Raw genomic sequence first — 60,948 nt, 5'->3', positions numbered from 1 at the left:
ATACTCACTTCTACCATGAAGGATGATTGTGAACGTAAATCCTGAAGTATGTCTCATATACTAATATTCCAGATAGTACAGGGACAAGGGTAGAAAAGAGGGAAGGGAAGGAGGAAAATGAAAGAATATGACCAGTTGTATCAGATCTTCATCCTCACCCATTCCATACATTTTGCCTGCCTTACTCACTATAAAAAAACAGTCAGAAATTAGGAAACATTGTACCATAACACTTGTTCACACTGGGGCTGGATAAAGGCACCAGCCTCAACCTGAGAATTCCAAGTTTCACTTTGCAAAAAAAATAGCTTTTCAGAAGGTATGCATACATTTTTTTACAGATTCAGGGAAGAAGGAAGTGTAGGAATGGAGATACTAACATCCTTGCACACTAATAAGAATGAAAATACTGCAACAAACTCACTTAACCTCTCTTTGAAACCTCAATATTTTTTTTATCTCATGATATTAAAAATAGAACATGTTCATTTTATAAAGCTACACTGCTCTTTGGCATAATCAAGGCAGTTTTATTTGCTAGCTAATATTTGTGAAATCCAATGTATTATGTCAAATTTAATAACTAAAATAACATTTAAAATACAAAAGTTTTCCCCAGAAAAATACTACAAAATCTAATTGTCTATGTGCACGTCTGTCAGTGTCTCTCACAACTTTGGAGTCCATTGTCTAATTTAAATCAAACTTGACTGCAAGGTCAGTCCCACAACTCCTTTGAGATTCAGTCCCCAACCACAGGCTTCCAGTTTCTCTGATTCTTTCATGCTCTGAAGGGTAATTTTTCTCTCCATCCAAAAGGTTGAAAAAACAAGAGTTCTTGGCTATTTCTTCCTACCCATCCACAGACCAGCAGCAGATTCTTCCCCAGTCATCACCAACTAGGAGCTTGGAGGAATTTCTTGAGAAAGAAAGAAAGAAAGAAAGAAAGAAAAAAGAAAACCATGTTTAAGAACAAGACATAAATAGGATCAAGGCTGTTTCCTGCATGTGCAGCAATTCGGAGGATGTAATATTCAGGGGAATATTAAATTTGAAGAACAATGATATAGAATAGACAAAGATTGGTACTTCAAAGACTGAGCTTAGAACTGGGTCCAAACTTTTCTGGAGTTCCGTGACTTAGTTGTGGACACTCTAGCCAGATCAGAAACTCTTACACTATGGATGTTAAATAATCTGCTTCCCAGATTCAGAATTCTGAATTGTTAGCACATAATGTCATGGCTTCAGCCACTGAAATCTCCGTTGCAGGCAGTGCCACCAACACTAATGAAACCAACCCTCTCCCCAAACTTTCCCACTTTCAAAGCACATAAACATCACATTATGTGCTCTAAAGGTGAGTATGCAGAACATCGGGACATTTTAGTCAATATCAAAATGCCAACACTTTTGGAGAAAAAGGCAGGAACTGTTTTACAGTACATTGTAACATCCTGGAGTAGGAGACAACAACAAATATTGCAGCCAGATGAAAGTGCAGGAGGGCGATCGAGTAAACTAAAATACTGCTGGCTGTGCAAACCGAGGGAAGTTGAACAACAAAGCTGTCCTTTGGCCAAAAGCTTCCTGCTTACATTTTAAGGAGACAGTATCTCCAGTAACTCCTAGGACAGGAGTTATTTCTGTGTTTCAGAGACGGTGTAGCAGCTGCTGAGCTCTACAGTTATTCTGGCCCAAACCTGCTATTTCTCCTGAGTTGTCCCAAACCGAACCAAGAGATGGACCCCAGCCCCCATGCCCAGCCCAGCCCAGCCCAGCCCAGCCCCGCCCAGCCCATCCCGGGCCCCGCCGGGGGGGCAGCACCGCCCGCCTGCAGCGCCCGGCCCGTACCTGGACACGGCGAGCGCCGTCACCGCCGCGCTCGTCCGACCCGCTTTGCCGGTCAGGACAAGGCTGGGATTCAGTTCCCGACAGAGAACAAGATGTTTTCCACACTTGTTACCTGTCGGTTTAAAAATAAATATTTAGAAAGTGTCTGGGGGCAGCAGGGATGGGATTGTTATTATTTACGGTCAGCAAGTTGTTAAGTTGAGAACAAATATATTTAATCTTGGCCTGTGCTGTTGCAAAATAGGCCCATCCCAATTTAATTTGTGGCTATGATAGTTACATGTGCTGACGTGCGGCTGTATCAATTGTGTGCTAAATTGGATTTGTGTATTATTGCTTTCTAAATTGCATGCCTAGTTCAGCAAAATTGTTCATCAGTTTTCACTGGCTCTATGCTTAATAAGATGCCCCACAATACCTTGCTGCCAGGATATAATACAGCCCATAATTGCCTAGTAAAAAGAAATTACATAAAGCCCTGGTATTATCAACTTATCTAAATCTGCTCATAACAGAACCAATAATTAAATGCTGTGAACATTTCACATACACATATATACATACACATACAGCTAACAACATAACTCAATCACAGTTACTCTGGTCTTTTTAATGACTATGTTTTGTATTAATTTCATTTTCTTTAGTGTACAGAAGGAGATGTGGGAATATTTGGTCATTTAAAATAACTCTGAATAGGTTGAGTATGACACTGCTTTGATTACACTTCTCAACTCTTTATTAAAGAATGCTGTTCCTCTATGCATCTGAAAACATGCACTCCTATGTTCATGTGCAAACAGGTGTGTGTGTCTACACTTCAACAGGTGACTGGGGTCAGCACATGTCTTCTATGATCCTCCTTGAAAAAGGCACAAACAAGACTGTTCTGTTGTGCTCCCATGGACAGCTTTTATGTCCTTATTTAGAAAATTATTTAAGATATACATCTTATGAATAGCTAAAATCTCAAGCTGTTCAAAGATGTGTATGCAATTGTACCTGAGTAAATAGAACCTGGAAAGACCTACCATGGGAAGTTATGGACAAGATCTCAGGAAATTCTTAAAACAAATTAGACTTTTCTACATGTAAAAAGAATCCACACAATGACTACAGAATACTACAGCAATTTTGGAAAGAATGTTAAGTCTTTTGCTTTGACTTACAGCAATCTTTGATTAGAGATGACAACGAAATCAAATATGAAGATACCATAGCCAGACTATCTCACATCTGGCATCTTGGGTGTTCTTGCACCTTCCCTAGAAGCATCAGGCTCTGGCTACTCTGAGACATGACAAAAGGTTGGATAGGCATCTGGTTTGGCAGTTATATATACAGAAGCATATTGGAAATATTTTCACATAGCAATCTAAGTAATGTTCTTGCCAAGTTCCATGAACAGCATTTCTGAAGATCTCAGTGGTAATGCCCAATTACTGTATAATATCTTTTTTTTTTTCTTTTTTGCAGATGTTACATCTATAGCTCTATATTTATGCAAATTGCATGCCTAAAATTGAAGTAATAGAGAATGTTTGTAATGAGGAGCACAGCAAATAAGTGGTGTAAATTATACATACTAACACCACAATTCCTTTCTCTTATAAAAAGCACTGGGAAAAGAAGAAAGCTGTGCTATTTAGGATGCGCCTTTAAAGCTTCCTGGCAGGTTTCAGCTCTTGTATTTGTCAGAACAGAGAAGTGAGCTTGAGCTGTTTTTAGTACCAGTTGGCACTGTAGACCTGTGGTCTTTTTAACCTCAGCTCTGTGAGAACTCCGGAGTTTCAACTTCAGCTTCACATAGCCTCGAATAAGCAGCTCTAAGCACTAGTGCCTGCTTCTGGCCTCCCACCAATTTGATGGACCTCTGACCACTTTTAAGGTGGCAAAGACAACAAACTTCCCTGTTCCAGCCCAGAGCAGGATCTGGCGCTGCCCACTCTGACATTATGCCAGGATACTTCATCACAAGCCATCAGCAGAGGTGCCAAGGGAATGGGCTTCACAGGTTTATGCAGAGAGGTGGTCTACCAAGGTTGATAGAACCCATGACAGAGCCTATGAAGAAGCTTTCAGCTTCATCCAGGCAGGATGTCTCCATGAGATGGTTGACTCAGGAATGCTCTCTAATGTAGGGCAATTGCTACCCACCCCTGCTGCTGCTGGTTATTGTAACGCTGCACCCACATCACCTTCCCTTCACACCACTGGGCTCACAGACCCTCTTCTTCCTCACAACCAAACAAGGTTTGCAGCACACAGTCACACTGCAGTTCACAACCCACCCTGTGCTCATACCTGTGCTGCCTGGCTCTTCCATCACACCTTTCTGTGGTCTGACTCCAGCAGCTTGGTCTGGATTATTGGTGTATTCGGCCTTCCACAGCTGTGCCAGTGAGGAGGTAAAAATGGAAAAAGCATGGATTATAACAATGAGAGAGAGATGCAGCTCCTGCTTTGATTACACTTCCCAGCAAGGGGTGGAAATTGGGCTTTAACACCAGAACACAATTTTGCAGTTGTGTTTCTCTGCCACTGTGCTGCAGAGCGTCACACTGGAGAAATGTATGCAGGGAGCTGATGAGGTTGCAAGGCTGACATGCTGCTGAGGATCCTAGTAACCCAGGAAGCTCTCCTACCAGACTGGAGGCAGAACCAGCAGTGAATTCCTACTCATGAGAAAGTATGACTTATTAAACAGAGCTGTGAATCAACTCTCAGAAACCAGACTTCAACGCATTTCCAATGGGTGATAGAATTTTTCCTTTCAGAACGACTCCAGAATTGAAAGCACATTTTCAAAAATATCCCTGAATGGTAAAGACTCCTCCATTCAGGAGAATAAAAGTTGATAGGAAGCAAATATTTTACCCTGATTTTCATTTTCTGCCCTGTCCCGCCCTGTTAAGAAAGTGACATGGGTTTTTTAGCAGCTCCGTCCCTCCATTTACAGTTCAGAACTCTGCCTCTGGTCTACGATGAATCAGAATTCCCTCTTCCTTGCTCCCATCCACCTACCCTCACCACTCCATCTGTGCTTCCTGTGATGATGATGCTGCTTATGTCCCAGTCCATCACTTCAGCAAAGCAGCAGCAAACAATACGGCAGGTAGGGCTGCAGGCAGTGTTGATGCTTACAAGAAGATGGCCATTGACTGTCCACAGATACAGGTAAGATCCAGCACAAGAGATAATATCACCCTGTAACACAGCAAAGAGGAAATGTCTCAAAATCATACACTCATCCTCCTCACAACTCTTAAGTGCTGATTAGAAATTGTAGAGTTGCTCTGACTTAAATTCTCACCACTGTTTTTCTTCTGGGCAGATGATACAAACCAGAAAAAGTAAAAATTGCTTTTTTTCCTCATGAAAAAAATCTGAAATTTTTCCACAACAGAAACCTGAAACAACTGTCTCAGATTTAGCAAGATAATGCAGAAACAAAGTTTTCTTACATTTTCCGTAAAATCCAGGCTTTTAGTAAAAAAGTAGATTGACAGACTGACCTTGTCAGACAGAGACTGGGCACAGGTAATGTCTAGCACAGGTTCTGGGCTAGAACTAGTGCTCTTATAAATTTTGCAAATAAGCTTTCTCTTAAAAAAGGACATGGTGTTCACCTGCTTAGCTGTGAAGCCTTTGGTGATTTCACAATCCTCCTCTGCCCCTCGCAGGGAGCTCACTGTCATCGCATTTTTACACTGCATTTTGCGTTTGACCAATGACCAGCTCTGCATTCAGTGACCTGCACTTCTGATGCAGAAACATCCTCTGTAACTGAATCTCTCCTCTCCGTTCCATGCAGGTGCAGTCTTATCAAGAGACTGCATATAAGGAGCAAATACAGAGGTAATTTTTTAGGGGCAAGAAACACATAGAACCAAGAACCAAAGCTGCAAGTGTAAATGATCTTATCAAAAGTGCATTTTGATTATTAATTGAAATTCTACCTAACCTTTCCACTCTTGATCCATACTAAGAATCAGCTAAATAGAACCCCACTGGCAAAGTCATCTGATTCTGGTAAAGGATAGTGTGCCCTTAAATTAGCAGCATGCATCTGGTTTGAGTCAACTAACACCTTACTTCACCCCTGCCTCATTTGCAGCCAGGGCTCTTCACACTGCAGAGCAGAATTCTGCAGATAAAAAATGATAGCGTGTTCGAAACAGAGTTGCCAATAATTCAAGAGACTAAATTTCAGCTACCTTATCTGCATGAGAGTACATAATGTCCAAGCATTTGGTAATGATCTACCGTGCTTTTCAGGTCTAGACAAGGGATTTAAAACTAACTGAAATCATTAGTTAGTTCAAGCCTCTACAATCCTCCTTAGCTTATAAAGGATAGCCTTCTTATTTTGTCTCTATGTGACACAAACACCATGAGGTTTGGATCTATAGATGGAGCTTCTAGATGCTCAAGCAAATACAAAATGCAACAATCACATAAGGATTGTTATGGGTTCTTATAACAGGGTTCTTATTTCACAGAAAAGTATGTGGTTCAGAAATTTATTCCCTTCAAAACTTTGCTTTGAATAATTCTGAATTTTTCAGGAAAAAACTGTTGTTACCAAACATGTAATTTCATGTCAGTCAAAAAAATGTAGCAAAATGGAAACATTTTGTTTCTATCTTCACATTACAGTACATAAATATATAGAGAAGAATTAAACAAAAATGCATTTCAGAAGTATTCTGTTCTGCCAACATCAAAAAGAATTTTTGCATCCACAAGAGATAGATCTCTTTATCTTTTTTTTCCTTGAAGCTTCAGTCATACTTTCCTAAGGTTTTTCCTCTTTTAGATGAACCTTTCTGTAGACTATTATCCAAACAGTTTAGCCATTTGCACTCTAAAAAATGGAGAACTGCACTTGGATTGGTCACCAGACTGTTCATGGCACAGACCATCTCATTTTTGGACAGCTTCAGAAGAGTAGATACCAACTGACAAGGCCAATGTACTGGCTGGTACATAGAAAGAAGAGGACTCCATCCACTTGGGATCTCAAGTCCATGCTCTGTGCCAGTCCACCCACTTATTTTCTGAAGGCTTGGCACTGCTTCAGCTGACTTCATAAGGGACCCCCAGGATATTCTAAACTGGCCTGCTGAAGCCACTGGCCATTTTACACAAACCAGGACCCCTGGAGCTGGGAGCTGAGCTGGCACTGAACAGTTAATTCCCATCCTCAAATTGCTAGCCATCAGACTGCATGGTTAATAAAGCTCTGATACGAGATGACTGTTTTGGCACAGACTAAGTAGAGAATATCTGCCCGGTTTCTTCCTGCTATGAACTAAATTTTGCCTTTGTACAATCTCCAGTACTGGATCCAACCTTGAATTGTATAAGCAGCTGTAACCCTGCTCTAGTGTATTAACAGAGAGAGAAAATACAAATATTAAAGCAACATTTTGGGGAGGTAGAAGATTGGGAAAAAAATCTCATCCAGAGTGTTTACAGTAAAATCCAACACAGAATATTTTCCTATCAATGCACATGCAATTCTGGCCAGGCACAGACCTCAACAGATTTATACCCACTGTTATTAAGAGCTTCCTCTGCACCTGGGTGTAGAAGAGAAAGCAAAATGCCAACACTGTCCCCACAAAGGTGTAAGGTGTTGTCAGCTGAGGTGGCAGACTGCAGCCTAATATGTCTCAGCTGATGTGGCTCTACTGCATGAATGCCAGGAGAAATTAATGAAATAAAAGGGGCAATAAGGTGAGCCAAGTCCAGGAGGTACCAGGGTAATACTTCATTCTCCATAAACTAAAAGTTGTTTAATCCTGCTATCTATCCATCCAAAGATGCTTCTACTTAGCTACTCAGTCTAAGATGTTGCTTTTAGTGCTCACCTCTCATCATTAAGAACACTATTAGCAATCTCTGTAGAAAGAAAAAAAATCAATGTATCAGACTCTCAGGATGTTTTTATGTTGGGAAAAGCACCCATTAAATTATCATGAAATGTTCATGGATACATCAGAAGAAAGATGATAAATGAAGATCTTACTGTTGAGTTGTTGATGGCAACAGAACAGAGGCTTGCCTTGTGGGCAGGAAGTTGGTTTATGTACGTCAGCTGGTTCAGGTCCCAAATGATGCAGGTTCTGTCATCAGATCCACTCACAAAGATGCTGTAGGTTACAGATGCAGCAAGGCAGGTCACTGCCTGAGTGTGTCCATACAAAGCCTGGTGGGGAAAAACCAACTAATAAACCACAGCAGAGGAAGGCTGATTTACTAGGGAACTACAGTCTTACTGTCATGTGCTTAGCAAGAACAAGCAACCCAGTCATTCTTTGGAGAACTGAAAAGGGTAGGTATGAGGGAAAAATCCCAAAAGATCTTAGAGAGAAGCACCCTTGTCCTTTACTCATTGTTGAACAAAGTTGAGGGTTCAAGAGATCTTATGACTTGCACAAGTTGCACAGTGATTCAGGGTCCTTGGCCTACATTTCAGACTCTAAGACAGTGCTTTATGCTCAGCAACAAAAAATAATTTTTCATTCAGTCCATGTAGTTTTAACTAAAATATATGCTTGGAAATTTCTCAATATTTAAAGAGCTATTTCTCAATATTTAAAAAACTTTTTGAAATGAAACTTATCAGGATGTATTACAGTGACCTTCTCAGTCTTATTTTTCTGTTTATCTGAACAAATACTAAAATATTTCTAATATTGGTTAAGAAGAGAAACAGCATTTGTGGAGATTTTTGGCTTTAAAGCCATATAGGAATTCCTTTCTCTTTCATCATTACACAACATTCTTTTTGTTGTTGTTGTTTTATAGTTCCAGAGACTTAAGGAGTGCCCAGTTTAATTTTGCCTTACTTAAACAGTTTCTTAAAGAAATGTTATAGCATAATTAGCATATTAATAGCATAGATAGAAGACATGGATTGAAGTATGCTGCTGACAATCGTTTAATGCAGCATTCTCAAGTGACAGCAGTGCATAACCACCTGCTGCATAACCATCAACAACAGTAAAGCTGGCATGGCAACAAAGTCCTTCACAGCTTTCCTGCAAAACCTTTAAGGGCTGACTTTTTAGCTGCCTTACTTGGAAAAAATCAGACCCACCAGTTTTAATATTAGTTTTAACAGTAAATGCGTATTCCCTGCTGGTTTGCTTTCTGTGATATTAGGGTCTATCTCAGTTAGTATGATGCAGGGGAGCTAACATTTCCCTACATGATGTTTGTAGACACATCTCATCATCTCTTCCAGCGTGAGACTGAACTTTTGCTGGCTAACGTGCTGCCATTTGCCAAGGTCATCAGGACAACAGTATTCAAACATTATTCCAATATGAAGAAGCTGAGATGCAGCAGGCTATATACTATGACCTGCAACTGCGAGGGATGAATTTCAGCTTGTGATTTATTCCATTCCCAAGAACTGCCAACTAAAAATACTGGCACAAAATTAGGTCTCTAACAGTGGTTTTCAGAGGTCAGAAACACTCCCACCTAAGCATGGAAAAGGAGGCTCAGCAGTAACTTTGGACTGGTTGTAGAACAGGCTCTTTACAAAGGACTGGGTATAACCAAGTGCCTGTACTTGGGAACTGCACAAGACTGCTGCAAAAAAGGCTGTGACAAGACAGGTTCAAGGGCTCAAAACTTTCTTTCCTTCTTCCAAAGCATGAAAGAAAACATACGCACTGTGAAAGCATCCAAATTGCCAAGTCAAGCCAAGCTAAGCTCCTGCACAAGTTTTAATAAAACCCTTTTCTCTTTTTTTAACCCATAAAGATCCTACCTGGCAGTGAAGCACTTGAAATACAAGCTGAGTGTGGAAGAGAGGAATAGACCTGAACCCAATTATAATATCAACTTCAATCCACCAGTGCCTCAATGTATATTCATGAAAAAAAGTCACATGCTTTTGGCTCTCTACCATCTTCTCATCTCTCTGCAAAGACTGACAGGTTTTCCCTTATGGGAAATATCCTGCAACATATTTGCAGAAGGAACTGTGAGGCCTATCTCCAAAGTATTTTAACAAATATCAAAACACAAAAAAGAAGACTAGCTTCACTGCAGGAATGTTTAGTCCATGAAAACATAAACCAAGTTTGACCATTCAAATTAAGTGGCCGACAGGAACGCAAACTTCACAGCTATGCTCGACACCTTCCTGAGAGGTCTGTGAGGCAGACAGCACATCTTGCCCAGATGCTTATCCCAGTCTAGTGTTTCGCTTGGTCCAGAAATTCTGGGGACTGGATCCACTCTGCTCATGAATACTGAGGGAACTAGTAAATTGCATGGATCAATACTGAGGCTATTATGCTCAATCTTTAGTGTTCCACAAAACTGTGGAAGCAGATCCCACTAGAGAAGGAAAAAGCTACTTTTTCTGCTGAAATATAGTTTCTGTACTTTACTACATTCCAAACCAGAATGTGTAGGTCCCATGAGACAGCTGATAAGTGAACAGCATCCACTTTATAGCACATCAGTTTTTCTTAAGCAAAGCTCACTCTCTCAGGAAATTTTTTTGTTCAGCAGAAAAAGCAGCCACCATGAAACAGTGAACTACATGAAAGCAGCAAGTAATTCACTGGAAGACATTTAGAACCATAGTTCAAGTTTACATCCATGCCAGACAGTCATAAAAAAAAAAAAAGCCTCTGCTAGCAAAGTGAAGGAAAAAATACAGAATTTGTCATTGCATGATCTCATACCACTTTGTGGATTTTGGGTAATACCAAATAAATCATAGTAGAACACATCAGCAAAGCTGATTTTACATTGCTAAAGAGAAAGGCATTATATTGCAGATAAAAAACAGCCTCTTCAGTTGCCTGAAACTCAAATTGACTCCCTGACTAGTATTGTTTGGATATTGATGAAAATTACTGCTTATGCTTTTCTCTACTGCTATTTCTTCCATTTCTATGTCCATGTCCTGATTTGGAGTGATAACTAGCTGCATTAAATGGTCATCACTGAAGATCTTATCTCATATTTCTGTCTTCTACAGCAGGAAACTGCTCTAAACACAGTTTCCCTGCTCCCCACACAGTTTCTTGTGTGTTTCAACACACAAGAATTTGAGATAAATGAAAATCTAAATACTTCTCTGGCATCCCATCAAACAGTGAAGTTTTCACATCATTTAATTACAAACAAAATATGTTTTGGCTTAGGGTATGGAAAGCACTGAAATATCATCTGAATATCCCTCCAGAACAAATGAATAGAGAAGCTTTTAACACTTGGAGACCTTGTTGATCAGTGAACCCTTTGATAGTTTGCCTAAATACCAGAGTTATTTAGGTCTCTTGATTTCTTCAGGGAAAAAAATCTGCTGCCTTTCAGAAACGACAGTGGTGTACTCTAGCTTTACTTGTAAGGCTGAGAACTCACCATAGGTGAATTTTGTATAAGAATCCACTTTTTTAAAATGAAATAGCATATATACAGCTGGTTGATGACTATAGATTATCTCCAATCAACAACTAAAGGGCTTTGGATAATGAGAACACAAAAACCATATCAATCTTATAGGTTGCACCCCTACTTTATGGAGTGACAGACAAATCTTCTGTATTCCGAATTCGGGTTGAGAAAAAAAGAATCAAGAACTTTGCCTGGCTAAGCCTTCATCTCCATCAGCTAAGTCTGCATGATGTTTTGGAGATTCTGTCCATTGCTGTAGCAGCCCAAAACAAATTCTAAGCACCTCCAGGTGATACTTGTTTTTGAAAATAACCCAAGGGCTGGCTGCACTTCAAGAGAGGAGAACATGTGCCTTATTTTCACTGTTTCTTTTATCATTGTAAACTTTGGCAATGCTGCCAAAAGTGAAAAAAACTACCAAGTGCCATTCATGACTATAAGCTATTGGTATAAGGCGTATTATCAGCTCTTGACCTGATAACAGGTTGTCACATGATACTGCTGATTACTGAGTTTTTTCTGCTTTCTTGATTCACCCAAAGGCGTTTCTTCTGCCAGTCATCTGAGACATAAAACCTAATCTTCTGGATTTCATTAAGTTTCCATAGCAGGAGAGCCACAGCACATACCTGTCTCAGGTTTAGACACTTCACTTTGTCTTTGACCAAGGAAAGTTCCCAGACACACACAACCGAGCTTGTTCCAGATGTGATTATGGTAGTCGCTGAAGGACACACAGCACACAGGCACTTTCCCCAGTCCGCCATGCACTCAAATGTAGTCACATTCTGTACAAGAAAGCATCTTTAAGTCAAATGCTTATCTAGTGATACCATACATTTATTAATAGCAAATTGCAGATTCGGTTTTCAAAACTGAGTCTCCATTTCTTCAAATCTAGGAAAAAAAAGATCATCTTAACCAGTCTCTGTGTAAGCACAGCTGTGAACACATGGACATGCACAGGCTGTGCAATCTTCCAGGGGCCAAACAGGAAGGCTGAACAAAGGTCACTATCTTATGTCTTAGAAGACCTGAGTCTCAATTCTTCTTGGGCCACACTTCCTACATAACTTCGGGAAAGCTCATTCTGCCACCACATAGTAACAGAATGCAAACATTCAATGTAAATTTAATAGTAAGCTCAGGCTGTGACAGCCACTGCTAACAGTTAGTGCCAGGCTCTGCAACCCTCCTCTTACTTGGATTGAAAAGCTAAAAGACAAAGCACTAAATTTCATTCTGTGCCAACAGCTCCATCAGCAGCACCCAAACCAGACTAAAGCAACGTCAGGTCTATTACATATTGCTACAATTACATCACAAACATTCTCCTACTCACATTCTGCATTAGCTCTCTTCCACACAACTGGGACAATACTATGGTGCTAATGATTCTGGTGGAGCTGGATGGCACAGCTACAAAAACCCTACCACAGACAGAACAGACCTTTACCTACTTACAACAAGGACAAATATCTCTTATAGACTCGTGTTGACTCCGATAAAACTCAAGCTGGACTCCCAACCACTATTCACAGTGTCTGTGTAATCACACTCACTACGCTCAGTGTCACTGACTTTTGAAGAGACAAACCAAATCATTTGTGCCTGCAGCAACACTATGAATTGCTAAGCACTGATTTTAATTGAAATCAATGGTGAGAACTCTCAATAATTGTATACAGGGAGTAGAAAGTAAAATACATTTCATAGCTTTTTCACTTCCTTTGACTATGAGTAGGTCTGTAAAAACATAACCTTGCCACTTGCACAAATAATACTCAAGTCAGTATCTTGCTGAATTACATGTTATGCTATTCTGGTACCCAAGCTAACTCAGAAGTCTTTGCATATCATAATATTGTCCCAAACACATCCAAAAATCAGTGTGTTTGTGGTAGAGGAAGAAACTGGATCTGTCAAGTGTGCTAACAAGCAGTGCGATGATACAGACCATTTATTTTTACCAGCAAAGAAGTAAGAGTATTAACTTTCTACAACAAAAGACATTACTATTTTGAATGAATGCACTGGACTATGCTTGGGAGCCAGACAGGAATTGACAGATTGTTGTCTTAATTCCAGAAGAAATTTCTGCACAACGAAATTTCTAATCAGAGACCAGGAGACCTTCTGTTGTCCTTACAACCTATGAAATGGAGTTTCTCTTTCATTTTGATGGACAACACAATCACTGGATGGAAAACTTGAGATAATTTAGAGGAAAATGCCACATTTTTGAGCAGTGTAGAATGACTTTGTATTATCTTGGGATATCCAACTTGGGATTCCTCAAGAAACTCAACTATGAGAAAGTCCTGTAAACATCCTCTGAAATCAACTTCCCAGCCACCTCTGGGAAATGGGTGCCCAAATCAGTCAAAGACCACAACATATCATTCATTTTTGGAATTCTTAGACTTTTTCTTATTTACCTTCTCAGATCCATAGTTGCCAAAGCAGCAGGTGAAGTCCTCAAATCCCCAGCAGAATGTTTTGCTCCAAAGAGGAGGAATCAAAATTTTATTTTTTTCAACAGCCAGAATGCCTTTCTCTGTATGAACAATATGCCCAATAGCTCCCTTGGGATAGTCTGACAAGACAGAGAAAACATTTAATTCTGTTGGTTTTAAGGTACTTATGCTAACTTTCCTCCTTGCACAGCTTGTGTGGTGAGGCTGGCAAGTCCCACATCTGGGTCAGGCCCACAGACAAAAATCCACTCTAAAACAGAGATTCCAGACAGAACAGTGGAAACACTCCTCTCCAATGGACCACATAAATCCATGCAGAGGGAGTGACATGTTTCACTGCTTTAACAGCAGTGTCATAAAGTTCTTTTTCACTGGCAGACTGCCTTATGCCATGCACTACAGAGGATGACAGGCATTGACACCAACAGCCTCTGTAATACAGCTACGGGAGCCTAATGTCCCCACAAAGATGTGTGATACAAAAAACACTGCTGTGAGATGAAAAAATAGACACAATGAAATGTTCCAGGCTTCTTCATAGTAAGAAAAGTAGCAGACTAAGAAAAAGATTTTAAGGTTGAGAGGTGGGGAAAGACAGACTACTTACTTTGCTGTTGAATATAAAAAGAGAGAATGCAAATGGAAGACAATGAACTTTAGGTTTCAATTTAAAATATTCAGACTGTAGAAGGCAGAAATTATTCTGGTATCTTATAAAAAAAAATCTATGCTGAACTGTACAACAGATGTTTGAGTGTTTTCAGTGTCTATTGCTAATACACACAAACACAAAAAACAATTGGCAGAAGGCATCTTGATTGAACCAACTCATACAAAGCTGTGTGACTACTTTTGTGCTCTTGAAAATCCAGATTCATCCTATCCAAGAATTATGTACTTATTAGGTCAGAAAATGGAACACGGTCCCTGCAGCACCTTTTAGAGTAACTGGAGAGAGCTTCAGATTTTGCAGGCTGCTCATAAAAGGAGGAAGAATTCCACCTGAGTGATGGAACAGCACAGTCTCTCTTCCTGATGAGCTTTTCCCTTGGGCATTCCTGGATGGATGCGGTTTTGTGAAGAGCTAGAACAAAGGAATGGCATTGAAAAAAATCTCTATTTGCAAGATCACGCAGGAGAAACAGTAATTTAAATCCTTAATCATGGACTCCAGAACTACCATACATAAATCTCTTAATTAAAATAAAATCTTATCCTTATTACATTTTAATCAAACTACATCCCTTCCTCACAGAGGCAGAAAGCTAATCCCAGCAATTCCGGACGAGAAGGAAAACTATAGGTGAAACTTTGAGCTGGGTTTTATTTGACTATACCCATTCCCAGACTAGTGGTCTCTTGTGTGACTGTATGAAGGAGCAGAACCCAGGGCTGATGCTGCATCTCTATGGCATACAACAGGAACAGCATGGTTAGAAAGTGTGGGTGCATACTGGTGTAGTACACATAACCTGGAAAAGTCTATAGCCCATCTTTCAGCAGATTTAAATCAGAATATGTTTCTGATTTCAGTTACTATCATTGCTTTCTTGTCAAATACTGTAAGATCAAAATAAATTATGCTCTTTAGTCTCATGGTAAAGTGGTACCTGCTTTGGTATCTGTCCAAAGTTGCTGATAAATCCCAGGATAGTGCTTTTAATCAGAGGATCTTTAATGTTGTTGAGGTCCATCTTGTCTCCATAGAAGTAAGGATGATAGGTGTTAACTGCCTCCACCGCAGCTGAGCCATGCTGCTTGTGGCCAAAAATAAGATCTATCCAGTGATGAAGGTGTGCACTGACATAGTCACTTTCCAGTGCCTGAAGCCAAAAGAAAATTACTTAATTCACTAGACTGTATCCATTACAAATGCATTACTGTTTTCCAGTCCTTGCTGGAAACTTCTCTGCAACAGAATCTTCACACTTTCAATTCCTCTGGTACCACCATTCTCAGCACATCCTCACAAAAGACCAAAAGAGACCAAAGTGGATCCCCACGGGAAATGAAGGGACAGAGTGCAGCATGTTTGATTTAACAGACACCAGGAGCAATATCCTCAGAGACAACACAGGTAGGCTCACACAGCAAAGTGAAAGCATTCCACAGATCTTGGCACATCCTCCAGCTTTCAGCACACATTGAAGTCTGTGCTATCATGTCTTCACCGATAGTGTTACTGACATGAGATGGTTTAAACAAGCAAAGCATTTGTTAGCTTTTTGTACCACCACCTTACAGACAAACCACAGGTGAATTTCTATTTGTAGACATACACCTCAGCTGTGAGTCACACTGAGTAGCAGAGATTTTTATTTGAGAAAATACATATAAAAATAGATCAGAAAGGGAGATGACTAAAAGAGGGGCTTTGAGTCCGAAGGATACAACAGGAAAGGCTGCATGCCATGAACCAGCAAAGAGAATGTAGAGCTTGTAGTGAAATGGCAAAGGGTGCTGCAAGCCAAGACAGAGAAGGGGTTATGCGATAGCTGCAGTAGCAGAGTTGGGGTCCATCAAGGCAGCTGTATGACAGAAGTTTCAAGACTGCCTGGGTTTGACCAGCAAACATTTTGCTACCCTTCCAGGGCTTAAGCAGAGAATCACAGAATCAAACTTCCCCATCCTCGAAAAATTCAGGGTCTAAACGTTTTTCCCCCCCAAAAAATGTTTGACTTTGATTAGGTTTGCCACCATACTGACTGGCACGTGGATTAATGGGACCACCCAAATGTGGGCTCCCTAGAAAGCTCAATGTAATCATGGAGGAAAACCTGTGCTTGGAAGACCCAGACAGCAAGTTCACAAGCAGTGGACACAAGTTCAACTTGAACTTTTGCCCACCACCAGGTTAGAGAGTCTTACCCATGAGGCTTCACTAAAAGCTACTGCTCCTGCCATCACCTGCCTCACCAAATTTTTGTGCATTCCCAAATAGTCTTGGCCAATGACTCAAGCAGCAGTGTTAAGCATTATTAAAAGTACTTTCCTATCTCCAAATCATTTGACTGTGTAATACTCCCTGATGCTCAGTGAAAAGTCTCCCAAGCAGACCATCCCACCCAAAGCACAGCAGAAATAAACAAGCTAATGGGATCCAGAACAATGGCTCATTTCACAGAGTAGACAGTTAGCCCAGTGCAGCTGGTGTAAATGACCCTGCCCACAGCTATAATGATCACAGGGCAGCTCAGAGAACAAGCACAGTGTACAATCTGTCCCCTGCAAACAACGGGAAAACACTTATGAACAGACTCGGAACTCATCCTTATTAATAAAAGCAGTTAGTCCATGAATTACAAACTGTAAATTTTTTCTGGCATCACTGCCAAAGCAAAACAAAGCAACCAACAGAGCTGCAACTGTGCAGCCTCTCAGTAATTCACTGAGCACTATGACAAGCCCCGCCAGGGAGGGAGAACTTGTAGTCTAGGGAGGAAGTAAATATATTTATTTAGTAGACTAGATTCCTAACTTATTAAACATGAAACAGGAAGCTACTCAGAGTTTTATGTCAAGAACAATTCTTTGCTCTCATATTCTTTAAAGCAATAGCCAAACCTTAGAACAGTGTGAACCTGGATCCCTTTAATGCACCAAACTCATTGTGAAGCCTCCTAAAAATGGCATGGTATCAGTAAGTACTACTTTCAGCCTTGTGGCTGATTTCAGAGGAGACAGAAACCCTCATGTTTCAGAATTCAAGATCTCTGACTCTTCACTTAAGGGTTAGACAAACTTTCCCAGGCAGACTAATCAATTTCCCACAGCAAGATTTTTTGCATTCTCCTGTGTAATACCTAATTACCAGCTATGGTCGAAGAGAGGATATTGCACTTAGTATGTGTGAAGTTTGATCAGGTCTGGCAAATTATTAAGAACACAAATGTGTTAACACAAATCATTCATTTGCTAAGCCGCTCCTATCTGAGATTTGAATTAATCTGTTTATCAGCTGTGCCAACGTTATTAAATAGCGCAGCTCAGTGGAAGCAGTTCTGTAGACAAATGGTAGAGAGGGCCCAGTATCCACATTACATGCACTGTGGGGGCTTTACTTCCAACTAAACCTAGTCTGCTCCCGCAGGCTGAATGCCATCAGCATCTGGAGTGCACAACTGGAGTGCAGCTTTTGTTTCGTTTCGTCCAAAACAAATCTAGTTCACACAATCTGAGATCACTTGACAGTGACATGCTATGGAGGGATGACTATGGATTCATTTCCAAACTGCACCGTTACTCCAAAGTACAAGGCAAAAGCAGATTTCTCCATCGTATCCAAGTGCCTTTGCAGTGCTCACCATTACACAAGCAGTAAGGAGCACAGCTCGGTACTTTACTCTTCAAACAAGTCACAGTAGAAGAAACAGCATTTCTCCCTATGTTTTAAAAAATACTAGTGTAAAATTGCAGCATCTTTCAGGCTTTCATGGATTTTTGTCTGCAGCATGTCTGGTAGGTCTGGAGAACAGAGATTGAGCACCTTGGAAGGTCACAGAGACAGAATGAGATAGAGCACTGAAAGGAACTAAACAGAGAGTGAAAGGTGTCCCTGCCCACGGCAGAGGGGTTGAAACTACATGGTTTTTAATGTTCCTTCCAACCCAAACCAATTTACGATTATATGAAAGCATTGTGGTTGCTGTTAATGGTTAAGGGAACAGTGGAGAAAAGAATATTTACAAAATAAGAGTATGACCCTGATTTTGTTCAAAGGAGGAACAAAAAGTTAAGGCAGTAAGGATGTCAGAGACAGGATTTAAACCAGCACTCAAGAGGTCAACTGAGTAAAGGCTTGAGACACCAAAACAGAGAAGACATTTGTATCTACTGGTTTGGATACAGTCACCTACAAAGTGATTATTGAGAAATTCAAAATCCCAAGGGCAGGACCCACACAGCACTGGTGAGAGGAACCCACTGAGGCAAAAATTGAAGCTACATATGACAAACCAGGATGATGCAATGCCTTGAAAATCATGGGCTGTTTGTTTAGTTCCACCAATGCTAACACATATAATCATCATATTTGTGGTACACAGCAACAATCTGTATGCATTCACACATGTAGATTGCCAGAGGAAATCTGATGGGATAATGCAGGGGCACTATAGAGACCAGCACCAAGATATTATGCTGCAGTCTGAGTTCAATACAAAAATCTTCATGCAGATTTGCATTTGCATTCACTTCTTTGTAGCAGATGACATCACACAGAAGTTAAGACTTTCTAACTATTAACAGATAGAACTAATTGCAGTAAGTCTCAGGACCTTAAAGCTATTTGCTTTCAAATAGCCAAGGCTGACTCCATTAAAGGCAGAAAATTACATTAAGTTTCTACCCCTCTTCCCTTCCCCCCCCCCCCCCCCCCGAAAAATTATAATTTTAGTTCTGGCATGACTCAGAGATAGAGATAAATAGTTTAAATAAACACACAATTTGTTAGCAACAACATGGAACTATATGCACATAAATGCCTGCACATTATATTATGTTCTCTTACACTTATGGGCTGAGATATGTTCATACCACAAACCAAGATATAACCCTCATCTGGTCTGGAAAGTTGGCCTTGATTCAAGGTGAAGTGTTAGGGAGACAAGTAGACAAGCAAAGTGCAGAACTGACACAAACTCCACAAAACCAGGATGCATTTGGATCCAACCTTTTTGTTTTTGACTCTGGGCTTCAAAGTTTCATTTTCAGTGGAACTCAATGTTTTGTCCAAAATCTTTATATTCACTCACCTGTCTGTGCAGTAGAATAAATTTATGGGGGTCCCCACCTGCCCAAGGAGGAAGCTGCACATCTCCAAGCACTGTTCCATCCTGCATGCAGCCTGTGGGAGAATCAAAAACAAGAATAAGACACATTGCAAATAGGAACAGCTTTTCTAATACACTGAAGTCAAAGGAAATTGAGGTGATTTTCCCACACGCAGTTTCAGGTTCATCAAATTTAGTGCCATAGAATACTGACAACCCAGTGTTCTGGGAATTTTCATCCAGTAATAAAGCACTGAGAAGATGTTCTAATAATTGTCACTAATACAGTAAAAATATGCATGTCATCAGCACAAACCATTTTAACGCAGAATGCAAACGCAGACAAGACAAACCTGTTTGCACAACTTTCTTTTTATACATAATCCTGTGAGTCTAACTATCAAATATTCCTACTCAATCAGCCACTAAGAGGGATTTTGTTCTCAAATCCTTTGCAACCTGATTCCTTTCAGAAAGTAAGCATATGTTCTTAAATCAGAGCATGGTGTTGCACAAGTAAATGAATTCAAATCTAAATTGAGGTTCAGGTCTGGGACTGCAAGTTTCCTTCAGTGTAGCAGTGAACAGATTCTGGCTCTTAGCTTTGCCTATTGTAAAATCTTCTGTATATTTTCCCTCTACTGGCAAGATTCTGGTGTCCTTCATGACCCTCCATTAAATTCCACTCAGATCAGTCTCTGGGTCTTGATGGCTTTGTTTCTTGGCCTCCTCTCAGGATGAAACTACCCCAATTCTTTCTTTTAACAGTTTTCTAGCATTTTTTTTTCCTTATACTGCTCTTTTTTTAAAGTGTATCTCATTTCACTGATATCTTAAATACAATTACGGCTAGATCTCAATACCATGGGTTACGTTGCCTTTGCTGTTACCAATTTAGGATGATTCTTAAAGTATTTTTCCTCTGCCTAAATTGTTAACCAACCTGTGCCTACTAAAAAAAGCAGCTTTGCATTGCAAATGGTGTGAATGTCCTGTAAAGTGAAGTGAATCAGAACTGCCATGCCTATTTCTGAATACTGTTTTTTCTGGATTCTCTCTGGCCCTTCATCACTGATGCAGAAAGGTCTAGAGAAAATGTACATTCAGAGGGGATTGTGATGCTGCTTGAGGACAAGGAAAATATATCAAGTTCATGTGATTTGTGCAGAACCTTTCAAGATGACAGTGAAGACATTTGGAAACTTTAATCACCTTGTGGTCTCACATCAGATTAAAAAAACCTCACCTTTCACCAACATCCTTTAATAATTGACCCACCTCTAAAAGTCAAATTAATATATTTTTCATAGCCACAGAGATGTGATGATAAGGCCAAATTTTCAAAAGCAGACAACTAGACTGGTTATATCAAAATCCACTTTTGTCTGACAAAATGCGTAATTCCCTTGCACAGTAACTAATAGGAAGTACTAGCTCCTTTCTGAGCTGTAAACTTGACTCTTCTAACATCATTCAGATACCAGCAGCTTGTGTTCTTGTAGCCTTATTTTAAGAAAAATTGATCTCTTATCACTAGAAAGTCTCAAAAGTCTGCATAGTTCAGAGACCAACTCTCAACACATGATTTGGATCTTTTCTTTTGGCAGGATGCTGGGAGGAACACTTAAGTCTTTTTTAGAACTTACCAAGTTCAAAGTGATTTGCATTGGTTAGGAACTCTGGCAAGTAAAAGAATTCAGGGATGAGTTCCCTGACATCACTCATGTTGTCCCTTGATGCTGATTCCCACGTGCTCTTGACACTGTGAAACATCCTGTCTGCAACATCAAAACTCCCACCCTGTGAAATATAGACAGACAAGAAGACTTCCACGTGAATATTCTGTTAAATAAAAAGCATCTTAGCTAATTCTGCAATGATCACTTTATCACATGTTTGACAACGGAATGTCTCAAGATCTGTCCCAGACATGTATACTATGATCTTATATTAGGGATTATATAAAGTCCTATTATCAGGACTTATATTAGTCCTGATTTGTAGGTATGTATGTTGAGAAGACCATAAGCTTGGAGTCTTAGCACAGCCTGCAATAACACAGAGGCAAGAAGAAACAATCATAGGCAGCTTGAGAATATCAGCATACCCATTATTAATGCTTCTGAAAGCAGTTACTTCCTTCCATCCCAAAGTGATTTGCAAGCAGTGGACACAACTTCAGTGTTTTCACTTCAGTTGTGACCCAAACAGTTACGAAAAATCTTATGTGCAATTCTCCTATGAAAAACCTTGGAGAAGGGGGAAGGTTACCGCTGAAGTAACATTCATTAGATCCAGGAAAGGCCCAGTGGGCAGGAGCCTGCAGGGACGGGTCATACAATATGAGAAGGACAGACAGCATAAAGAGGGGAAGAAAAGAAGAATGCCTGGGAACCACACTGAATTGGTATGTAAGGACGGAGAAACAAACCACCTCACCTCTTGAGAGCATTTGAACATGTTTAGATTATCGAGAGTCAAACATCAGATAAAAACAGCCTTGGTAGCCCAGGACATCATTCTGAACTAAGGCCTCAAGAGGAAAGGATTAAAAAATAATCCTTCACTTACTGAAGGAAGGGAACATGCCTTACAATGGAACCATATTTCCTACAGGATTTCCTAATAGGATTTCAGATACTGTATACATTTGTGAAAATCCAGGTTCACTTTCACGTATGGGTCTCTACATTCAGCACGAAAAGATTTATTTGAACATAAAATTTCTACAGTAATGGAAAAAAAAATAGAAATCAGTTTTTGGAATCATCTGAGTTTGTCAGAAACACCAAACTGTTTTACAAGAAAAGCTGCCTTTTAACTGTATTAAAGTAACAGAACAAAATTGCTTCTCAATATCTAGCTCAGGTGCTGGCAGCAGTGCTCCCAGGACAATACAGATACTTCTCACTGGGGTCAACTAATTTGGACTATATGTCATAGGACATAACACTACATCCCACTGCCGGGGCTCAAGAGAGATTGTCAGAGATAGAACAAGTATCTTTAAACAGTTCTGCAGTACAGTGAAAATTTTTGAATAATTGCTTATCCTCAGCCATTCAATCCTCAAAGCTGCTTCACTAGGCAAAAAGAATAAGCCAGTAGGATTGCATAATGAAGACACTAAAACATAGACATGGTGCAAGAGTCAATCTATTAATGAATATGAGATGCAGACAGGTTCTGTCTATGGCTGACCTCTTGGGAAAACTTTTGTTTAGTTTTCTCTTTGCCTGTAGACTGTTGCATGTGCCAGTTGAGAAGGATGTTGTACTTCTGCACAATAACAATCAGCTGAAGTTTTGACTTACAATCCATTAAATAGGAAAACAACAATTAAGCACCCTCATGCTGTGAGGATGGCATCCCACTCCCATGGACCAGATGAACCTTGAGCAGCAGTTCTGATGGTAAGAACCACTGCCTTTCTGGTTCCCCTGAGTACTCGCACACTTAGGTTGCAACTCCTTTGGATCTACAAACTCTGCTTAGTCTGGGAACTGCAAATCAAGAAGTAACTTTTGCCATACCTTTTGTTAGAGAGACAATACCCTCATAGTAAGCTATCAAAAGACAGAAGTCAATAAATCCCAAGCAGTGAAGCCACATTCCTTGCTTGTCTTTTGAGATAGACTCACACCAAAACCCAGCACATAGTCCAGATGGAAAGACCCTATCGCTATTTCCCTGAGGTGAATTCTGACCAGCCTTCTGGTCCAGCCTCATCTCTAAATGACAGCATAGCTCTGTTTTAGCTTCTTGTCCTTCTTCCTTATACCCCTGACAATTGTGAAGCCTTCCCACATCCACGCAAGGGACGAAGTGAAGAAGTGACTAATCACATGAGCAAGCCTATCTGGAGTTAATCTGATGCACAAGGTCATCTTGTTCTTGATCATTATTAGGCAGGGACCCTTGGAGTCAAATTCAAATTGAAATTAAAACAGAGTAGAAAGAGGACTATAAATAAATCAACAGCTAACAAGTATCTCATTGAAGCATATTAAAGGGCTTTGTATATTTAATCTGCACACAGTGTGCTGTGTCTGGTGGTGATTGATGCTTTTTCATCTTTTTTTGCAGCTTTTATGAGAGCTGGTCGTAATCTCCTGAGAAACAATATGATTTGTAATAAAAAGATTACCTGTATTAAATAAAAATAATATATACATAGGAAATGCTGTTAGCGCGACAAATCTGGTTAAAGATATTACCACCACGAAAAAATGTGATTTTTTCCCTGGCTGTCTAATTCATTTTAGGGAAAAGTAATATCTTTAAAACTTAAGCCTGTATTATTTATAAAGGAAGCAATAACTGATTTTCCCATTTCCTATATTAATAAATTTATTTGCATATATTTATATCAGAATTAATGAGTTTTCTCTCTCTATGAATGCAAAAACTGCACTGAAAGGGAAAAAGAGAATCAAGAATTGCTTTATGCTTTTAGATTGCAAGACAACAAACTCTTATGACTTTTCTACAGCTAGACACAGTATGTCTCTGTTTTATTTCCTTTCAGTAGAGGCCTTACTGCCATCAGAAATACTGGAAAAATATGCTTTTTAAAACTAGAGTCCAGCATGGTATATACAAAGCAACTAGGCACAGTTATCCCTAGAGAGATGGTAGAACTTCACACATTCATAAAACTAAGCATCACCTTGATGGTGCTTTAAACCCTAAGACCTCAAACTGTTTCTAAGAAGTGCTTATGAAGATGCAAAGACTTTTCCACATGCCCAGAGATGCTGAGAAGTTATTACCTGCAGATAGTGCTTAAATGACTGTTCAAGAGTCAGTGACACAATGAAGAGTAAGAACCCTATTTTCTGTAAGTACTTTTGGGAGGTAAACCTCAGGAAAGGTCAATCTGATACCTGAAATGCAACAATGGGATAAGAATAAAAGGGGATAAAAAGCTGAGCTGATCAAAAGCAAGTCTCACAATTGAGGGCATGGGGTCCTGGAATGCTTTTCTAACAAAGAGACTAAACACAGAAACCCTTAATTGCTCTTCTGTGGTGCTAAGACCAATTCCTGAAAGGAATTCCAGGAGGTACTTGACCAAGGTGAAGTGGAAGGTACCATCCAATACCTGTTTGATGAGCCAGTTTTTCATCCATTCCAATACAATATGCAAAACACCTACAAATTTTTCTCCAGAGTCAGATCTCAATACACTTAAAAAGTGAAGTAATAAAGTTTCTCCTGTACAATCCCCTTACTAAAGGCAATGCTTCCTCACTGCCTTCTTCTGTGGTCAGGTGCAAATCAACTGTTTGACTTGAGAAACAAGATGTTATGCCAACAGCGATTTTTCACAAGGGATGCACCCAAACTATTGCATTTCCTTGTCATGTATTCAGACTGTCCATTTGCAGTTATAAACATAGATTTCTAAGTTGCTGAGAAGTTTTCACAGCTCCCAAATACAGCACCCTTCCAAGGTCTTAAGTTTGGGTGTGCTCTTCTTGCAACTGACTTGCTCATACAGTTCTTGGGTCTGCTGTTTGCTTTACTGCATCTCACAGTTAGAAATTCCTAAGCCACTATAGGACCAGTCACCTGGGGGAAACAACAGCAGTGAGTTCAGCTGAACACGTGGCAACATAAAAGCAAAGGAATAAGAATTGAGAAAGTTTAACAGTTTTAGTGGATCCACATCCAGACAAAATTTTGAATACTTCAGATCTCAGCAGCCTTTGAAGATAACTATCCTCACAAAATTGTTGGTTACCTGCTAATCACACATAAACACAGTCACAAAGCATTTCCTCAGACTGCGAACTCGTTATGCATGAAAAGTGTGCCAGTGAGATACAGCAGCCTTTGTTGTTTACAACAAGAAATAACTGCTCCACAGTCATTCATGACTGCAGCTAACATATGGCTCACAGAGTGTGATGGTAACCATTGCCTCAGGTGGTTCACTAACCCATCAGCTACTGCTGGTAACAGCCGATATCATAGGGCTTATTACTTAATTAGCACAGCACTTTATTTGTATTAGTTCATTAAAAAAAAAAAAAAGACAATATAAAAAAAGACAAGAAAAAAAAAAAGACCAGCATAATAGCAAAGCACTTGGAAAGCTGCAGGAGACACAGCCATCCCTCACTATTGATACAGCAGTCTCTGAGTGTGAATTGTTATGGCTTAGCTATCTCCCTCATATTGCTCCACAAGGATAGGTAGATTTCAGCAAGGCACTCCTTAAAAAATAAACTTTTGAGGGTCTGTCCTCCTGGTAGACCCTGCTATAACACAACACATACTACAGAAATGAGGGTAACAACTCTCTGCTATGGCCCAGGTGAATTTGCTTGTGTATCACCAACTGCCTGCTGAAAGGGGCAATCAGGAAATTTGGTACCCCTGTATGCTGAGCAGATGGGAAAGGTAAGCACAATGTTCAATTTCCATGCAATTCAATTCCACGGTGAGAACCAGCTTGGCACTGCAAAACAGTGCCAAGTTCAGAACAAGATTAAACAAAATATTCCTTCTGGTGCACTGGATGTAGTCTAACCCCAGTTCTTCCTCAGTAAGTTGATCCCTTGATCCCTATAATTTCTCACTTACCAGAACCTGTGTGACCTCATCAGGCCCAGAAATGCATTTTATGCCACCACAGTGCTCCAAGTACTTGCCTGTAGCCACATTATGGGCACTTGGGCTTAGACTACCTACCATCAGAGTCTGATCTGCCCTAAAGTCAGAAGCTTATGTTCAGACAGGCAATAAAACATTGTCTAGGTGTTTACATGCCTCAGCTCTCACAAGACTAAATAATCCTTCTCTCTCACAAAAGTCATGCTCCCATTAAGGTGTTTTCACTGAATTCAACACACATGGCATAGAGCCTTCAGTAAGCTCAGAGTCCACATAGAGAGTGCAGAAAGTGGCAAAGGAATTAATCCCGCTTCACTGTAATGCGTTACGTGGTTCATACCAAGCTGTGGGAGGGAAGTTATCTTGCCCCCTTACCTGCAGAGAACAGAAGGTCTGGGTAAATGGCTCCATTCGGACCAGGTAAGATGCCACTATAATTGCTGATGAATAGTGAGTACAGTAATGGCACTGGACAGCTAGGTCTCCTGGAAATTGCACAAAAATCAGATTCCAGTGCAAAATACCACCATTTCAAGCCCATAGCATCCAATTACCACAGCACGACTAAATAGGGAAGAGGTCTTTTAAGCAGATGCGTTCAAAGGTCTATCAGCAAAAGCACACCTTGCATTTGCAATGAATGTGCACAGTAACTACTGAGGTATGTTCATTTTTTGCCTCCCCACATTTCATTTTCTGGAAAACAAGGCCTTTAACATTCAACATCATTCCTTTCCCCAATAGTACCACAAAAGTTCTTGATCTCCAGAGGTCAATAGCCTCACCATTCTGTTTCCTTTTCTTAAAGTAGCTCTTAGTTAAGCTGCACGCAGCAGTCTTCCAACGTGCAGCTTAGATAACAAACAAGACTAATGCGTGCAGCTTAGCTAACAACGCAGTCTTTTCCAGGGAACATGGCTTTTTGCTGTAGCATCTCTTCCTGCCCAAGGGAAGAGAACAGAATGCAGCAGTACAAGGCACATAAGGCAGTACTTGCAGGAGTCATTTCTCTTTGTATTCTCAACCAGTTTGTACATAGAAGTGTGAGAGGTTCTCCTTGGCATGATGTTTCTCTGAGCCACAGTTCTTCAAAGTCTTTGGGTGTCCTGAGGGGAACTCAAGCCTCTGCTGTCTGTTAGTCTCCTAAAACACTCACCCTCACTCTTTTCCACTTCATTGAAGCGCTGGATGAACTTGCGTTTCCTCTCCACAGTCTGAGCTCCCATGGGCTTTGATAGGTCTCGAAATGTATGAGGATTAGAAAGGTTTAGAGTCTGAAAAGTAAAACCAGAAGATATGTAGATTTTTAGATCCCTGAGTCTTAGAAGTCACGACTGTCTCAATGATGCTGGATAGCCACCACACTGTGTTGGAAGTTTCACCCATACAAGAAGGTCACAGGTTTATCCACCTCTAGAACTTCACAAAAAAAGGACCTGGCAGGTTCCAAACTACTCACAAGGCTTTTCTGTCTGAACCTCCTTCTTGGGGGTCACACAAACATGTCCACGCCTATCTGCTGAGCTGATGCAGCCTGCTCTTAACTAGGTATGTATTTAACAAATGTTCATCCACCTTTGTGAGACAGAATGTCAGACTCAGCATGCTGACTTGAAAATAAGGGTAATCTATATAGTTCAATCAGTACAGTTCAAATAACTGTCTCAAATTTTAATCCCTTGGTCTAGACCCCTCTTCTTCAATGGAATCTTTAAACAAACCTTTGTGCAGTTGCTATCATAGAAAGTACAGAATGCTGTGGCAAGCACTGACCTCAGAGTGATAGTCAGCGAGGACCCATGGAAACACAGGATACTGCATGTAATCATTGTAGCTGCGGCCAGCCAATGTGTTCAGGTACATGAGGTAATCAAAGTTGCTAATCTCCCTTTTCTGCCGGGGAAAGGAAACAAGCATTAAAATCTTCAGACTCTACCTGTGAAAACCATGCATCAAAATCACCCTCAGAGCCCTGTGGTTCCCAGGTCCACCAGGACAAGAGTCATAAATAGTGTAATCAATCATGCTTTGCCATTCAGATCAGCACAATATCTCTTACACAGCAATCAATTCAAGAGAACCTATCTCATTGTGTCTCTTCTTCAGACAGGCCATTTGCATTTGTCTATAATCACACAGTGCTTTTATGCTCTATTTGCATAACAGAGCACTTTTCCCCCAATTTAAAAGTGAGCCAAATGCATGCAGTCTGGATATTGGAAAACCCTGGACAACTGCCTGTACAGAAAAGGCTGCACAAAGTCTTACATATAAACAAGAAGGTATGGATTTCTTCACGTGTCTTGGGTCACCAAGATCAGGGCTACAGGAAAGTAAACACATCTCCCAGCTCAGCAAACATATGGGAAAATGAGAGGTGCATTGATTTAGATGTACAGATGGTCTGTGAACAGACATTCAACTAGGTGGCTCTCTTTGGTCTCAGTTTCAAAATGTGCATAAAATCACACTTAATCTGCCAGAGAGTAGCACCGTATGTTTCACAGCAGGAGGATCAAAATCTCTGCAATAACCAGATGTAAATACTGTGCTCCTCTTGCCAACAACCTCACCTCCAGCAGTGAGTGAACAGCTTAGGCCTTGAGGTACATACATACACACACACACGCACACGCACACACATTTGTGTGCAGACACACAGAGAGGTGCTGAAATTCTTTGCTTAATCATGTGCAGCCAAGATTTAGCTTACCTGCCACTTCTGGAGCATTGTCTTTTCTCCTCCTGAGTGTTTCCTGTATGGAACAAACATTTGACTGAAACAGCCTGCTTCAGAACAGTAAGAGAAAGTCAACACATTAACATCTGTGCTCCCTGTGCCCCCTGCTCTCATCCTACAAAAACGGGAGAACACCAACACTAGAAGAATGTTGAGGTTTCATCATTGACCAAATGATTCCAAAATCAGTGTCATTGATTAGGTTAGCACAATACAAATTTCCATTACTGCTTTCATTTGGAAGGAAGGCTCTGCCTGATGAGCAGGGATCAGCTTTAGGTGGCTGATGAACTTATCACTGTACCTTTGACACATGTCACTCTACCTTTGACATGCTGACTGTACCTAAGCTACTTGCCAGTTGGTTTCTGAATGAAGTGCCACTTACAGTATGATATTTAGTTAAAAAAAAAAAAAAAGAAGAAGAAATTAGGATTGTGGGGCTAAGGATGGATTCTGTTTGCCTTATGATATTGCTGCAAAGTCCAGTAGTGATGCCACATGGTAAGTTACAAGAATTCAGAAGATGAGTCACAGGCAGAGAAGATGCTCCTGCAGCAGAGGTAGATGGACAGCTCTGAACAGCAACCTCCTCAGCTGTTCTGAGTTAAGCCACAGGGCTAATCAGTCTGTCCTGCCAGTCTCATGCCATTGTAGAGCTAGAGTGCTAATGACAGGTACCATTAAGGCTGTCTGTTTCTATTCTGAAGCGTTAGTTTCAAAAGTTCATGCTTTTCTGAAGTGTTCAGAAAATACAGGCTTGAAAACAGAAGTCCCTCAGTCTCCATATCAAAGACATTCTTTTTTCACAAAGCACTTTGAAACTAATGTAGTTCTTAAAAATTGGATTGTCATTTTAATATTTTTTACAGTAATAAGACTAAATATGTATTTTCCACCTTTTTGTTCTCAAAATGCAACTTTTTATGAAAACTCTAAATAAAAAAACCCAGATCAACTGAAGGCAGATTCTAAACAGGGAATTCACTTGAAAGTAAGGAAGAGTCAAAGGTTCTGAGGAAACAAAAGTCACATTCCAACTGCACTGAATCAGAAGGTGTGTCAGTATCTGAAGGCCGTGGATTTGCTCTTGTCAGTTCCCAGAGACCAAACCAAGACAAGTGACAGCTTTTCGATTATCGTGGTTTAACCCCAGCTGGCGAATAAGTCCCACACAGCCACTTACTCTCCCCACATAGGAACAGGGGAAATCATAAAAGTGAGAAAACTTATGGGTTAAGGCAGTTTAACAGATAAAGCAAAAGCTGTGCATGCAAGCAAAGCAAAATGAGGAATTAATTCAGTACTTCCCATGAGCAGGCATTGAGCCATCTCCACGGAAGCAGGGCCCCATCACATATAACAATGCTTTACAAAGACAAACGCCATCACTCCAAATCACTTGGAATGTCTCTGCCTCCTTCTTCTTCCCTCAGCTTTATATGCTGAGTATGACATAGCATGGTATGGAATATCCCTTTGGCCATTTGGGATCAGCTGTCCTGGCTGTGTTCCCTCACAACTTCTTGTGTGTCCCAAACCTCCTCACTGGTGGGACAGTACGAGGAATAGAGCAGGCCTTGACTCTGTGTAAGTGCTGCTCAGCAATAACTAAAACATCCCTGAATTAGCAACACTGTTTCCAGCACAAATTCAAATGCAATTTTCTTCTATTATGAAGAAAATTACTCCAGCCCAAACCAGTACATGGATTAAAGACACTTTTAATCTTCCAAAGTAAACGGGATTACTGACATGACATGATACTGGTGGCAAGAGAGGCTTTTTCCTTTGAGTGTAATAGTTTAAACAAATTCTAAGGTGCCAGCTCAGAGTCAAGACTATTAAATTCATGAATTGTAAGGAAATAAGTTCAGTCATAGATTTTAAATCTGCTACAGGAATAACTAGCTGCTATTTCACACTCTTGTGCTCTGTATTGGACACATTAGAAATCCACAAAGGAAGGCTTAAAGTACCTTCAAAGATCTAAATAAAACATTGGAAAAGTCTATGATCATTACACTTTTATTGGATTTGCAGTAGTAAATTCTTGAAAACCACCTCTCATGCTTATGAATCATTATTTTACTGCCTATTCAATCCTGGACCAGTTAATAGTGTACATAAAGAAAAAACACTACGGTTTTCTCAACACATTATTTTATTCCTTGCTTAGGCACTCTCTTCAGAGAAAAGTGTGTATCTGAGAGAAGGATTTTGCATGAACAAACATGAAACCCAGGACAAATTCTAGCACATGGTTTATAATTCCTAAGCTTTGTTTAGTTCTCCTAAGCAGATGAAACTAACAATGACAGGCTATAGTTTCATGGAAAACAGGCAACACAGAAAGGTGTAGAGGTCCAATACAGAAAAATAAGATCTTCAGTCTTTGTCCAAATAAAATTAATAGATTATATAATGGTCTAATTTACACAATGTAAATCAGAAGAAGTTCCATTGACTAGGGTAGAGTTATGGTGGTTTTGCACCTCTAGTTTGAGCAACACGTGGCTCAAGAATGGGGGAATTCCAAAACACAAAACAGTTATTGAGCACTTATCCTTTAAAATTCAGCCCTCTCACACTATATGTGGATTTCACAGAGCTTTGTCCCAGTGGCCTTTGTAAGGCCTCCAAGAGACATTTGGAACTCATAGAGAGTATCTCAAAGGGATGGAACAGGATCAGGATTCCTGGGATTATTTGGAATGTGGTTGGATTAGGGTGTTTGTTGCAGAAAGATCAAGTTAAGTTCTTCCCTTTCCACGGGGGTAGACTCACTAAAACTGCCCATGTTTATTTTAGATTTTTGGCTGAGTTAGAAATCAGGGGAGAACATTACAAAATGTTATACACAGGACTAAACTGTGCCAGTCTGTGTGTATGTTATGCAAATATACATATGTTAACTTATGGGTGCCATGACCCTCTAGTGAAACACTTGCTCTGCTTGTCACAAGCCCTAAAGAGCTAATAAGGACTCTACAAGGGTCAAAATAATCCTCTGTGCTGACTTTGGAAGCCACTACATAACTCAAAGAGGTTGACAAGTTCATCACATCATGAAAATAAGCAAGGCTAAATGTAGTCACTCCCCTGTAAAAGCCATCCTTCTGAGTCTCAGAGGACCTGGTAGGATGCTCCCTCCAAGTCTCCAGAGATCTGGAATTTTGCATTCTGCTTTGTTGACTCAGGAGCTCAGAACATGAACTGCATTACAGGCAGCTCAAGCCTATTTCTGCCTTCTCCTTGATAATCAATTAGCATTTCTTCAGCCAACACCTCTCTAGACAGCACAGCAAAAGCTCAGTGTAGATCAACGTCAGCTATCCAACCTCAGTAAGTGCATTTAAAAGTAAATAAATAAATAAATATTCAAAGGTTGGTTTGTAAAAGAAACAAGAGAATTGCTTTGTAAGTTTAAATAACTAAACTTCCAGAGAGGGGTGTAATTATATGAAGTCAAGAGAAGTACCTAGATATCTATCTATATCTTAATTTATAAGGCATTTGTAGGGCACCAGACATGGCAGAATCTAAGCACGATGTGTACTAATGATGATCCACCTTTGGCTATACTATACATGAGTGATTTATTAATCCCTCTTCCATTAACATCAGACTATGATCTCACTCTTGTGATAGCCAGTGCTCTCCATTTGCTAGAGACAGGTGGACCTCAACCCATTTGGAGATTCATTGCAGATGAGATAATCTCAAAGGATAAGATTTTGCCCCCACTGAAATTAATACTAAAATTCCGATAAACTTAATAGGTTCTTAGACTTCACAAAGCTGCTTCCATTTTCTTTTTTTCTTCCATCCCCCAGACTTCTTACAGTCTGGAAAACAGTGCAAAGGCTCTCCTAAAACCACTTTTCTTAAGGAGTCTTTGCAATTACCAAAAACATTGTAAGGAAAATTCCCTTCCTGTTAAGCCACAACTTAGGGCCAAGTCCTACTATTAAAAAAAGAATAGAAGACTTCAAAAGGAATATCAGTCTTCCCTGTGAAACAATCAAGTCTCTCTCAAACTCCGACCTAAGTGTTAGGTTAGATCACTTTAGAATAAAGGTACAGTGTCCTTCTTCTTTGACTGTAGCAGTCCACCTTCTGGGTATTCTTAACCTGTGCTCAAAGAATTGAGATATAACACAAAACTTATAAATAAATGTCATATTCAAGTAGGGCTCCTTGAAGAGTCTATGAAAGGAGAAAGGAATCTCCCTCATTTACAGAACTCTGCACCACGTGCGTTCACAGTGCCTAAACCAAGGGGAGAACATTTCCAGTGTGGAAATGCTGTGGTCAAGTACACTTCGGGTCGTGAAGAAACACATCCAGTAAATTCTGTTTATTTGTGAGGTAAGCAGAATCTCCAACCCTGGAATCAGACAAGCACGTCAACATTACAAGCTTCTTTATACCAATAATATCCCGGACCAATTATCAGCAAGAGAGAGGCCTCAATATTGCATATCCTGCAAATAATACATAAATAAACCACTCAGCTACTTCTTTTTTTCCAGATACTATTTTGAAATTACTGCAACTAGTTGATAAAAACTTCAACTCGGTCATATAGACAAATTTTAATAAATTCACATGCTTCAGAGGGAAATTGTACCAACTGCACCATTGAAGGGTCGCAGATAAATGAATATAAATTGCAGCTGATATCCTCTCTGCCGTACCACTGAATGAGCCTTCTGTCCTTTGTCCACATCTATCCAATTTGGCATGTGCTAAGGATGGCATCACAAGCGCTGTGAGTTTTAACACACACATACAAGTATCTATCACCGTGTTACAGCCAAGTAAAATGAAATAGCCAAAAGACTAAAACTGACAGTTAAGGAACGTTAGAAGCTGACTAACAGTTTCTAATGAGCTCCAGATGCTTTTTCTTTCTGCATAATTTGAAATCTAACATTTCCAGGCACTGCATGCTATTCAGTTCTTCCCCCTCCAGCTCGAACTTCCATTCTGGAACCAACCATTATGCTGATGATCTCCAAGGGTGTAACACTCCTGTTGCTTAGTAACAAAAGTTTCACGGGCTGCGGAAGGAGCACTGAACAGCAAGACCCTGCAGTGAGAGAAGTCCTTTTGCCACTCCTATTCCCTCCACACACACAAGTTTCTTGAAGAGCTGCCATTTTCTGTCAAGAAAGTGCAATTCAGAATTCGCAGGACTGTGGAAAGGAAACTGTCCTGTGTTTCCTGCTCACGGGTTTATTTACAGACTTAAAGACTAATTCATAACTCAAAGAAGAGAAGACAGAGGACAACTACACAGTAACAGACTATGAAGGCTCAGCCCACACAACTGAGAAAAAACAAGCAGCTTGTGACATCTGTACCTTGCCTTCTAGGCCTTTCTAGCGACTAGCTGGTAAGATCTTATGCAGAGGGGCAGTCTCGCAGAATTGTTAAGATGAAACAATGTTTTTGTTTATCCTTGGTGGGTTTTGGTTTTGCAAGTGAGCTTGCAGTGTGTGATAGTATGGTGGCTCTGAAGTGGTCTATAAAAGTAGGAAAACTAAGGAAGGAAACCTCTCTTGAACTATTTGCTCATGGCAGGATTTAGTCTAAACCTGCCTGTTAGCGAAAGACTGTGTTTAAGATAGTCAGTGAATTAATCTCTCTTTCTAACAGATCGTATCCAACAACAAGAAATGATAACAGATTTGTAAGCAGGGAAATAACAATGCACCCAAAGTGTAACTGCTTGGCTTCATGCAAAATCATTTGCTGTACAAATGCTGGTTTTAAGCTTTATATAAAAGTATTTCCATAGAAGTATTCCATGGGTGAATCAGCATGTTACCACACTGCCTGCCTACCCCCAGAGAGGTGCAGGGCATGTCTAGCTCTGCTGGGCTTGGCAGGCCTGCTCTGCACTGTGCAGACTTCCAAGGGGAAAGTCAGAGGAAATATGCATTCTTCTAGGATTAGATCTCCTTCTTAGGACAGACCTAAGATACAGTGGGTCATGACTGACCCCTGTGCAAGTGCTTAAATGCAGATAAGGAGTAATCCTCTATCCTTCCTTGCCTCAGAGAGACACTGACAGTCTTGGTCCTGATGCTTAAGGTCTGTTCCATCCAGCTCCCAGTGACACTACCACAGACAGCATGATGCCCTTGACATACATTTTCTATTAATTTCTGTATTAGGTCAGCCTCATAGCTCTCGGCCTATGAAATGCTCCTAAAGCTCTGGGGTTACCTCTCAGCTTTCAAAACCCCAATCCAGACCAAAGATTTTTCCAAGTGTGGATAGAAGGGGAAAGGGTTTTCTTGTCAAAATCCTCTTTAGTGAGACCTTATAACAGTTCCTAAGGACTTAGGTCATCCTAATCAGTGCATCTTAGAGGTTCACAGTAGGATTTTAAAAAATCCAACTATAGGAGGCAGGGTGAAGAGAAACCTCTTAAAAATCTGAAAGGTCCAGGTTCAAACATTGTAACAGGTTGGAAGGGGTTATTGACAGAGAAATACCCAAACCCAAGAGGTTAAACTGTAGGGTTACTACTGCCAAGCCTCCCGCACTCAATCTTGTACGCCAGGCTCCCTCTAGTGCTGCCAGGCACGCACAGCGCAGAGGGACACCAGCGCTGGGAACCAGCATTACCAGAACAGCGGCAGAACTGGCTGATTTTTTACCTCGCTGGTTTTTTTTTAAAAATAAGAAAGGAAATTGGTTTGGCTCAATGTTCCCCTCTTGGATTTTAAATGAAAAATAATATAAAAAATTATTAGGAACTAAAGGAAATGTTTTATTTCCAAGAGTTTTAAAGATGTTTTAAAAAGCATTTAAAAGAAATTATAATTTTGAAATTAGGAAAAATACATATCTTTCTTTGAAACTCCCATTCAATGTATTAAAAGCATACAAATGCACTGAATGTTCTGATCAACTCATCCAACACAAAATTCTAAAAAAGAAAAAGTTGGACCTAAAAGTCACCTGGTTCACACCAATTAACAGGAAGCAGAAAGTCTCCCTCCATCAAGCCAACACATAAGGAAGCTGCCCTACAGATCTTTTTCTGAAGCATGGTAGTCACCCTCTGTGCACCAGAAAGGACTCAGGGTGTCCTGTACCAGCACCAGGCTCCGGCATCTCCTACACAGCTGAATTTTATCTTCACAGAATTGACAACAAGAATATTGCATAAAATCCTTAAAAATGAGTGAGCTGTGACTAGAAAACCCTGCTATTTTAATCTCCAGAACTTCCTACTCAGTCCTGGGCAAATTATTTAAGCTAACATCAACAAAGGTGGAAAGAGTACTTTACTTACACTGTAGAATACTTTGCTTCAGTTACCAGTCCACACTGCGGAAAGAATAGCACTGATATTGCCCTTTGGGCACTGCAGGATTAAATACAGCGAAGAGTAAGAGGCCTTCAGATATAATGGTAATATCGCCCTGTAAGTACTGGTGAGAGACAGAAACATGGGAGTGACACACAGAAAGATTTAACTGTGTTTAAATATTTTTATGTAAAATAACAAAGATTCTATTTTGGAGCATACCCTCAGGGCAAGACTGAATCCGGTGTGCTGCTTCCAGTACTTTCTGAAGCATCTGCCTCATTACTGAGCTCTTGGGAGTGTGGGTAGTAGCTGGGAGAGATTCCCCCTGCTTTTGCATTATTTTGGGCTGTGGCATGTAATTGAAAAGGAGCTGAAACGCCTTAGCTGTAGCCTGAGCTTCCCCTTCACGTATTCGCACATGATTAATGAGTAGCCAAAAAGCCTGAAGGGTTTGTAATGAAGCCTTTCTAATAGGGAAATGTATTGTAGACAAATCCATATTTTGTCCCAAACAATCATTCATCAAAGCTCCACAATTGAATGCCAGAGCACCCAAACCATCCTGAGGTTAGCCAGCTGTAACCCATGCTCCTCTCTGAACTCTGGCTGAGAGGGACATTGTCATCCATTTCCAGGGAATCAGCATATTTCCTTTGTCACTAACTATAATTAGTAGCTGTATTTGATGATCTTCAATTAGAGAGAGTTCACCAAACCTGAGACTAAATGGACTGTTCTTACAGGCCTCAATTCAACAAAGCACGTAACACATGCTGAGCATCAGTATGAGTCAAAAGTCTGAGTAGAACACCTACATGCATTTTTCTGAGGGCAGGGCACCTTCGCAGTGGGAGACCATCTATCCTATAGCACAGATGAAAAGACAAGGTTGGAGTACTCAGAGGAGACACTTAGCAAGGCCTGGTTTAACATGTCATTAAGCAGCACTTGACACCAATCCCTGTTGCAGTCTGCCCTGCAGGTGACGTATCAATTGTCAACAGTGCTGGCAAATCTGGGAGCACACTAGGTTAAAAAAAGACTCATAATAATTTCCTTTAAACACTTAATCTTTCAATAGCATCCAGAGCCCAAATCTTAGGTCCATTAAACAGGACCTTTAACCAACCTGTTAGCAGATGCCAGGCCTGTAAAGAAGGCAACTGTTTATTTGGTAGAATGAGACAATTTTGGACAGCTTCTTTTAATGCAGTCCCTAAGGACTGGATTGAGACCTATGTTACATTTTGCTTCAGTCCTCAAATGGCCGATGGATAATAACATATTTCATTTTGTTTCACATCATCCTCGGCTTAAATCAGTATTTAGGGATGAAAGACAGCAAATGTCTCCCACTTGTAATTTCACCCTGTAATGCAATATAGGTATTACATTACAATAAAATCATATTGTATATTATCAGAGTTTCACCTACTCAAAATACTTTCAGGAAGAACTTTCAGAGTTGCAACTTCAGGGTTGAAAAGTCTTGATCTCAAAAAAAAAAAAAGACTTCTGAAGAATCTAATGGTAACATTAATTTATAACTGTGTGATTAACAGCCATGGCTTTCAAAGGCTTTATTGGAGTTTCCACATTTTATCCACAGAGTCTGGTGTGTCTGTCTATCTCTTGGTGGAGACATGGCCAAGGGGAAAGCAAAAGGTCCACAAGGGAAAAGGATCACCTTGAAGATGGCCAAAAATTCAATCCGGGTAAGTTTTAGTGGAAGGCGCCGTCTTGACTTAAGCAAAATGGGCATCGCCACCTTCCCCAAATGCATTCTGGAACTGGCTGGTGATGTGGACGAACTTGATTTGAGCAGAAACATGTTGAGAAAGATTCCAAACACCATTGAGAAGTTCCAGAACCTGCTCTGGTTGGACCTGCATAGTAATCAGCTTGATGAGCTGCCCAAGGAAATAGGCTCACTTCAGAACCTTACTTTCCTGAATATATGCAACAACAAGTTGACCACGGAAAGTCTGCCAGAGGAGTTGAACCTTCTCAAGAACCTCAAGACTCTTAACCTTGGCTTGAACTGTCTTGAGACTGTTCCCACCACTCTTGGGGCCCTGAGGGAACTCGTTGATCTAGGTCTCTTTGACAACGTTTTGACCACCATACCAAAGAGTGTGAAAAATCTCCCCAAGATTGAGAGAATGAATGTAAAAAGAAACCCTTTACGAGAGTTAGAAAAGCCAGAGGAGGAGATTGACACCATTAAACGCATAGAAACACTTCACTTAGTAGAAGAGAAAGACCTATGCTCTTCCTGCCTGAAGAAGTGTAAGGGTGAGAAGGATGAGCTGCACAGGCTGGAGGACATGACACCTAGCTCCTCCAAGGAGCTAAGTTTCCCTTTACTCCTTACACCCAATTCCTCTGCAAAGGATAATCAAGAAGAATGGAGAGTAAGAAGCACAGATCCTTGAAATATACCAAGGCACTCCGCATATCATGTGCTATGAAGTCCAGTCCAAAAAAGAAAGAAAAAAAATAAAGCTGACCTCCCTCTTCCTCTGTTTTCCTGTTCTTCTTTAAAGCTCTGCTCTGTTTTAGAAGCTGATCTCTGTGGTCTCTAAACTGAAAACCAAAACAACTAAAACAGATGTATATTTGGGAAGGGCTATTTCGATCTGGGCCTGTTCCTACAACATGTTCTCCATGTTTGGGTGGTTTTGGGGTCTTTTGTTTGTGCACGTGTCCAGTGAAGGGATCTTTTAAAAGACAGGTTTTTCTAGTAAATCTATTCCCACCACTAAGCTCCAGACATTAGTTATGTTCATTTTTGTAGGGTGAGAAACAGTTACTCTAGTCTCAGTAAATACAGTTTGGAGGAAAATGCACAGACCTAGGAACCTTCTGCTGCTGGTGGCTGCCACCAAGCTCTCAGAGAGTCCCAGATAGGCACTGTCAGTGTCGGAACTGTGAGGCTGTTCCAATTCAGAGGCAGCAGCTACAAATGTTATGCTCAGGAATAACTAAGCAGTGCAAACACAATGCTTAAAGATAGACAACCCATGATCCTGTTTTGCCATCAAGGGGCCAGACTTTGCATAAGCAAGTTCTTTAGGATTTTGGGTGCTATACCTAGGTGCAGCAATCTCCAAGTTGCACAATACAGTCAGCACCACTGCCCATACTCATTGTGTTTTGTCTGCCTCTGAGTATCCCTCTAAGGAAGCTGCAGAAGGGAGAAGGGGTAGGGAAAAGGTTTCTTTCTGGGATCCCAGGCTTATCACTTAGGCCGTGACTAAAGTGATTAAGAAGAGTCATCATCTTCCATGATGCAAGAGTCAGTTTGTGAATTGATGAAGTCAGGTCTGGTGTTCCCACACTACTTTTAGCTTTCCATTCACACGTTCATATGCTTGTGTGCACCTGAGCACACACATTCACTTGCTCACATCACATCCCTGGGGCAGAGATTGCTGAGAGCAAACAGCAATATACAGGTACAAGCAATGAGCAGATTATAAAGGCAGTCAAGCATGACACGAGAAGAAGTGCTGGCAGTGACCGTAATAACCTGTGGTGACGGCAAACATTTAAGTATATTGAAATGAACGATAAAGTGCCAGGAGCACTTTATTTTTTAAATTACTGCAGTAGAGCCTGAGAGTTGGAACTCTTGTGTATTTCCTATGGACTAGGTGGAAAAAACTATATGGGGTTTCCCAGAAATGCTATTACCTCAATGTCATGTGATGTATCAAACTAGTAATTTCTTCTTTCCATGCTTCAACTGTGCAATTATTAATAGTGTGTCTGGACCAAGAGCCAAATCAGGCCTTCCTCCCTGTCTCAGGTAGGGCAGATAAAACTTGGATGCTGTGGAAGATGGCCATTGCACTCCTAGATGGGGACAGAGCCCTATATGCTGCTTTTGAAATTTTCTAACTCAGAAGCAGCTCCAAAATTCAAACAAGGGAAAAGTAAACTCATCAGGTCCTCAGTCCTTCAGTTCTGCCTGGAGCTTGGTAAAGTGAAGCACACCTCCTAAAGTTATTTTCACTAGCTTTCCACTTAAGCACAACTTTTCTGGGATCATTACTTACGCAGTGGTACTATCTTATGTTTGTTTCAGTTCATTCTCTAACATGGTCCAGCCAAAGCTCTGCCAAAGCTCTCCTACGTTCTTGGAGCGAGTAACAGGGTCTTCTCTCAGCTAATGGAGTAAAACTGAAGACAGAGCCTTAGGGGATTCAGGATAGGCTACTTTAGACCTAGATATGCAGCTTGCCTCAATCTCTGAGATTCAACATGAATCAAGTGATTCCCACAACAACCACAAGCCCAGTTAATGCCCAAATTTCCTAATGCTGTAGTGCATCTTATCTCAAGATATTCACACCAGTTGAGCACCCAGGAAGCACAGGGAAAGGAAGCCCTGGGGTGAGTTACTATGTACTCCACACAGAACAGACACCATGCTCCACACAGTCAACCATTCCCTCTGGGATAGGTTAGGCTCTAGCCAGAGCTGGCTGCAGACCGCATTGATACTTTTTGCCCATTGATGACTGGATGAAAATGCTCACTTATAAGATAGGTAATGATCTACAAAGGGTAGACTGAATTAAAGAACACAGCTGACACAGGCCACAACAGCTCACAGGAGCAATCTGCCCCTTAGGTCGCAACAGTATTTCAGCCTCAGGTGATCATTTCAGAGGACACCAATTAGGTACTTAGGGTTGTGTTCCTCAGATAGCCAAATTGAGAAAAATTACAGGTATGCAAGTAACTCATGGTCAGCATGAAACGTGCTCTCAATCACCTGCCACTAGGAGAAAACCTATTTTTTCCTGCAGTGGTAAATCTGAGGGACAAGTCTCAATCTCCACTGTACAGCTAATATAGCATACCAAAAGATCCATGTGTACATCTATCACTGTCTGCCCTAAGCACGCAATGAAGAGGTCATTATGCAGAAGCATTATGGATTAGCTCTAACCTCATCTCACTGACTGTCTCTTCCCACAGTAACCATCTGTGTAGAGTTTACCAATAAAGTAATATTAAGGAGATAATAATTATCAATCAACTGTGCATGATCACCTACTCAGCACTATCTTCATGTCTCCATAGTGTGGATGACATATGCTAGAATGCTTTTTGGAGCTCTAGCAACATCTTTGGATCTTTAAAATAGGGGACACAAATAGATAAGTTTCTGTATGCTTTGCTTTAAAATGCAACTTATTCAAACAATTGTACTTATCTACAGATATCCAGTGTTTCCTATGATTTACCTTATATTCAGGGACTCTTCTGTTATCCCCTTTGACTTCAAAGCAGGCTGGAAAGAGCAAAATCTATAGGAGATATATGAAAGGTCACATTATATTTATGTAAATGTTTATTAGGATACATTACATATGTATATAACTAATATCATGTCCTCAACAACAACTTTCTTCCTGAAGGATGCCACAGCATTTCACTGAGACTCTAACCTAGAATAAAGCTGTAAGACAACACAGCAAAAGTATACATCTAGTATTAAGGAGTTACCTGTGGGCTGGATAAAAGCAGTTTCTTTCCCAAACCGGACTTTGAATTTATATATAGGGCTATGGACTTATGATCAGGTGATTTAAGGGGCTATTAAAGCCAGAGAATAAGAACCCACTCAGACATTTATTTAGGAAAAATGGCAGAAAGGAATACCAACCCACATCTCAGCCATTCCTCTTTATATTTGCTGTGGGTTTTATGATGTCAGACAAACTGTACCCTTGGAATACATAGGTTTTGTGACCTTCGGCTGAAGATCAAAACCTCATGTTGAACTGCCTTTGAAAGATTCCCCCAAGAGATACTTGTCAGAGCTCAAAGACAGCAAAGATAAAGACTAAACAAAGCAGCTGGCCCTGTGATTCTAAGTAGTCACACTATGCAGCCAATTTGGAAAGGAAGATTAAATAAATTTGCATTGACTTTTTTATGCAATACTCCTATAGGAACTGTTCAGAGATTTCGGGAGCGAAAGGAATTGCTGTGATTGTTTAGAAATTAATGGTACCAATCCTCAGTTCAGGCTGAAGCATTTACCACAGGAGAAATACTGGTATTGAAGTGTTTCTCCTGTGTAAAGGCCAGTGAATGTAATCCTGATATGATGGTTAGAACTACAGTAGAAAAAAAACATGCAAGAAAATAAAGTGCAAATTAATCACTTCATAGTCTTACATTCAAGTTCCATTTAACAAGACAAGCATATAGGGAGAAATCTTTTTTAAATAAAAATGCCATTGATAAAAGTTAAGGCCACAGCAAAGATAAAGTCAGTGTTAGAGAGGCAAAAATATTTTATTCCTGAAGAATCTAATGACACTTTTTGTGTTGGAAAAAGCAGGAAGAAATCTTCTTTCGCCCAGTACTGTGAGGTGAGGTGGAGGTGGCTCTCATCTCAGTGGGAGGAAGGAGCACAGCTACAATTGCAGTTTCCTGGGATGCAGGGTCACACAACACACCACTGGGTGCTAGAAAAGTCCTACACACGCATTAGATCCCTTGATAAATCAGTGGCTGTTTAATGCTCCAACGAATTCACAGGTCAGCAAAAGGAAAATTTCATAGCTTAAGTGTAACCCATTAAAGCCCAAGGAGCTGAAATTGAAAATAAAGCTGCTGCGGCAACACAACACAGACACTTTAGGCCAGGATAAATAGGGGTGGTAGACCAGGAGCATCACTTGGGTATTCCCATGTTATTATGAGATAGTCATTACCTTTTAAATATCTTATTTCGGTCGCTGTCGTGGAAGACAAGAAATCTGGAGTAACCATTTTTGAAGAATATTTCCAAGGCAATCTCCTGGAAAGGAGATTTACAGTGTGAAGAGCTGCAGAGCAAAGCCTAGTGCTGTAAAAAGGTCCATTATGACCTGTCCAATTCTTCAGGGTTTTAAAAAAAGGGACCTTGACTTTGTACCAAGTGTGAAGAAGTAAAGCAAAATATGTCTACTCTTCTAAATTTCTCTAACTGTAGGAACGGTCCTACTGGGTGACTAGGAGTTCAAATGCTTCTTTGAAACAAAACGAAACTCCAGATATTGGTGCCATCACTCACCTTTTCCTGCTGCTTCTGAAATATTTTTATTTTGAAATCTTGGTGTGATTAATAAGACAACAGTTTTATTAATTTCCAATTAGGTGTTAAAGATAACACAAAGAGGGGATTCTAAGTAAGAGTTTCTTATAGAAAGCAACCACACTACTTTCTAAATTAATAGAGAGCTAAAGAGAACTGCCCAAATTTCTCCTGAAAAGAAGCAGCGAAGAAGGAAGGGGAATTTATGGCATTTCTCACTGAAGCTTTGAAGAATTAAAGTTGAAAGAAAACTTCACTCTCTTTTTCCCCTGCAATGTTTCCACACATTGCTATGTTGGACATTTGAATATAATCCTATTATTTACTCAGTGAGTGGTCCTTTCCCCCCCCATATCATTCAAGTAAAACTATAAATAACATGCAGTGTCTGCGAACCCAGACATGAGTTTCAATCCAAATGTGGCAGGTGCAACACAAACCTAGAGAAACACCACAGTGGCAACTGCCTCATACATGATTCACAAATAAAGTATAAAGTAGAAAGGTAATACGAGAGCAGCTATGACAATAAACAGCTTGCAGCATTTGCCCTGAAGCTCAGCTTTCCAAACCAAGTCTGCTCAAGTGTTACCATTACAGAATTAGGCCATGTGGTTTCACAGTGCTTTGCTCTGGGCTGGGCTGTGTGCATGAAAAGCAGGAGATCAGCTCTGAGGGACAGTAGCTGCCTAAACAGCTGATCACCTGTCCTGCAGGGAAAGCATAAGGAGTCAGGTTTCCTCTTTTTCCACAATATTTTTTCAAAGAAGTTTGTGACATAGAGTCCTAGTACAAGCCTGATACAGATACTTGAGTTTTCAGTTTATTGAAACAAATAAAAAACAAAGGCCCTGGTACAAAAAAACCCAAACCAAAACAAAACCAAAAAACAACCAAACAACAAAAAAACCCCTAAAAACAAACAAAAAACCACCACCAAACAAACAAAAAACTAAAAGCCAAAACCAAACCAAACAAACGAAACAAAAACAAAACAAAACAAAACAAACAAACAAAAAACCTACCACAAACCCCCTTGAACCAACGAGCCCAGCCTTTGCCACAGGCCCATTCAAAGACTGTTTCTACTCATCTCCACTTTTCATTTTGGGTCAAACCAAACATTTCTATGTTGCATGTTTTAATAAATTCATGCATACACAGATGTGAATATGTGAGTAGTCAGCAAGTTTCCACTGGCAACTTTGTGCTATTCACGAAAGAGAAGAGGTGATGGTTCTGTTGCTCAGGCTGATCACCAGTGATGTAAGAAAATAAGCTTCTCACAGTTACTCAGAACATGACTTAACATTCCTATACATCCTTGGCGAGTGACCTAACCACTGAAATATGCTATATCCTAAAGCAAGTCTCACCTACTAAAATTGTCCATTTTACATACATAATTAAATGAAATAAAACAGGGCTGACTCATGGATGAGTGCCATACTACGTGAATAAGGCAATTATCAGCTCCATTTTCTCTAGCTTCTGAATTTTCCAGATGATTTCTTAATTCTCTGCTGAATCTCAACCTTCCAAAAATGAATTAAAAATAACAAGCAACTAGTTATGGCTGCTTCAAAACTCCATATTTTTGACAAATCTGTGAATTACTCTTTAGACTATACCAAAACCCTCTAAAGAAGTACAGGCTCTGGTGCTGCAAGAAGCTCTAGCTACAATTCTTCTGTGATTCTCATCACAGGTTCACCTAAACCAGACAAAACTAAAAGGATACCAGGCCACTGGTGATGAGTAGTTCCTGGGTATTGCACTAACAGCACAAAGGATTTGAATTCTCTGTTCTGGCTTATGTTTTTTTTTATTGAACCACATGCACAACTTGGAAGTTATTCCAAGAGGCCCAGGGTGAGTGTGTTACACATACCCATAATCCACTGATGTCATAACTACTGAAGTGTGTGGGAGATGAGTATTACTGAAAGTCATCCACTTACTGGGAGCTTCCATCAAAACACAGGAAATTGACTTCAAGTCTAATTTTCAAAAATATTGAGATAAAGTGTGAACAACACTGTTAGTCTAACAACTAATAAGCCAACCACTCCAGTGAGGGTGCTTAAACACTCTGGTGAATATAAAAAGGAGTTTGTATTACCAAAGGCTAATGGAAACAATGATGGGAGCAAAAGGATTTTGGGACTCAAGCAAAGAAGTCTCCACAGTCAGTGAAAATTGAGCTAGTAGTTTCCAGTCATTAGTGCTGTTGCAGCCTTCCCTCAAATGACTAAGCATGTCAGTTCCTACCTGCAGAAGAAACCGCATCAGATGAATCTCTTTTATATCATGATACGAATAACGGGAACACATCTGGTCTCCCACAGCATGATCTTTATGACATAAGTTGAAAATAAATGGATCACTGATGCTGGAAGAGAAAAAATATATATATAAAAAATCAAAAAAATTAATTTGAAACAAAACACACCTGAGGAGCCCTCACGAACATCCAGATCCTCCCTAAAGGAAAATACAAATATAAAGAGATAGCAAGATCAACTGGGGCATACATGAACTGAAAACAAAGCTAAATACTAAAGGTTCTCCAATTAAAGAGCCTGTGGAGGCTAAGGGCAGGTTTGGAGTTATTTTAGTGCATGCAAATAGGCAATGTTTTGCACACACTGAAGTATAAGAATCAGGGAGGGAAGGAGCTCGGTGGGAGAACTTGAAAGCCTGGGTCGAGGGCAAGTGTTATATGGACACACAGCTACTGTAAACAGCAATTACTTGGAACTAATAATCAAGCAATTAATTCATTATTATTTTAGTTGTGTATATGTATTCGAATTGCTATCTACAGCCTAGCTCACAGAAAATCCCATAGAAAAGCAACCTAAGCTTTTATCAGACCCAGTCTACTCAATCCTTAAGTCACTTGATCAGATTGACTGATATTGGACTTACTAAGATTTGGATGCAGAGCAGACAGTCAAGGAGTAAAATCACTGCGTTACCCTCTGTCCCACTGGGCTTTGCACATGAGCACAAAGTATGCACAAAGAGCTTAGTCTAACAGAGTCATTTTCAGTATTGATCGCTTTCAATAAATCATGAGCCAAAGAGTGTGCCAAATATTAATTACGATTCTCTCTTGGAGAAACAAACAAAAAACTTATGAGACAGTGAAGTTAAAGTCCGTTGTACTGACTGTTCCATATGAATAAAAGATGTGAGCCACTCAGAAAGAAACATTAACAACACTTAAAATAACTGAAAACCAGCAATGTATGTGTGAGACTGTCCGCCATCTCCATCTGTTGAAGATGGGAGTTCTCATTGCACCTCCAAAGCCTGTGCACAAGCATCTACATTAGTTATGTTAAACAATTCTTTGAACAAATAGAAAGGAGGGCAAATTTCTTGCTGTGCTACTATACTCGTTGAAATCCCCTCAAAGTCTGTGCAAATTCAAGGTATCCATGTGCCAATACTGAAGTTAACCAAGCAGATCTCTGGAAGGAAAGGATGACTCACCTGGACAAGCAGTGACGAGTACAGTAGACTTCTTCTAGAGGGGACAACACAAAGCACTCGCAGATGTAGAAGTGCTCTTTGCCAAAGAGCAACACTCCTTCCAATGCTGTATGGCCCTGCACAACTGCCACAGAGCACTTGAATGTGACCTAGTATGGATGCAAGCAGAATGAAGCCAGGAGTTGGTAACACAGGAGACAGAGACAGCAGGGAGCTAGACCCAATGATGCAGAAGAACATATGTTTGTACCAAAAGAGCTGCCATATTGTTTGGCAGGTCCATAGGGACGAGGCCACAAAATCACCACACGACTGGCGGTGCCTGCTTCTGTGGTACTAGTAGTGGGAAGGTCTGATGCACTTTTCCACAGTTTCCTGTTCCTTACCCATCTCTCTGTAGTTATAGTTAGCAACATCACTACAGAACATGAAGAACTCGCAAACATTGCAGGAGTTAGCACTGCAAAACTTTGTTAGAGAGCATTACTACTCAGGCAGGGTGTTGAAGTACTGAGGAAAGAAGTGACTAACACAGCATCATACAGAATAACAGTGACATATGATAAGTATATATGTATTTCGAATAGAGAGAAAAGGCAAACATTTTCATTTAGATCCCAGTGAAAAAATCCTGCAAACGTGCAGGGAGAATGAGCAAGGAAACAATCTAGTTCTCTGGGTATCTATCTCACCAAGGCCAGCTGAATAAGCATAGATTGAAATCCTCAGTAACACAAAACTCCTTGAATTGGCACTTTTCCTTCTTGTATTATACAGAAGGCCAATCAAAATATATGAATCTATCGTTTTAGTTGTCTTAAAGATTTAGATAAACATTCTGGAATACTTTAAAAAATCTCCCTTTGCATCTCACTTTCTTGCATTTACTCCTGAGTAAATTAACTTGGCCCTTAAAATAGAGGAATTTCTAAAACACAATTTAGAAGCATTAGGAATTTTTCAACCAAGTAGTTCTTCTGTCATGTATGCCAGTTCATGGAATTGACTGATTTTCATAAAGAAAAGAAAGTCTTTTTTCTGGAACAGTTTCTATGGCTGAGAGATGGTGCAAAAAATAAACAGAACAATACAGGGACCAGAAAAATCCAACCATCCGGAAAATTGTGTGGGCTGTAGGAAATTTAAAAGTTGTGACTTTAAATCAAGCAGTAATTAATTCCAAAGAATTTCCCTTACATTTAGAGGCATGAAGTTCCTTATTTTTCTTGTCTGTTGATACAATATTCTACATATACTCAGCTCCAAAAGCACAGTCCACTGGTTATCACAGTCAACTGTGAGGATCAAGGTCAACTCACTGTTGTGGCCAGTTTCAACCAGAACTGTCAACCAGTGTCTCCTACATTCACAGGGTAGGAGGCAGGAGCTAATCATCAGTCTGTTAGCCCAGTCTGAAGCACCTTCTATTTGCAAAAACCCCTTCAAACATTCATTCTACAACAAAACACTAATGCTTCCAAAATCTTAAAACACTAATACTACCTTCCATACTAAGAAAACTATTCACTGCTGAGCTCTCCCTGTAAATTAACACAATCCTGAACTGCATACAATCCAGAAATGAGTATAAAATTTTGCAAGCTGAGTCCATCTGAAAATGCAAGGACCAGAGGGCTGCATATGGAGGAGTCAGAGAGGAAGAAATTTCTTGGTTCAGAAATCTAGTGCAACGTTCTTAAGAGAACAGATTAACAAGTATGAGAAATATGACAAAGTCAGTTTTTCTCTTAAGATCTCAATGATCTTATCTCTACCAAACTTTGTAAGAAAAAGGGTGCTGCATTATTTTTTGTGCATGCCCAGAAATGGCATTGGTTTTACTAGACCATGTGAAGTCTACACGATGATATGTAGAGTAAGTATGGTTCTCCTTTGCTCTCTGCCTTTGTTCCTAACCTCACTATTTCTGCAAACAAATCTACAGCCTTCCTTGCCTCCATCCCAAAATGCACATAAGCTAGCTCAGGTCAGCTGAAATGGGCCTGCACTGATACATAAACTTTCAGTCTTTGATGCCAGAAAAACATAAATAGTAAATATATAAATAAATGAAATAAAACCTTGTTTCTACGTTTAAATATTTTTACTGCAAAGCAATTATTTTACCAACAAAATGGAGTGGTTCATTGTGAAATCACTTAGTGGGCACAGAAAATTGTTTTCTTCATTCTGGGTTTAAAAAAAACAGCCCTGGAAGATTTCTGTGGATAATTTTTGATGAAAATCCCTTCAATTTTTTTCCCCTATGAATAATTTTTAAGAGGAAGGTAGAATTTTTCCATCACCTCTCATGCAGATCCCACAGTAATGCCTGTTTCTGTGGGGATATGCCAACCACAGAACTCTCTGGGTTGGAGTGCCTGCCATTATGTGTTTAGAGACATATGCTTGCACTGAGAATACTGGGGAATTCTGCTCACATTAGCAAACCGCAGGGTTTTCTGAAGTAATTAAATAGCAGAAAGATCACTTCTTCCCAAAAGGAAGGTAACTGAATATTGAAACATCAGGCAGTTGTATAAAATAGCTACATGGACACAAAGTTGAAATCTTTGAAAGGCTTCTAAGAAATCCCCTTCATCAGACCCAGAGATCATGTGTGTGGTTTTAGGATCACTAATATGGTCTGGCAAAAATAATCACTTTGTTATTCCACCAAAGGCAGGACCAGGGTACATTAGCAGACCTTGAGAGAGGAGAGAGCATGAACCTCTCTTTCTCAAACCTTAAACTCTAAGCCCCAGTACATTCTGTCTCCTGTACTATCCAACCAGTAACAGTCATTTGTATCAATTCCATTTCTTCAATTTGACATTATTTCTTCAAATTTATATTATTATTAAATACATCTGTACTATTAGAAATACTTGAGCTGAGTAAATATTTTTCATTTTGGGGAACATGACTCATTTTATTGCAGGTGAGTAAGAAAGATCTGACAAAGAGTTCTACTAGAGAATCTCCATCAGAACAATCCTGTACCTACAAGTCTTCTACCTTCAGTCTTGCATTGAAACACCAAGCAGTTTGAAATTATCATAAATTAGGTAAAAACTTCCATTTTCTGTCAAAATGGATCACAATCCAGTCCACAAGCTACTAGAATCATTAATCAGTGAAGCAAACATGACATAAAATAATTGAATAATTACCTTCTAAGGTATTGCCCAAAGCCCTGCATCTCTTGATTGCTCTGTTCATTCAGATGTACAGGAGAATTAAAGCTAAAGGCATAGGTTTTTCTCTTATTTTTCAGAAGACCTGTTTCTAAGTGTTCTAGTTGCATTTAAGCCAACAGCCATAAAAGCATATTCTACTCTGGAGTTCAAGAGCCAGATTTCTAAAAGAATTACATGCCTGAAGATGCAAACAGTCTTGATACAGTTTCCAAAAACACAATAGGGGTTAACCATCTATTCCTACAGGCTCTACCAGTGTTAGCATGGTCCCTCCCAGGAAAAATACAGGAATGCAAGGAAATTAAAGTCACAAAACCACGTCTCTGGAACACACCCATGCAATCTCTTGAGTATAGCATTTTTATTGAATAAGTACAAAAGAATGGCTACTCCAAGTCAGTTCAGAGGTCCACCTAAACAATTCTCCTGTATCTTCTAACAGAGCCTTATGGAAAGAGTATAAGAAATGTGCTTGGCATGGGCTGATTCTTGATCTTCATATGCCTTCTAAGCAATCAGTGGCTTAGGGATTTACTGAATCCCCTTCCTCCTGCTCATTGCCATCTCTCATGTTTACCTATAAACACTCACAGCTTGCTCTAATCACTTGCTCAGCAAAAGCTACAAAAACTTTGCATGATACACATAAAAACAATGCATTCAGGTAGCACTGTATCAGGAATCACAGAGATGAAACCTGTGCTTATGTACTCTTTCTGCCCTTTCTATTTTTTATAAAGAGGAATCACAGGGTGCATCAGCTACAAAGGTCCTATCAGTAAAGTAGGGTAAATGTTATTTAGGGCCACAGAGTTTAAAATTACTAAGAGTACATGAAATCAAATACGTTGCTTTCACACTTTTTGCTAGGGAAACAGATATGTGTTGCCATGGTAAGAGAGAGCAATACAGGTCCACCTCTCTGTGCCACTGACAAGACCTTTCCTGCAATGATTGTTAGGTTGCTTGTTGCTGAAGTCTCATCTTACTTTGAAACCGTCACACACGCGCCTCATTAATCACAGCTTAAGAATACATGACAGGTTGCTTCATTCCCTCCAGCTGCTCAGTAGAGCAGTTTCCAAAAGAAACTAAATCAGCTTGGCCTAGTCTTTAGTGGTAGGGGCTGTAGGCTTGTGTTTGGTCACATCAGAACTGTTACAAACAGTGGATCCAACTTCTTCTGCTCAGACTTCAGTGAAACCACTGCTATCTCTAGAAAGCAAGCCTTGTGGTCACACCTTTGCTTTAGAAGATCCAGGGCACGTTCCTTTTTTGGTGTAATCACCACTCACCCTCCCTCCCTCACTCCACTGCAGCAAAAACCACTTCTTTTGTATGCACTTCTCAGGTTTTAACAACTTCCCAAATGCTGCAAGGAAAGAATATCACACATTTGGGGAAAAGGGAGGGTGGCAGAAGAAAGTTCTGTTCTTGTAGATGGTTGTGGGCACTGGGACTGCTCTTTGTCCTTGCTTTCTGTGATGAAAGCTGCCATCTGTCCCAACCCATCACCAGTCTAAAAAGCTGGCATCTCTTGGCTGATGATAGCATCTGGAAGACAGTTCTGATAGGATTGTGCTCATACCTCTTGTACACCCAGACATCTCTGTCTCACTCCAGGCTCCTCTCAAACAGAAAATGCTGCCAAAAACTAACATGAGCCCTTAAATTTCCCCATAGGGTTGGTTCATTCAAGTTCATGCCCTTCCCAGTGCTTCAAGAATAATCACAGCAAAGTCTGCCTGCTCCTTGACTTGATGCATCATTCTATGGAAAAAAGCTGTTAGGGAATCAGCTCTGTCTGCTGGAGGGCCCTGGTGCTTGTCAGGTGCTCTGCAGAGATCCAGAGAGCAGCTACAGCCTTAAAATTGAAAGATGTTTTTCATCAAGGTGAACATTAAAAAAAAAAACAAACAAACCCAGAAGCAGATATAAAGGTAGAATGCTAGGAACACCAAGTAGTATTGTGAAGGGGCACATCCAGAAGATCAGAGATCTGGTTAAAGATATTCTGATGGGGGGTTTTGTGACATTCACGGCATGAGTCACACCCTGTCTTTTGCATGTAGCTGTAAAGTTGTTCACTGAGCTGAGGTAGGGCTGGAGGAGCATGGGCTGGGGAAGGAGCTCCCAGCAGCCTCTCCACTGCTGCAGAAACCCAGGTAGAGCAAGTCAGACAAGTAATGATCAGCAACACTTAGTCCTTCTTCAGACACTCCCATCTGAACACAGAGCTTCACACTGAAAATGCTTATTACTGCTTAGCACCCCTTCCTGCAGTGGGGTAGCCATTACTATCTCTGGGCCTGCAGCAGCAAAGGAAGAGAAGAAGGTGAGGCACAGAAAATGGAAATGCCAAGAACTTGGCCACCCAATCCTCTCCTTTGACCACAGTAGCTGCTCCCTGTTCACACTGCACATCAGCACACTAAGGTTCTTTACTGCCGCATCCGCACAGTGGGATGAAGTGTAACAGTGTTCCCATGAAAACGGGCCCTTCTTAATGTTTTGTTTCACTTTCTACAGTTTCCTGAGGAGGCGAACTGGAGAGGGAGGTGCTGCTCTCTTCTCTTTTGTACCCAGCGATGGGATGCATGGGAATGGTTCAAAGCTGCACCAGGGTAGGTTTAGGCTGCACATGAGGAAGCATTTCTTTATGAAGAGGGTGGTCGAACACTGGAACAGGATTCCTTGAGGTGGTTTCTGCCCCAACCCCATCAATGTTTTGGTGTTTCGACGACACCCCTATAACATGCTTTAGCTTTTGGTCATTCCTGCAGTGGTCAAGCAGATGGACTTGATGATCATTGTAGGTCCCTTTCAACTGAAATATTCTATTCACAGCTGTCAGGTATGTACAATCCCCCTAAAAACACTGGCTCCACCAAGTGGATGCAGAGCTGCTGCACCATTCTGCCAGTCCTAGATGCTGCACTTTACAGCTGTTCCCTCTTTCCATTGAGTCTGTTCTTTAATCAACACCTCTCTCCACACCACGGATCCCAATCCCTCTGATTTAGGCTAGTCCCTTCTATCACTGTTCTTGTTATCCCCTGTGCTCTCTCCAGCCCCTCCTCAAAGCAAAGGCATTCTGCCCAGATTTCTGCCAGGCTGTGCCCGCTTGTTAACTTCAGATTCATTTCCTCAGCTGCTTGGATTTCTTACGGTCTCAAATGACTTCCATGCACACAAACATTTACCTTTCTCCAAAATTCAGAATTTCTACACTAAAACCATTCCCTGAGCTTTCCAACACTTTCTTCACTTATTACACAGTAAACACACATTACCAATTTCGCAGGACTACCTTAGGATCGTAAAGATAAGGGAGGCAATCTTACAGTTGGTGCTCAGATTGCAGATACAGGAATCCAATCTCCTTGTCTCTGCTGGTAAGGTAGGGTCATTTTAAAGGTTGGTGCTCTGCCTTTTGGTAAGCAAGTTGATAGATTAGGTCAGAATAGGTTCCTATTTGCATTTCTCTTGCAAAATTCTGCTGCACTACATGTTGTGTAACATCATCCACATCTCCTCCCGTGACTATGCCGCACATAGTCTCAGTATACCTGTACACGCTAAAACCTCAGTGGAGCCTCAGCAAAATGTATAATCAAGTAACCAGAGTGTGACAGTTCAGTAACTTCTGAGAGAACAACCCTGACAGCAACACCCTTAAATCTGCACCTACAGTCTGATATATTCACCTAGTGAATTACACACATTAACTTGAGTGCAGGAAAAAACCTCCACCTTGTGCTTTGGGCATGTATACATAGATACTGTAACTACAGCACCAGTTCCAAACATTCATCAGTGAAGTGACTCAATTTCCAGATTTGAGTTCAAAGTCACATTTGTCCCAAGCACTCCAAGAGCAGTTCTTTTGCCCAGCTTTCATAGGTGGTCCCTGCTGAGGCCATCTGTAAGGGTGATGAAGCAATAAAGTATCTCAGCTACCAGCCCACCATCCTCCTTTAATCTGAAAAACTGTCCTGACCCTCCATCCTGTCTGCATTTCTCTGTGGGTAGTTTATTGCATAAAAAAAAGCCAACAAAAAAGAGACATATCTAAAGGCTTAACTTTGCATAGTCTGGGTGCTGTTCAAACATAGAGAATTTGACTGCTCCCTCACATCTCCACTCTCAGGGACTAACCACTCAGCAGCTTCCTTTAGCCTGTACTTAAACTATATCAATTTGCTTTTTTTTTTATACTCACGTTCTCTTGCATTCCAAGTGGCAAACTTATCTTGTTTAAATACTTAAGATTATTTTCACAGGAATGCCTATAAATGTTTTCTATTCCATTTTTCAAGTAAGATAAAAGAGTAGTGATATTAGCATAGCAATACCCCACCTGCACTCATATTCTCCTGATTTAACTTGCTGAAGAACAGAATCTGAACTAAAAGACAACATCAATATCATTTGATCTGCTGCTTCTGCAAAAAGAAATCTCACATATCTGAATATATACAAAAGTATCTGTTTAATGGTAATGCAAAAAAATAGCACTGGGTGACATTATAAAACAATGACCACTTTCCAGACATGAGCTATCCCTGTGTTCCAGAAATCCATCCCATATCTGCCAAAGCATCACAGTGACTTTTCTGTGCAGTGCAGGAGGTAAGATGGCTCCAGTTGCCTGCTTTAAGTGCAAACAGCTCAGGAGGCAGCCATTGACAAGGCAGGACAGCGGTGCACTAAGTGAGCACAGGACAGCTAATGTCACCCCCCGCTGCTTTTGTTAATACTTCTGTCAGCTCAGCAACGCCGCGACTGCTGCTGGAAAAAAAACATGCCTGGCATTTCTGATGGCTTCCTGCGGAGTTACATGGAGAAGAGACAGACAGCCTGAAGGCTCAAAATGAGATCAGTGCATGGAAAACATGCCTCGCATTTTCATGCCTGTCTCCTTCTGCTGGGGAGAGGCATGGGGGGGAAGGGACAAAAGGAGGAGGGGAAGGTAAATGAATTATGTTACATAAACAGACTGCACCAACAGCTCTGATAGCATGAGGAAGTCATCATGTTAGAGAGCATGAATGCGACCCCTGGCCACTGGCAAAGCATCAAGAAAATTTGGTGATGGTATTGAGAAATAAAATAGCTATTTCTATATCTATGTACAACTATCACAGCACTGTGATGACTGGGTTTAAATACTGAAAGTCTGACCCTTGGCTTCCACCATGGGATGCTAACTCTTGGGCCAGTGGGGGAATGATGTCACTGAAAAAAACAGGTACACTGCAAAAGATGAGGGAATGAGGTCATGTCTACTCCTCATGACAAAATCTCCCCAGTCTTGTGGCAAATGGCTCTGTGCAGTGCATATCCAACATCAAAGATTTGATCTGGAGTCACCATGGTGGGGACTATGCTGAAAGCAAAGGGCAGGATGCTGGCTTTTGAGTAAAGAGGTTAAATTGACAACATCAAAGTTACCATCTTCCTAAGAGTCACCCCTATTTACTCCACAACTCATGTCTTCCCCCAGTGTTTCTGAACCTGCCTCTTCCTTATGTTGGGAAGAAACCTAAGAGAAGGGCATCCAGTCCAGTGCAGGAACAAAGAGGGAACAGCAATGTTTTGACAAGATGACACATGATGGAAGTACCAAAGAGGAAGCAGGGAAAATCTTAGAGAAAAGAATCTGTCCAGTTCTCATGGGGAGACAGGAAAAAAAGTAGGATACGTACAGGGAGGAAGAAAACGTTTTCTGGTATTCATCAGGAAGAGATGTGAACGAACTATCAACCTATACAAAATTGGCACACTCTTCCAGAGATAGTAAATACATTTGATCAAGGCACTGCTCTGAGTATGAGTAAAGGTGGGGGAGCAGGACAGGAATTCTCAGGGTCCCATAATTTGCCATGCCTTAGGCAAATTCAGACAATACCATCCCATAAGAGACTATCTTGGCTGCTATGCCCAAATTTTTTTGTGTTACTTCAAAAAGTTAATGTTTATTGCTCTTCAAGAAAAGTCTACATAGGAGTTCATACAGAGGCTGGAAAACTGTAATTGCTGTAAGGAAACAGATAGTGATGATATCTACTGTAGCCTGAATGCACCTGAACCCCAAACTGAAAAGAAGAGATAGGCCTTCACATGCAATTCAGCCTCTAAAATGCCATCTCCCCAGAGAAAATTTTCTAGTTCATCTTTCATACCTTTTCACTCTCTGCAAACTCCTGCAATATAATTTGTCTCTCCACACACAGTTCCAAGAAGTCTTCTGAATGGAAACTTTCATGTAGAGCAGGGAAGAATGTTAGTTGGTTACAATCCAATCCCTTCTTATCCATCTCTCTTTCTTCTCCATTTAACGTCAGGTCTCCTGCACCAGTATAAAAGAGATTGCAGTTTTAGTGGCAGCTGGATGACACCAGAAGCATTTGCAATTGGACTTTCGCCCAATCTATTCTACTTTGGGAAATACCATTATTTATCTGCAAAAAACAGGGAGGAGAGAAGTAAAATCTGTGACTGCTGAAGAAGGATGCTTAGTTCAGGGAACGAAAGACAGATACATGCAGTCAGTCATAATTCAGACTAAATTCCTATAATCACAGAAGATTAGGGAATTAGGAAAAATTTAAAATGGTAGTCTTCTGGGAACACACACTGAGCAAGCTCTTAAGAAAACCCAAGGAGAGACAATCCACTTACATCTTGCCCAAGCTGTGTCCCAAGTTTTGCATATTCATGGAGTCCATACAGTTAGGAAAGGCATGATGAGCCTTCTTATTGAGGCAGACTGTAACCCCTTTCATGCAGAAACTCCTTCGTTGGAGTCTGTAACTATGACCTCCACTCTCACTTGTTTTCTAGGCCCTATCACACTGAAAAGTGTACAGCACTACTGCATGTTTCCAACAGTGTACATTAGAATCTTGACTTGGAGCAGTTGTACATGTGGCTGAAATCCACAGCCACAGACTGACATTTCCAAACTACAGTTCTTTCTCAATTACATTTTTTTGCCCTTTCTGAAAAACTTTTGACTTCTGTACCACATTTCAGTCCCCTCACCGCCCCTCTGCTTTTTATGTCTATGTAACAGAAAATCTGGCCTTGAAAAATTAAAAATGTTGAGAAAATAATAAGATTTTGAAAAATCTGGTTCTATTTTGAACAGTTTGGCATGTTAACATTCTTGTTGATTTCCTTCCACTCTTCATTATTTTGTACACATTTTTGGAAAGTTACAATTCCTATTACCACTTCTCTGTGCCATCTATAACCTGGTTTAAAATACTGTTTCAGAGGTAGAACCATAGTGTCTACTAAAAGCAGGGGAAAAGGCTGCACTTTTCCTTCTGATTTTAAGCAACTGGGAGCTTTCAAGGTGCCCAAGAGTGCCCAAAGCTTTCATTTCAAGATAGCTTTTTTGCTGTAGATCTTTCAGATGGCAAAATGAGAGCAGCAAATTCTGAAGACAGTTTTTATATTACCTCTAACAATTGCATCAGCTTTTCCCCAGAAGTTACAGTGACTTTTTAGCCCAGAGCACTGACATTAAGTTTTTTTCACTGTATTAAATTCTGTCCTAGAACTCCATACACTAATTCCAATTATCTTTGACTGTTTGGGTTCACCCTCTTCATGATGTAATTTAGCCCTAAAAGATTACCTGGATTCACTTCAGCAGGGGAGGTTGTTTCATTTCTGTTTGCTAGGAGAACCTGGAAAGAGACTAGGTATGACCAGAGTAGAATATGCAGACAGGTGAACATAACTCAAAACTGTTTTGCAGAGAAAAACACAGATTAGAACTATGTTGCAAATAAATACCTTCAAAATTCAATTAAACTCGGAAAGGAACCCAAAGGAACAAATGTCAACAATTAAGCAAAAAGACTATTGTCTCTTCAAAGAAGACCCTGCGTGAGGCCAGTTATAGGATAAAAATCATACCACTCTACAGGAAACTGTGAGAATCCAAGCTTTACATAAAAGCTGCAAATGTCCTAGATATGGGAACCTCATTCTGAAATGCTTCAGTTTCTGGTTGATAGTATTGGCACTTGGAGATTAGAAAGACAGACAACAGTACATACCCCACATATACAATTCAATGTTTAGTTTAAACTACTCTAATTCCCCTTTTGATCATTCACCAGTTCTAGCAGCCCTGATAAGCACAAGACTAACAGGACAGTGCAGCCTTCTAACTGGACTTTGTTGCATACATTGGGAAGCACTACATCCTTGAGATACTACAAGCAGAAAAGTATGGACAGGTTATACTGTCCTCAGTCTGGGGAGATTGTATACAAGAAAAGAGGGAAAATCATTCTGTTGCTGTTAAACACATTGCAGCCTCTCTTGCCTCTCTTATCTTCTTAAAACCAGACCCCTTCAGTGGGTTCTCTATGCATGGCACCGCATATTGATGAGTCAGGTGATAAGAACCAGAGGAAAGAGATGCACATATTTGTCAAAGGTTGGACTCCATGATCTTGGAGGTCTTTTCCCACCTTAATGACTTTGTGATTCTATAAAGTCACCAGCCCAGAAATTGTGCACCTCTTGCAAAAGCTTTCTACCTCACTCTTCATTCTCATCATTGCTGCTCGAGTGTTCACATCTTGAATCCTCCTCCTCATTCGTGAAGGCCCCTCATAACGATCCAGAATCCATCGTGGCTCCGAGGATCGTGATGCATCTCTCCATGGGCCCCTTCTGTAGAAAAGTTGCTCCTCAAGTATCATCCAGTCCTTGGCTGCTTTGCTGTAACCACACTGCTGCATCTGCGGGACAGAACCACTTTGTGCCATGTTTTGAACACTTCCCTCCCCTCAACCAGCAGTGGCACCACCCCAGTGATTCAAAGGGATGTGCCCAACCTACCAGATGGGATAAATGCAGAGGGAACACTGCAGTTCTGGCAAACACAAGCCCAACTGACCACTGGAAGTGTGCTGCAGGAGATTTTGCTACTCAAACCAGTGATAGTTGGACTAGAAGATACGGTGACAAATATACAAGCATGTCACAAACTTGCAAATGGCTGCTTTCATTAGATTTCCAACTCGAAAACAGTGAGCCAGAAGAACTGTATCACAGAGGTTTTATTCACTTCATTTTTTTTCTGGCAAATGTGTCTGTCAAATGGCAACAATCATGCTCGCTGAAAACACAGTCTGAATGTCTCAGTCAGAAGTAACTGTGCTCCCTCCCAGCTAGGCATAAAATTAATTATTTCTACTTAGTAGGTGTGTTCAGGGAGTTGGGGGGCACTAAAATATCAATTTAAAGGAGAGAAGAAGTGAGATTTTCAAAGAAGGAAAAACTTGTTGGTCTCTGATGGCCAATCCTGAAACAGAAACATACCTGTGACATTTTACTGTCTGTAAGCTTGAGATCTCTTTGAAAAGCTTTACTGGCTGCTAAGATAAAAAAAAAAAGTGATAGTCCTCACTTTCATTGCTGCCACTGTGAGAGTGGAATAATTCATTAAAAAAAAAAAGAAAAAAGGCTCCTGAAAATAAAGTGGGTAATCCAATTGCTGAGTGATGCTGTCTGTATCACTCTTCAGTGGTAATGTCAGGGATGGAGTATCGTCTCATCAACTCTCAGCAATTCTTTATACATACTACTCCTCTCACTTCTAAAATGCCTGATTTCACAGGGTAGTCCAAGAGCAACCTTTCAACAACAGAAAGCTGTTGCACAATATTCCTGTTCTTTACCTGTATGTGGTTCTTGTACAAAGAGGCATACAGCTCCTGTCCAATTCTCCGGTACCGTTCCATACATGACACAAATCCCTAAAAGAAACATCAGAACACATGGCACCAAGTTGCTGCAGGTATAAATTCTGTGAGGGACAGAAGCAGGCATTAGTTGCTCTGCCTTTTACAAGAACAAGTAGGAAATATGGCCTGTGTCTGCAATTTTGGTGGCTCTCCAGACAGTACAATGATGACACAATCATCTGAGAGCAAGTTACACACTTACAATGTAGTCATGATCTTAACAAGGGTCATTAGTAGAACTACTAAGAAAACAGCAAATAAAATTTAAGGCTTCTTCTTTTGAAGCTGACTTAGTACTGCAAGTAGCATAAAAGACATTTATCTGTTGTAGAGACCTTGACTGAAGTAAGGATCTATAGTGATCCACCTGATCCTTTCTGCATAAACAGAAAATGCTAACAAAGGTATGGTCTAGATCTCCTTTTCTAAAACAGAAGACTTGGTGTATAAATACACTATTTAATGGGATTGTGATGCAAAGATATGTGAGCTAGCTCTAGAACTGGAAACTTTGAGAGTTGTGCTAGTGCAAGACAACACCCGTAATAACTGCCTCTGCTGCTCTATGCTACTACAGACATTTTTGTTTCCTGATCAGAAGGACAAAGCATATGGAATGGCTGTGTGTATAGCTGAAGCATTAAACAACTGCCAAGTAAGCTACTGGCTTGTTTCATCTTATTGCATGAAGATAACTGAAGAACCAATATAGAACTCTGTTTTAAAAGGCTGTCCAACACTCATGGGACTGTTTGAGTCTTGTAACTCTAACTTTTCTAAGCAAATGCAAGAATAGCTGCTCCAGCTGTTCCTCTCCTTGCTCATTATCTCTTGGTGTAACTGCTGACAAGTGGCCACCTGGGAAGAGTTCAGCATCACAACCTTCTTAATAACAATCACAGGTAAAAATTCTCCTGTTTGACCGTGTATTTCCCAGAAAAAGATTCTAACTATCCTATTACAACTACATGCTGCTGTGTCTGATCTGGGCAAACTTGCTTTAAAATTTTTCAAATAAAAGCTCTCTGAAAGAGCAACTTCTTTTTCCCCTTAAGTCAGTGGTACAACACATCAGGACCTCACTCAGGATAATGCTCCTAATCACTACTGAAAGAAGCAGAATCCCCAGAATTCCCAC

The 60,948-nt window shown here is 40.5% G+C and overlaps 2 protein-coding genes across 2 annotated transcripts; one reads left to right on the top strand and one right to left on the bottom strand.

Moving 5' to 3' along the window:
- Window positions 1-509: 509 nt before the first annotated feature.
- Window positions 510-59,818, bottom strand: WDFY4 (WDFY family member 4). The gene is made up of 23 exons (XM_039380252.1): window positions 59,745-59,818; window positions 58,599-58,802; window positions 57,683-57,734; window positions 56,220-56,386; window positions 46,835-46,983; window positions 45,605-45,725; window positions 42,972-43,057; window positions 41,490-41,552; window positions 28,872-28,914; window positions 27,932-28,051; window positions 27,315-27,432; window positions 26,534-26,643; window positions 21,184-21,337; window positions 19,520-19,611; window positions 15,377-15,589; window positions 14,703-14,850; window positions 13,728-13,885; window positions 11,919-12,077; window positions 7,889-8,068; window positions 4,879-5,061; window positions 4,159-4,246; window positions 1,855-1,966; window positions 510-919 (listed from the first exon to the last, which is right to left on the bottom strand). Exons 1-23 carry the CDS (start codon window positions 59,805-59,807, stop codon window positions 853-855), a joined length of 2,850 nt encoding a protein of 949 aa, XP_039236186.1. The 5' UTR covers window positions 59,808-59,818; the 3' UTR covers window positions 510-852.
- On the top strand, window positions 33,927-38,751 carry LRRC18 (leucine rich repeat containing 18). The gene is made up of 2 exons (XM_027718487.2): window positions 33,927-34,299; window positions 37,841-38,751. Exon 2 carries the CDS (start codon window positions 37,875-37,877, stop codon window positions 38,664-38,666), a length of 792 nt encoding a protein of 263 aa, XP_027574288.1. The 5' UTR covers window positions 33,927-34,299; window positions 37,841-37,874; the 3' UTR covers window positions 38,667-38,751.
- Window positions 59,819-60,948: the final 1,130 nt, after the last annotated feature.

Source organism: Pipra filicauda, unplaced genomic scaffold (assembly GCF_003945595.2).
Source record: "Pipra filicauda isolate LSUMZ 115617 unplaced genomic scaffold, ASM394559v2 scaffold190_size1978887_pilon, whole genome shotgun sequence".
NCBI classification, from domain to species: Eukaryota; Metazoa; Chordata; class Aves; order Passeriformes; family Pipridae; genus Pipra; species Pipra filicauda.
Note: the sequence above shows the minus strand (reverse complement) of the source record. Positions and strands in the feature narration are given on the sequence as shown.

Coding starts and splice junctions, on each gene's coding strand:
- LRRC18 (XM_027718487.2), top strand. CDS start 37,875: ATGGCCAAGGGGAAAGCAAAAGGTCCACAAGGGAAAAGGATCACCTTG.
- WDFY4 (XM_039380252.1), bottom strand. CDS start 59,807: ATGGAACGGTACCGGAGAATTGGACAGGAGCTGTATGCCTCTTTGTAC. Junction 58,803..59,744: donor TGTACAAGAACCACATACAG/GTAAAGAACAGG, acceptor TCTGTCCCGCAG/ATGCAGCAGTGTGGTTACAG. Junction 45,726..46,834: donor ACTCGTCACTGCTTGTCCAG/GTGAGTCATCCT, acceptor TTTCTCTTCCAG/CATCAGTGATCCATTTATTT.